Genomic DNA, 70,539 nt, shown 5'->3' with positions numbered 1-70,539 from the left:
AGTGGCGGATTTAGGCTCTGTTCTTTTGGATTGAAACGAATCTGATCTGAACTGAACTGAACTGAACTTCTAGGATCTGAACTAAACTGAACTGAACTTATAAGATCTGAACTGAACTTATAGGATCTGAATTGATATGAACTTATAGGATCTGAACTGAACTGAACTTATAGGATCTGAACTGAACTGAACTTATAAGATCTGAACTGAACTAAACTAAACTTATAGGAGCCGAATTATTTTATTTTATTTATTAACTTAATTATTATTATTGTTGTTGTTGTTGTTGTTGTTGTTGTTGTTCCGAGTGTAATTCCGGAGCAAGATTTGTTACCACGTATGCTTGTAGAATGATATCTTTGCTTGACTCTTCCTTTCGGCCTCTCCTGAAACAATGGACAAACTGAGGGCTCGGCTTGGTACCGAGCGTACTCACTCCGACGCTCAAGTCAGTAAACTTAAAGAGATTAAGTTGTGTGTTCCTTGGCAAAGTATATTGGAGAGAGATAAGGGAGTTAATACCAGATGAATAGTGAGTTTATTTGATTATTTTCGAATCCTTTTCTCAATGAGAGAAGTGGAGTATTTATAAACTTTCACCTTTTGTCACGTAGTGGCCAAGTGGCAGAGCAGGTGGAAAGACTGTTCTACCCTCGGCCGAGGGACCCATGGCTGGCCGGCTGGCCGAGTTGACTCCATGCCGAGGGGTCTTGGATGTGAGTACGCGGATATGTCTCCCGGCTGGCCGGTTGCCTAGCCGGGACCCAAGTGACAGGCCGGCTGGCTGCGTCGGTTAGGCCGTCTAATATGTTGATTTGCTGTGGATATCTTTGACCTTGCTCAATATGTTGACTCGGTCAGCGGGTGCAGAATATGCCCCATCAATTATTATTACTACTACTTGTCACGAGAGAACATTGATAAAAAAAAATATAATCTAAAACACAAGGTAAAATAATAACATTTGTCCGCTTTATATGCAGTAGTTTGTTCATACATTATACTACGATTACATTACGATAACAAATAAATAACATATTATATCTTTTCTCTAACCAGTTATTTCCATATTATCATAATCCTCATCACTTTCATCTTCACTATCACTCTCAACAACGGATCCATTGCCTCGCCAAATGTTTTTGACTATGTTATTTCGTACCTAATACATGGCTTTATTCCGCTTTTTATCAAACATGTCCAAATCTATTGTGACGCTGAAATTATTAATAAGTGGAGTGATTTTTTTTTAAAAATAATAATGTATGTATCGAATAATTAATGTCAAATGTTTTTGTATCGGTCTTTAAAAATAATACTCTGTAGCTTTTCTGAACTAAATTTAAAAGATCTGAATTTTTCTGAACTGAACTTATAGGATCTGAACTGAACTGAACTTATAGGATCTGAACTGAACTTATTGGATCTGAATTGAACTGAACTTATAGGATCTGAACTGAACTTATAGGATCCGAACTGAACTGAACTGAACTTATAGAATCTGAAGTGAACTAAAATTAAGTGACTTTAAGTCCAAAACAACAAGGCCTTAAGGAAGCTAAAAAGGACGCTCGCCAAAAAATTGCCTTGTCATATTTTTTGTTCCCTTGCTAAAATTTGTCTACCTCTAATCGTAAATCCCATCTTTATTATCTTCAGTGGCGAATTTATACCATTTTAATTTTCTTGTGGAATTATTTTATCTTAAAGTAAGCCAATAATTGAGACGAATGGAGTATTATAGACGGTACATATTCGTCTATAACTAAAGACGGGCCACATACATACCATATTCCTAATAGGACAAGCAACATGTGGGGTGGTGGGGAAAAAATATCACCATTTTTAAGTTATTTGACCCGTTTTTAGCTATAAATGGATATCGAATATATCCGTTTATAGCAAGACTAGCTGATAAACTATATATGTCTCTTCATGGTAAGCTAGAATGCTAGATGTCGTCTCATAAGGCTAAAGACTTGAAAATACTTCAAAAACTGATTTTAACTTGAGCATGCACATTGATCTTTTCATGTAGCCACATTACTCAAGTTTGTTTATTCCTCAGTGATGAACATAGCTCGATGCTAATTGTAATCAGTGGTAGAGCTAGGGAAAAGTAAAGACGGTTGCCAACCAAACAAAATTTGAGGATTTTTGTTCGTGTTTTTCATAAGTAATTTTGTTTGGTAAAATTTCCCTGGCTGCTAAAGGTCGTCGACAAATTACTAAATATCGTCGACAATTTTAATGAACTTCCTAATTTGCCCCTCCCTCACACTCCCCCTAATATTTTCCTTTTTATTCAAAAACTACCTATCACATTCCAATTTTTGAAAAAAAACAACCCGAGTCAGATTTTGAAGAAAAAAACCCGACACAAACGTATCGACCGCATCTTTTCCGTCACGAATTCAAACATTCAACAAGGTATGTGATTCGGGATTAAATTTTTTTTGTAGTATTTTGCTTAGTTTGTAAATGTGTGACGGAATTAGGATAGATGCCAAATTAGTGACGGAATTAGGATAGATGCTTTGATTTCAATCGGATTTAGGCGTGTTAAGCGAAAATCAAACGCAATTATCGTAACAATTAATCGAAAAAAAAAAAAAAAAAAAAAAAAAGGAAACACGGAATTCTGGGCTGGGACGAGGAACTTCTTCGTCCAAGACCAGGCCCAGACGAAAGAATATCTCGTCTCATATGGGCTCTGGACGAAGGAAGTTCTCGTCTGGGCTGGATGTTGGACGAAGAATTCCTTCGTCTGGCCCTTTTCTCGTTTTTTTTTTTTTTTTTTTTTTTTTTTTTTCTTTTTGTTTTAGAATATCTCGTCTTGTTTTGTTATATTTTTTCCGTCTCGTTTTGTCGATGTAAAATATAAATTAATTATTACTAATAAACTTCTTTTGGTGATATTTTGTTTTTATATTTATTTTTTAATTTACTTAAACTTATATTTGTAAATTATTTGTTTTATTAATTTAAGTAATCAAGTTGTTGTAAAATAATTTTTGTTGCGTCTCGTTTAGTTTACGTAAAATATTAATTAATTATTATTAATAAACCCCGTTCCGGGTTATTTTGTTTTTTTTTTTAATTTTTAATTTACTTAAACTTATATTTATAAATTCTTTGTTTTATTTTTTGGAATAGATGGCCGGTGGAGGAAATGACCGTCACGTTCGAGCTCGAAAGGGCTCCGGTTTGAGTCCGAGGTTGGAGATGTGAGTACCGATTCGTGGACTGATGAGCGGGTGGAGGAGGAGCTGGTTCGGTCAGGTGATGTGATAGGTGAGGAGGAGGCGGGTATTGAGCGAGTGCGTAGGGTGCCACGTAGACGGAATGAGGAGGGGCGTTTCAAGGAAGTCGGATGGTAGTTCTAGTAGTGTGGTGGCTCCGAAGAAGAAGTCGGGTAAGGATGTCTCTTGGTTGATCGATCATCGTGTTCCCGGTGGTCCCGACTTTCCCCACGTGATTCCTAGCTTTGGGGGCCACATTGCCCACACCTTATGGTCGACTCCTAATGAGGTCGGTCGACCGGTTTGACGGGTTACCACCGGTTTGGTAAGACGAGGTTGTTGAGTTGTTGGCAACTCCCTCCGCCGTGAAGACTATTTATGACGTCTTGGTCTTTCTCACCTATTAGATTCCATGGCCGAGAATTATAACATGCCCCTTATTTCTGCTTTTGTTGAGAGATGGCAACCCGACACCAACAGTTTTCACATGCCTTTTGGGGAGATGTCCATACTCCTTCACGATGTTGCGCAGATCTTAGGCGTTCGGGTTGATGGTAAATCGTTGTAAGGTGGAGAATAATGACGGGACGTTGGCGGATCCCCTTATGTATGTTTGTGGCTTTTTTGGGATTTCATCGAGCGATTGAGGTTGCCGTTAAACTCAACAAAGAAGGTCCCTATTTACAAGAGTGGGGGTATATTGGTAGATGCGGTTTGTGAAACGGCGAGAGCTAATTGTGATGCTTGTTTTTGCCGAGGGTTTTTGGTCGTGGTGTTGGGGTCGACACTTTTTGTCGACAAATCGTGGTGATAGGTTACGTCCTCGGTTGTTTTCTTTAGTGTATGATACGATGCTTTGTACACGACTACGCTTGGGGAGCCGGTGTACTTGCCTTCATGTACCGACGATTGGGGGTGGCTTCACGTGCTTGTGTGAAGACTATTGGTGGTTGCTTGACTTTGTTGCAATCGTGGATCTATGAGTATTTTCCTATGTTCAGACCCGGTCCACCTTCGGCAATTGACCCTACTCAGCCTCGGTCGTGTTCTTGGAGATCCGTTGGTCCCTTCGCTCAAAATGCGGAGAAATTGTTGGAGTATCGGAGGTTGTTAGATGGGCTTACTTGTGCTTCCATTAGGTGGGATCCGTACGGGCCGCGTCAGGAGCAGTATTATCCTCGTACTTTGTATACCGGTTGTATTCGTTTCATGGACATAGCGGAGCCGTACCAGCCTGATCGGTGTTTACGACAGTTTGGGTATGTGCAGATCATACCCAATCCCATTATGAGATTGACAGCGCATCGTCCTGCTTCGGGGATAGGGTACGAGGTTAGTGTTGGGGTTGGGGAGACTGATCATCTTTGGGATTGCTGGGAGGATCACGTGGTTCAGCTTTCTCGTAAATCGAGACCAGTTAGTTTCCCGGGTGAGACGGAGCCAGATTATGTGACTTGGTATAATGAGAATTCTCACCCGTTGATCATTGATCCTGACCACCGTGATGCCCCCGCGCCACATGAGGATTTTGATATCCCTGCTGAGGTAATAATATTACTTACAGTTCTTGTAATTATTGTTTAACTTTCTTACTGTTCCTTGATAATGTTTATAATGTTTTAGTTGTTCTTGTCAATTTGCAGACTGCACGTGCTGTAATGTTTCAGTTTTACGTGGCCAAAAAAATTAAGGATGACAAGAAACAGCTTGCCTTCCTCCGCAAGATGATGAAGAACGTCGACCCATTGATTGAGAGGGCTGGGGATATCATACGTCAGCGAGGACCTCGTCAAACACCCGGTGATGTTGTTCAGCGTAGATCAGATGGTGTGTACACTGATAGCGATGAAGAGGATGATAAGTAGTCGGACACTAGTTTGTGTTTGTTTTCATTTATGTTGTACGGTTTTGAAGACATTTTTTATGTTGGATGATTATGTTAGTTGGCTATTTGAACGTTGTTTATTTCAAAAAACATGACGGTTTTAAATTCTGAAATTTCTTGAATACATAGCAACTGATGCAAATTGATACATTTCTGGAAATAGTAACTACTTCATGACAATGGCCAACATAATGAAAACAAACAAATACAAGATACACTTGAAATAAAACTTCATCATCCTTGTCATTTCCGAAATCTCCTTTTTTATACCTAGCACTTGCTCTTTCATGACATTTCCACTTGATGCATCATCACCTTCATCTTGACATGCTATATTCAACTTTTTTGTTATTGATAAATGATCTTCAGTCAACCACGACACAAAACGATCGCAAGGTACGCACTTAAAAAAGCTTTCTTCGGATTAGTAGTCATCCGGAAATCATGATGATAGCGTTTCTTTTACAACGATTGCAAATTTGATTCTTAAAATCAAGGCCTTCAATTGGTCGGGTTCCCCACATTGAGGATGATGTTGACATAAGTAAAGATTTGAAGAAGAAAATGGAAGATGATGAAGATGATTGGAAAATAGAAAAGGTTAAAGATGAGTGCAAAATTACAACATTATGTAGATGTTTATATAGGGAAAAATGTGACCGTTATAATTCTAATTTTACCGTTATAATTCAAAAATAGCCGTTATAATTCAAATGTTACCGTTATAATTCTAATTTTACCGTTATAATTCAAATTAACCGTTATAATTCAAATTTTACCGTTATAATTCAAATTTTACCGTTATAATTCAAAATAACCGTTACAATTCAAAAACAGCCGTTATAATTCAAATTTTACCGTTATAATTCAAATTTTACCGTTATAATTCAAAATAACCGTTACAATTAATAGGTTATAAATAGGCCATTCTATGTCAATTTCAATCACAACATCCAAATCATCTTCACTCACTACAATACTAATTATTCACTCACAACATCCAATCCTAAAATGGTCCTCACAAATGCTCAAAAAATCAGAGTTTATCAAATAAGAATCGATTTAATTGTTCAAAATTTACCAATTCTAATTGAGCGTCTTGAATCAGTGGTTCCCAGTGACACTGTATGGCACATGCTTGAAGAACCTCCAATTGGGACCCTCTGTATAATTTTACAAGGAAATCCAGATCATGTTCTAACTCCAGCAGTTAGAGATGAGGTTGTTTCTGATGAAGTACTAAACGAGAAGATGTGGGAGTTTCGTAGGTTGAAAAGTGATATCTTTACATATTTTGAGCGCATTCTCACCGTGATCGATTACCCAAGACTATCAGACTTATGTGCTGGTAGAGTGCCGGGGCAAGGAATTCTTTATCTCTACTTGAATGATTTGTTGACTCAATATATGTCTACCCAACCTGAAGAAATTGAGATTCAAGATCATGAAGAAGATAAGGAATCGTCATCTTCATCATCGGAAGATAATTAAGTTCGGGGTTTGGGTTTTTATGGTTTGGGGTTTGGGGTTTAGGGTTTAGGGTTTGGGGTTTAGGGTTTAGGGTTTAGGGTTTAGGGTTTGGGATTTGGGGTTTAGGGTTTAGGGTTTGCTATTTAGGGTTTGGTATTTAGGGTATGGAATGTTTTAATTATGTTTTTATTGGTTTATGTTTTAATTATGTCAAAACGCGTTTTAAGGAATGTTTTAATTAAATTACGTTTTAAGTCATTTAATCGGATATAGAAGATAATAAACTACAATAATCGGATAAAAAAATAAAATATAAGGTACAATATTCGGATATATAATATAAAAGATACAATAAAAACTAAGATGAACTCGCAAATTCGCGCCATATACTAAACTGATGTCGATACAGGCTATTATAATGATCTACGCTTGCATCATGTACCCAACAATGGGCTAATGGAGGCATAGGTGACAAGGGGCGTACCCGGAGCCGCAAATAGTGGTTTCCCGCATGTAATACCCATAAGACACCATATGGGGTACGTACTCCGGGGGGGGGGGCTCGTAAAGGCAAATAAGTAAAACTACCATTCCAATGTCGCTGACCTTCTGGATCGTCAAATGCAGAAATACAACATATCATCCAATTGTACATCGTAGCTGTTCCGGGTGTAATTCCAGAGCAGATGTTTGTTGCCACTCGTAGCTACTAGGATGATGTCCTTGCTTGAATCCTCCTCGCGGTCTCCTGAAACGATGAACAAACTGAGGGATCGGCTTTGGCCGAGCGTACTCACTCCGACGCTCAAGTCAGTGAATTTAGAGAGAGGTTGTTGTGACTTGGCTAAGGGTATATTGTAGAGAGATAAGATATTACCAGATGAATAGTGGTTATTAGGTCAATTTGTGGATCCTTTCCTCAATGAAGGTTGAGGAGTATTTATAGGCATTCACCTTTTGTCACGTAGTGGCCAAGTGGCTATCAGGTGAAAAGACCGTTATACCCTCGGCCGATGGACCTGTGGCAGGCTCGCCGAGGGTCTTGGATATGAGTACGCGGATTTGTGTCCCGGCTGGCGAGTTTGTCTGGCCGAGACCCAGGTGACAGGCCGATGGGCTTCGCCGGCTAGACTGTCTAAGTCGTTGACTTTGCTATGGATACCCTTGACCTTGCTCAATATGTTGATTTGGTCAGCGGTGCAGAATATGCCCCATCAATTTGCCCCCAGCGTAGTCTATGTCGTGGTATGGGCTCCGATGTATGTTGAGCGTATATTCTGCGCAAGTATTTTTGCAAAATTTACGTATCGGCTTCTTCGGAAGCATCGGCGTGGTTCTTGTTAGGCCGTACCATATACCCCCCTCCACATGGATGCGTAAAGGGTATCCGATGTGGGAAATAATGTGACGCTTGGCCGAGACCAGGGAGAGTGCCGGTTATTTTTGATTGCCCCGGCCGTGCTTCATGGCTTGGTCGATCATGTAGCCGGCGGAGAGCAAGCGCGCCTAGGAATTTGTTGAGGGAGATGAACAGGCGAAGAGATGTGAATGGGCGTGTTGAATACGCTTGGTAATCGTAGCATTGATTGACATTCAATCGTTGCAACGATTGACATTCCGCGGTTGCATGTCCGACACGTGTCCGCTTGCTTTGATTGGTTGACGCTTCATGGGCATTGCCCTGATTGGTCCTTCTTCATGGGCTTTTCCCTATAAATAGGGTAGTTACTCCGTGATTTTGGCCATTACTTTCATTTCCTCAAATTTTCAAAAATTCTCCCAAAATCTTCCTCTCTTTAAACTTTCAAGGGCTTTCTATTCTTCCAATCTTCGGTCTTCGATCCGGCGAGTGTTTTTCTTTGAGGTAAACAAACATTTTCTTTTATTTCGTTAATAATTTGTTGTGAGCATGTCTTCTCGATGTGGACCTAGTAAACCCGTCGTCGGGGCCCTAGGTCTCCTTCTCTCGAAGTTGATCCTCAAATTCTTGAGGAATGGGAGGACTCTGATTCTTATGGCGATTTTGGTGATGATTTCGGTGATGAAGTGGAAAGGCCTCGTCGTGATGAAGGGAGGCAGTACGTCCTAGATCACGGCGATGCCTGTAAGGTCAGTCTTGACCGTGCTTGGGCTCATAAGCTCGCCAGTTGTTCAGGCGAGGAATTTTTCGAGGGCCATTTTTTCTTCGGTAGGGGATATAAAATTGTTATCCCTGAGGAGGGTCAGGCCGTCTGTTGCCCTCCACCGGGCCACACTGGTGTGTACATGCGGCATTTGGAGTACGGGCTCCGGTTTCCGCTGAATGGGTACGTTATGGCCATTATTAGAGCCATGAACGTTGTCGTTGCACAACTGCACCCGTTGGCTATGAGGACCATAATCGGCTTTGTCTGGCTCTGTCTCTTCAAGGGAGAGGCCCCAACGGTAAATTTATTCCGCCGGCTTCACCATCTCAAACCATTTTCGGCGCGTCGGATGGTACAGTGTGGAGATGGAGCCGGGTTATGTTTCTGTCAACAAACTTTCTTCTTGCAAGGACTGGCAAGGCCGGTGGGTGTACGTTAAGGTGCCGGATGACTATCCGCTGCCCTGCTTTTTCCAGCACCGAGTTAACTTGCGGTGTGAGACTCAGGCGGAGCATGATAGATGGGTTTCCCGGAAGAAGCTCAAAATGGATGCTAGCAGTGTCTATCTCCAGGACGATGAGAGGCTGGCAATGAGGCTCTTTGAGGTGGACAAGAGTGGGGTGCCGAAAAGATGGATTCCCCCGACGCAGATCATCCTTCAGGATGAGCCGCTCTGCCATGTCGGCCTCATACCGGCCCTAGCACAGGGTGAGTGGGGTCGGTGTGAGGCCCATCGCCGTTCTTAATGCTCTTGCTCCTCGAATTCCGGTTTATTTCCTCTACTTAACTCTTGCTTTGTTTCTTTCGCAGACCACTTTGGAAAGGGCTTGTCTGAGGATCTTCTCCAGAGAATGGGGCTGCACAAAGATGGGACCGTTGCCAACTTGCATCCCAAGGCTCAAACCCACGACCGTAGGAGGTCGCCGGGTGATCTTATGGAGCAGCGGCTGAGGGGCTTGAGCGTGGAGGAGGCTCAGGCGAAAGTTATCAGCGGCGTTGTTCGTCGGACGCGGAAAACAGTGTCTTCGGCGGCGAGGGCGTCGACGTTGGTTCCAACTCCCACCCCCCCTTCTAAAAAGGTGGAGGTTGTTGATATTCCTTCTGAGGGGGACTCCGATGCGGAGGAATCTCCCCTTATCCGAAAGAGGAAGGAGGCAGCCTCTACCGTTGGCAAGGAAGTGGCTCCTCCGGCCAAGAAGGCGAAGCACGGTACCTATTCATTCCGTGGCTTAAATTTAGCCGAGTCATTGGGTGCTCCCGATGACAAAGCTTCCCGATATGTCGATATACGTTGATACCGACATCTTTATTAAATTTTTGTAGGCCAGCCGCAATGCCGCTTCTCGCTCTCGTTGGGCGGGAGGTGGAGGGGACCTCTGCGCAGCCGGTGATCATCAGCGTCACCGTTAACCCTTCATCCCGGAAGGCTTCCTCCTCCCGGCCCGCAGTTGGGGTCAAATTGTTACCACCGTCCCTTCATCCCGAAGGCTTCGTCTCCCGCTTATAGAGGAAGGCACGAAGCTAATTAGGGAGCTTGCAAGGTGGAATGTGGTTACCGCTGCTCGTCTCATGGAGCAGGAGAAGGCCGTGGCTCGAGCCGTTCATGAGCGTAATGCCGCTAAGCGGTGGGTGTGTCGGCAAAGCTAGGTCTCCTCAATGAGCGGAAGCTTAGGGGAGATGCTTTGAGAAGGCGCTCTTGGGCGAGAGAAAACTCGGGGAGGACGCCGAAAAAGAGGTCCTTGCTTTGAGAAAGCCAAGGCCGAGGCTGCGCACGCCGAGGCCGCGAAGTCGCTGGAGAAGTGTAACCATGTTCAAGGGCGTGCCGACCTCTATCTCCAGCAGAGGAATGAATCCGAGGGCCTGTTTAAGGCCCGGGCGAGGTGGTTCGGGGCAAAGAGGCCATCATCAAGCGTAGGAGGCGGACATTGAGATGCTCCAAACCGTCATGCTCCCCAATCGTGCGCTGAATTCCGGGACTTGGCCGAAGGAGTCGCTAGGGAAGTGATCGAGGAGCTTTTCCCTCTTGATGGTTCCTTTCCGTGGGGTAGATATGACAAGCTGCTTGATGACAAGCTCGAGGCTAAGGAGAACGCCATGGTGGAGAAGGCCAAGGAGGCGGTGAAGGCAAAGATTGAGAAGGAGGCGGCCGCGGAGAAAGCAGCTCTTGCTGAGAGGGCTAAGGCGGCTAAGGAGGAAGCTGAGAGAATGAGGGCGGCTGATGACGCCGAGGCCAAAGCTGAGGCTGCTAGGAAAGCTGCTGGGTTGCCTATTGAAGAAGATGCGGCTACCGCTACTGATGGTATGCAGCACCAGGCGAGGGTTGCTTGATGAGAACAAGTTTACAAAGCAGATCTGCGTTGACTCCTCACACACCATCATGTCTTTGCTTGATGAGAACAAGTTTACAAAGAGATCTGCTTTCACTGTTCGGGGCCGATCATTAAGCCCTTCCTCCCCGCCATCTTTTGGTGCTTCAAATGACATAATTGTAGCTTTTGCTTTTCTCCTTGTATTTTGTATCCTTTGGTAGGTTGTGTTTTGGTCTTTTCCAACGGGGACGGCTGTTATCTCCATTCTTTTCGCCTGCAAACTGTTATTATTAATAAGAGTTCGTTTCTTTTGCCTTCGGCATGGCCGAGGTCTTTACCTTATTTCTTTTGAGCGTCTCAACGGTATTTAGTGTTTCCACTTTGCCTCTGGCTTGGCCGAGGTCTTTTCTCGTTTTTGTCTCAGTTGCCCTCTTCCGTTATTAATTGAGCGTCTCTTTTTGTTTGAACCTTGGCTTGGCCGAGGCAGTTTAGAGTGTGCATCTCAACTGTTTTTAACGCTTTTAAGGCATTTTGGTTTGTTTATCAATCGCTATGGCCGCGATCGTCGCGGTGTCGCTTTCGATGGAGATCGCCGCTCTTGTCGGTCATGACAAAGAAGAGTCGGCGTCTGGATAGCGTGTTACGCGGCGTCTACCACTTTAAGTGACTGCCGAAGCGTCTACTATTTGGGGTGACTGCCACATCGCTACATTTCTTCGTGGGGACCACCGCTCTTGTCTATGACGTGTGGTGGCGTCCGGATAGCGTGTTACGCGGCGTCTACCACTTTAAGTGATCGCCAAGCGTCTACTATTTGGGGTGATCGCCACGCGCTACATTTCTTCATAACGATCGCGCTCTTGTCGAATCGACAAGATGAGACGGCGTCGGCTTCATTAACGATCGCCGCTCTTGTCGAATCGACAGATGAGACGGCGTCGTCGGCTTCATTAACGATGCCGCTCTTGTCGAATCGACAGTATGAGACGCGTCGGCTTTTTTAACGATCCGCTCTTGTCGAATCGACAGATGAGACGGCGTCGGCTTCATTAACGATGCGCCACTCTTGTCGAATCGACAGATGAGACGGCGTCGGCTTCATTAACGATCGCGCTCTTTGTCGAATCGACAGATGAGACGGCGTCGGCTTCATTAACGATCGCCGCTCTTGTCGAATCGACAGATGAGACGGCGTCGGCTTTTTAACGATCGCCGCTCTTGTTGAATTGACAAAGATGAGACGGCGTCGGCTTCTTTTAACGATCGCTAGCGCTTGTCGAATTGACGGTATGAGACGTCGGCTTTTAACGATCGCCGCTCTTGTCGAATTGACAGATGAGACGGCGTCGGCTTAACGATCGCCGCTCTTGTCGAATTGACGATGAGACGGCGTCGGCTTCTTTATTCCTACCAGTGATTTGTGGGGAAAATGGACATCTTCATGGGAGACTTGGTCGATTTTACATTTGATATTAACATGCGTCGGGATGCCCACAAATGTTTTGGGCACCTCCGCGCTATACAAGGTCTATCGCTTTCCTAATGCCTCATTTAGAGGCGCTGTTCCCCCCGTCACGGTCGTCGGTCGCATCCATAAGGTCGCCCTTCGGTTGCGAGGATGAGCTTTTCCCCTTCTCCGATCGCTTCGCCACTTTGAGGGATTGCATGTTGCATCCTCCGCGAGATATCCGGATGTTGACCACCTCGTCCTTCTCGTCTTTGGAGACGAGCTTATGCGCTTCCCCGGTCCGAGACATACATTAGCGTCGGGGCCCGATGGACATCACTGCGTCGGCATCGCTCAGAGTAACTCGGCCTATCAGGGCGTTGTAGGCGGATGAGCCGTTGATGACGACGAACTCGGCTAGGACATTCTTGGCCGTATTCCCCTCGCCGAACATCACCGGTAGTCTGATTGAACCCAGGGGTACCAGGCCAGCCCCGGAGAAGCTGTATAGTGGATGGGTGCAGGGGCTCAAGTCCTTGATTCTCATGCCGAGGCTGTGGAAGCACTCCCTGAACATGATGTTCGTGTAGGCGCCTGTGTCTATCAGACATCTCTTTACTAGGTGGTTGGATATGTCCAAATTGACTACGAGTGGGTCACTGTGAGGGGCGATGATTCCCTCGTAGTCCTTCCCTCCAATAGTCATATCGGGAATGCTGGGGGCGGTGGTCACTGCGTTGGGCACAAAGTTGATGGCCTGATACAGCTCGTTCAGGTGCCGTTTGTGTCCATGAGCCGACCCACCGTTCTCGTTACCTCCGATGACTACATGGATAACTCCTATCCGTTGAAAAACGGATTTCTTATCCGAGCCGGCCGGCGTCGCCTCTTGCCTTTTGGCCACATACTTGTCGAGGCTCCCCTTCCGGATTAGCTCTTCGATGGCATTCTTCGAGATGCCGGCAGTTTTTTCAGAGGTGGCCGCGCATCCGTGGTACTCGCAGATCGGTTCGAGTCACCGTCTCCTTTTGGCTTGGGAGGCCGTTCCCACTTCGGCCCTCGCTTCGCTCGGGCGAAGACCTTGGCGGCCGATGCGACCAGAGGGGTTTTGTCATGGTAATGCCTTTGGTAAAACATTCCCGAGCTCTCCCCGCGCCGTCGGGCCCCGTTTCTTGGCGGATCTATCGACCGTGACTTTATTATTGTCACGGCGTTTTTCATCGGATCGTGACCTGTTATTGTCACGGCGCCTCTCATCCGGACTATCATCCCGGCGGCTTTTCCTCTCGAGGGCTCGGCCTCGGCCGGGCCTACCCAGTCTTGTGGTAATCTTCCACCTTGATGGCCTGGTCGGCCATCTTCCTCGCGGCGTCTAGGCCCAGGCCCCCGTGCTTGATGAGCTCGTCTTTTAAGTTCCCCTTTGGGAGGCCCTTCATCGGTCGAAAGCCGCCGCCCGGGATTGATTTCCCGAATCTGCTGGACCTTGCCGTCGAACCTCTTCATATAGCTTCGTAGAGACTCGTCCTCCTCCTGCTTGATAGTAAGGAGGTCCGACGTCTCCACGACCGTCCTTTTGTTGCAAGAGTACTTGGGCTAAGAAGGCGTCCTTCGGTCGGCGAAACAAGATATCGAACCGTCGGGAAGCCCCTTGTACCGCTTTGAGCCATCCCATGCGAGTCGTTGGGAAAACTCGGCACTGCACCTCATCGGGCTGCTCCCATACCGACATGTAAGACTCGAAAGCCTCGGCGTGGTCGGTCGGGTCGCTTGTCTCCTTTATATGTGAACGCCGAAACTTCGGCTTGGTTGGCACGGCGGTGTCTAGGACATAATCACTGAGGGGTTGTTTGACCACGTGTCGGATGACACGCGGCGACCGACTCCTCGCGTTCCTAGTCCGGCCGCTTCTCCTCGTAGCGGGAAGGACTTCTTCTCCGGCTCGGGCTTCTTCTCCGGCTCTCCCGAGTCGGGCCAAGCCTGTTCCCCGGGGTGTGCCTCGTCGGTGTTGCGGCGGCGATGTCCTCTCCCGAGTGCGAGAAGGACTTACGTTTACCACGACCACTTTGGGCTCCTCCGGCGTCTTGGTAGGGTCCGCTTCTCCCAAAGTGCTCCGTTCGGGTTTCTTGGAGTCACGTTCTGGGCCCTGGTCTCCTGGACGGCTTCCGCCACTCGTGTCGGCGTGCCTATGTGAGCTGGTGTACTCCCAATCAGGTCCAGGAGTGTCTTCAGTTTTGCTATGTCAACCACCTGTCCCATGATGGTGACCTGGTTGGTGGGCGGCGGCGTGTCCGGTATTATCGGCATTCCGAATTCCGGTTGGACTACTCCGCCGGTGGAGGGTTGTACTACTCCAGAATGGTGAAATGTATCATCTTGGTAGAATGTGGCTTCGTCGGTTGCGACTATCTCTTGTTGTTTCGACATCTTAGCTTTTTGGGTGGGTTTTTTGTGTTTTTGTTTTTGTTGTTTGGGAATGAATGTGACTAGCTTCTAGTGTCTTTTCCCACAGACGGCGCCAATTGTTCCGGGTGTAATTCCGGAGCAGATGTTTGTTGCCACTCGTAGCTAGTAGGATGATGTCCTTGCTTGAATCCTCCTCGCGGTCTCCTGAAACGATGAACAAACTGAGGGCTCGGCTTTGGCCGAGCGTACTCACTCCGACGCTCAAGTCAGTGAATTTAGAGAGAGGTTGTTGTGACTTGGCTAAGGGTATATTGTAGAGAGATAAGATATTACCAGATGAATAGTGGTTATTAGGTCAATTTGTGGATCCTTTCCTCAATGAAGGTTGAGGAGTATTTATAGGCATTCACCTTTTGTCACGTAGTGGCCAAGTGGCTATCAGGTGAAAAGACCGTTATACCCTCGGCCGATGGACCTGTGGCAGGCTCGCCGAGGGTCTTGGATATGAGTACGCGGATTTGTGTCCCGGCTGGCGAGTTTGTCTGGCCGAGACCCAGGTGACAGGGCGATGGGCTTCGCCGGCTAGACTGTCTAAGTCGTTGACTTTGCTATGGATACCCTTGACCTTGCTCAATATGTTGATTTGGTCAGCGGTGCAGAATATGCCCCATCAGTAGCATAACCATATAGATCGAAACTGTCCATCCAATTACGCGAGCCACAAGGTATCTGATCCATAAATGTAATTCTAGCTACCTCCGCATCAAATCTCGCTGGGCCATAGATATGATCACGGTAATCGGGACTATGAATTTCCCTAAGTAAATCTGTTCTAGCCATCGTGAAATGAGATTGGTCACCCCGAACAGCATGTGAGATAACTCGAAAACCACAATGACCGTCTCCGTAAGGATTAAACCATGCTTCTACATACTCGTGAAAAAATGAAGGCAGGAAGTCACGATAAGGAAAATACCTCAAATCACCAATGGTGTAGTCGACCTCAAGAGGTGCGCAAGACGTTGTGCCGAAACTCCCCGTAGTCGTGGTAGCAGTGGTAGACGGTGTACCGGGGCCCGTTTGAGTGGACCGGGGGGTTCTATACGGAGTAAAACGAACCGACGGAGTAGAACGGGGAGTAGACGACGGAGTAACAGGAACCGTCGGAGTAGAACGGGGGGTACTAGACGGAGTACGTTGGGAAGACGGAGTACCTACTCGAACACGAACCCGTGCATGCTCAACGGCGGACGGATCTCTACGAGTTCCCCTACTCGGACGTCCTCTAGGGTTCTCGTTCACCCGAGGCTCGTTTACATCCTCCTGTTCCGGATGTATCTGAAAGTAAAGGGCATCGAACATGGATGATCTCATACTCGGATCTGCATTCCGAATTTCATCGAACAACTCCTCCAATCGATCATCGTCACAAGTCGGCATTGCCTCCGAACCATCGAACTCCAACTTCCTCCAAAATGCATGTAACACATCAACAGGGACCCGAGATCCGTTTCTAGCAATGCGATGTAGTGAACAAGCACATAACAAACCAAGTGTAGTAGCCTTTACACAACCGCAATCGATCGTCAAGGCATCTTCCATCATCTTGGCACCTCTTTCGAATTCTTTACGCAATTCAATGATGACATTCTTTGATATTTTATAGGAAAGTCTGGAAAATAATCTCTGAATCCCCGTCAACCGCTTCGTTCTAGATAACTCCAACAAGTGTCGTATCTCAACATGTTGCGTTTCCATCAGAGAATGAAACCGAATCTAGATGCTATCAATCGCCGTTTCGCTATTCACCATCTCTTCAAATTCGCATGAGCCGACTCAACCCGGGATGTAGAAGTATTCCCAAAATGAGTTATCTTGTTCGTTCTATACTTGGCCCATTTTTCCAAGTGCGGGAACCATTGCCTCTCAATATAAGCCGCCACTCCCGCCCATTCCCTTGCCAATTTGCCCCACGCAACATTAAACTTTTCTTCGGTCTCCGCCTCGACAACCGCAAGAAACAAGGTAAAAGTTACGTGCTTAGCCCAATTATCCTGTTTCGTGATATCAAGTGCTTTCGTCTCCACGTTAGAATATATATGCCAAAGACATAGCAAGTGAGACGAACTGAAAAACAATGGGAATCGCGTTCAACAAACCACCCTCGCAATCGGTAAATAATAGCAATAGGTTGAACGGCATCATTGAGCAGGGCCTTCAGTTTCCGTAGTACCCACAGATATTTCTCCTCGGACTCATGCGTCACAAGAGCATACGCGATGACAAAGCTCTTCCCGACGGGTGTGACTCCAACCATCTCAACAAGCGGAAGACGGTATTCATTTGTCTTGTACGTGGAATCGATCTGTACCACATAATAGTATGATCGAAACATCTTAACGGCTTCGGGATGAGCCATGAACACGTGGGTTAGCTCATCGGTCTCATGATCGTTGACCCAATAATGAACGTACTTATCTTTGAACCGCAAGTGCTAACATCTCATTGTCCGGGTTTCTCCTTCTCTTTCCTCGGCCCTTACTTTCTGAGAACGGTTGTAGATTTGTCGCCGATTAGGTCTTGACTTTTCCGGATTCCGCTGATGCAAACCCGCACTAATAATTGCCGGTCTAACGTGAGCTCTAACTTGGGCATCGATATAAGCCAACTCCTCGTCATCAAACTTTGCAAAGTATCTGTCGCCGTCACAATACAACGTTAAACCATGATTATGAAACCCGGATCTCATCACAAGCTGCCACTTATTCTCTTCTAATTCAACAACTTTCATTGAAAATTTGCAATTGCACCACGCGGTAGCGGTGTTACCCCTCATTAAAGAATCGGCATCCTTATTTACGGGACCTTTTCCACCCATCCGACAAACAAAATAACGTTGTCTCAAATTCGTGTTACGACCAACTTTCTTGTTGCTTGCTTTTTTTATACCAAACCCGAGTCGGAGCCCGATCTCATATTAAACGCTTCAGTACTAGATGTAAAAAATCTGGTTGTCGTAAAATGATCTGAGTAATCAACACCGTCTCCATCGTTAATCACCTGCGCACGCATTTCAACAAGTTAGTTATTAATTCAATTATTTGCTACGGGACGAGTCGAAGTAAATATAAAATAATATAAAATTAATACAAACACGGTAATAAGTTATTTTTTACAAAACGAGTCGGAAATGTTAAAGATAAAAATTTCATATAAAGACGGTAATTAATTAATTCAATTGTTTTATAATACAAAAACGGCATTTAATTATTTTGTACACAACGAGTCGGAAATAACGGAAATTAATTATAATTATTTGAATTGTCGGAAACTATAAAAAATAAAAAATTTTAATACGAAGACGGAAATTAATTATTTTATACAAAACGAGTCGGAAACAAAAAAAAAAAAAAAAAAAAAAAAAAAAAATAACGAAACTCTAAAACAAAAAAAAAAAAAAAAAAAAAAAAAAAAAAAAAAAACAATGGGCCAGACGAAGAATTCCTTCGTCCAACACCAAGCCCAGACGAAGGAATCCTTCGTCCAAACCCAACAGGAGACGAGGACATGTTTCGTCTGGACTGGGCCTGGGACGAAGAACCCCCACGTCTCAGCCCAGTTCCGTGTACTTTCTTTTTTTTTTTTTTTTTTCAATTGCTTTTTCATATAAATCCGTCACAAATTCTATCATAATTCCGTCTACATTAATGGCATCTATCCTAATTCGGGATTCAAACGATAATAAAACATAAATTTTTAACAAAACTAAATCGTAAACTAACCTCGTTACTATCTTCATTGTTGAAATCGTTGTTAAAATCGTTCCCGTTCATGTTGTTAATTACAAAACCCGACTTTTTTTTTTTTTTGTTTGAAATATTTTAGTGAGACGGTGACTTGTGTTTTAGTGAGACGGTAATTTCATTTCTGTTTTGAGACGGAAATTGCATTTTGGTGAGACCAATATGGAGTCATGATATGGAGGGCAAACTTGGAATTTTGCGTTAATTGTCGACGATATTTAGTAATTTGTCGACGACGTATAGCAGGACCCAATATCCCGGTGATTTACACCTAGATCAGCCAGAGTGTGGACGAGTATGGAAATATGAAAGAAGAAAAAGGGATATAAGAGTGTGGATCTAAAAGGACTGGACTGACATTTCAACGGAGCCCAGACAAAATGGAAGGCCTGGCCCATTTAGTCCCAACGCTTAATTGCTGAATTCTATTTGAAGAAGTGGCTGAGAAATCCTCATATCCCAAAAGTCAAGAATTGAACCCTAATCACTAACTTATGAAACGATGACGGCTACGACTTGTCAAGATTTGTGTACAAGTATAATATGTCTTGCTTTCTCATTAAACATACACAAATTATTTTATAGGACCATTTTTAGCAAAAGACTAGCCTAATGACACAAAGCCCAACTAAGTAAGTTAATAAATGTGTAAAAAAATTATTTATTTTTGTAACATAATATTTTACGTAGTTGCTCATTCATGGACGAACTTTACTCTTTCATGGATTTTTTGTCATTAGTTTTCCATATCATACCCTCCCCCAAAAAACAAAATAGACAAACTCTCTCTAATTCCCCCTCACAAAATTTATCAAATCCATCAAATTACTCAATTATGAACGCTAATTCTCATGTCGATCACACAATAATTCTAATTTATTAAGTTTATTAACTATGTTATAATCCATATCAAATTAGAAAGATTCAATTAATTTAGACTAATGAAATTAGGGTTTGAAGAAATTATTTTCAATAAAAAGTATGTTCGTCGGTGTCTGACCTTGTGCGGCGGCCGGCCGTCGGATTCTAACGTCATTTCGTATTCGGCAACTATCAAAATCATTATGCACTTTGATATTCAGCACTTGATTTCTTTATTTACTTTTAATTGTGCCCAACATGGCAACATGGACAAGGTTAGTCTGATTTATCAGTTATTGATATTTGCATGTTGCGGTGTGTGGTATCGCTGCGGTTCATATAAAAATTTCAACTTGTGTTTTTGATTGAGTCCTCTTACATTTTTCTTTGCTTTACAAACATAATTACGGAGTATTAGACGATCTACTTGGCTATTAATTTGCATGAATGAGTGGGTGGAAGAGTGAGAAGGTGAAATTTGAGACGAAAATTGGATATAGAGAAAGAAAATTGAAAATGGGGGAGTTGAAATAAAAGGGGTAAAATGGTCATTTACGTCCATGAAAGAGTAAAACCCGTCCATGAATGAGCACCGCCCATATTTTATCTTGATAACTTGCATATTTAAATATGTCGATATTCATTATAAGATATCGGGTAATGAAAATAAAACTGAAATATGAATGTAATTATATGTTAGTTTTAGGCTTTTCTCTTTTTGGGTCAGTCATATGCTATAGGACGGTCCTATAGAAATGTATTTATACAACTACAAGATGACGCTAAGTTAAACTAACTTAGGCCCATACGTACTAACGGGCTTATACGAACATAACTCTGTTACCCCCCAAGTTGGTGCATACAGATTGTAAATACCCAACTTGACAATTAACGACGTAAATTGAGCAACTCCTAACGCCTTAGCGAGCACATCCGCAAGTTGAACAACGTTGGGCACAGACGAAGGTGCGATAAGACCATCCATGATGGCATCACGAACAAAGTGACAATTAATTTCAATATGCTTCGTACGCTCATGAAACACGGGATTTGTTTACCTTTCATTATATACTAAAGTATACCTTAGCAATAAGCATATAACTAAATTATACAGGGTATTTAAAAAGTATCTTAAAAATAAGAAGACTAAAGTGATATTGAGTGCTTTTAAAATAGGAAGACTGTCTTTTCTTTATGACACACCTTAGCAATAAGCTAATAACAAAATTATACAGAGTATTTAAAAATTTGTAGATACCTCATTTTTGCACCTCCCGCAAGTCACCCGGTGATGATTGGGCCGCATGTTTGATATGCGGAACGATTTATGATAGTTCGTAAGTTTATCGTCAAGTGATAGCTCAAATACTTGTGTCTGCTCCTTGGTCTTCATCTACGCGCCATTACGGTCGTTTTGACAGTAATTAGAGTTCATTTGGAGTCCGGGTCAAAAATCGCTTCATTTTCTAATAACCGTTTAAAATGCTGAGTCAGAATGCCCTAGGATATTCCAGATATTTATTCCATAAATTAATTTTATATCCTTTTGGTAAAATATATCCCGAAAATTTTATTTTAGGGAATAAGGAAGTCGAGATCTACCGCAATTTCATAAAAGAAACGCGGAAATCTTTCTTCCGCATGAGGAAACCTTTAGGGAAAGGACGCAGCACCTGCTGCGCCTCTTCCAAGAGTCGCAGTAGCTGCTGCGCCTCTTCCCCAGCTCTTTTCTGCATATTTTCAGTCGAGATTTGTTTCCAAAGTTTGAGTCATTCCATAATTCCTCCGTGTGATTAGTATAAATAGGGATCTTCGTTCCACATATTTCTCACGCGAGTGTCCGCCCTTCTCTTCTCCCTTTGCATTCTAAGACCGTGCTCTAAGCTTATTGACGTCTACGTGCTTGATCAATCGACCACGTAAGCTCGGATCCTTCTGAGTACCAGTCACGTTGCATGACCGACCAATTTGACCAACTGCACCTCAATTAATCAATCAATTTAATCTAAATCCTCTTACGAGGGCACTTTCATCATACATTCGAGTCGAGCAATCACTAAATTCGTTAACTTAGTTATTCTCGTTTCGTCAAACATGTAAGTCTGAGGGTGTAAATCCCATCTTTTATTATTGTATTTTTTTTACATACCAATTAATGTAAGATTTACGTCAAAAGTATGCTAAAAACCGATTTCTAAAACCCTTTTGTTAAACTATTTTTACGGATTAAAAGTTGGCAGACGTCGAGAAGAAACGCAGCATCTGCTGCGCCTCTTCGAAGAGTTGCAGCATCTGCTGCGCCTCTTTCAGAGGCTGCCGAAGTTCCTGCTTTTCTTCTTCTTCCTCGCTTATTTGTTAGTTCGTCCTTTTTATTTCTTTTTCTTGTTTTCTTCTCCTCCATTCGTATATAATAATTTTAACACGTATCCGTAATAATTATCGCTTTAAATCCGACTTAAATCCCTTATAATCAATATTCGCGGGTTTTCGTCATTAAATCAAACCAGGATTTTGGAGACTCGATTTGTTCATATTAAGTCTCCGGAATTCGACCTTTGTACATACTTTCGTTGTTTATTTTCAGTTTGACACGTCTTTCAATTAATATAGTTTAACCCTAATTAATTTGTAATTAATTTGTAGTTAGCTTGTAACCCGTCTTTAATTCATTCTAATTCGTTTTAAGTCGTTTTTATCGCTTTTATGACCAATTTCATATGTAAATAATATGCTAAATCACTTTCATCCGAGTCAAATATTAATAATCAAACATTAAATCCACCAACGAACATTAAAAATTCGCAGTTCTGACTTCACAACCAGAACTCACCTCAGGAACAGACAACATTGTTGCGCCTGTTCCGGGTTGATTTCTGTCTCTGAACTTCCGTTTTTGCTTTGACCTAATTCATTAGTTTACATATTAATTGACTATTACCCCTAATATCACCTTTAATCTGTCCGTATTTTCTAACCTAATTTGTTTTCTTATTTTTCTCAAATTATCCGTCTTAAATATATTTTTGACGTAAATCAATTAAATCGTTGTAATTTATTAATTTTAATTATCGCAATTTTATTTATTGTATTTATTTATTATATTGGATGATTTATTTACTTGTTTTCACATGTAATTAATTCTAATCTATACTTCGATATTAATGAGTGCTAAATTACATGTTCACCGACTTAGTTAATTTTCACATGTTAGGATTAATCCGCGGATGTTGCATTGCATGCATATAATCGATAACATATCGAGTACAAACGATTTCCCTAATCATTAGTAGAGGCCACTATGGAGGCGGACGGGATTAGGTGTTCATTAAAAGGACTTCCTAATACGTACCCTCACCCCTTACTCCAGATCTCTGTGAACATCCGTGTTCATTGGCATCCACGAGAGTCATTCTAGACATAGAATGCTAAGGGTAACGAGTTCTTAGTGTTTATGTCACTACTTTGTGTCTTAACAGGACGCGAAGCATTTGAACGTAGAACTTGTATAAAGATAAAGATACCATGTATAATATAAAATGGGTTTACAATAAAATATTGTAAAATTATCTCCCATAAATGATAATATAACGCCTTTATTGGAAAACATATTCCCTCTATTCAACAATTATCACCTCATTTCTCCATTATATGTGAGATGTATTATATTGAAATGGGGTGATAAATGTTGAATGGAGGGAGTAGTAGTCAATAGAAGTCATTTTAATAAGGTGGTATATGAAACACATTGGGTCTAAGACTCTAAGTGCAAATGTCAACAAGCTTATGAGTTGGTTAAGTCATGATAGATGAAGCTCATAACCTGATTCGAATCCTGTTAATATCAAAATCGCCCTTGTAACTTCTTTTATACCAGAAAAACACATCGGGTCTAAGTAGGATCGATAATGACAATACATGGATGTACATCCAATGATGATGATATAAATTACTGTTCATGGTCCATCAAGTTTATGGCCCAGCTCACTTAAGTTCAAATTCATTGTAGTATGGTAAAGCCCAAACTGTAGGTTTGTGTTTAACAGTAAAACTATGGGCAAAATGGTAAATACACAATCCAGACACGTAAGGCGTAGGGAGCTGAGTGATTTACACAACTGTAAATCCCATTATTTTCCTTTTTTATTTGTTCTCAATTGGTAGAAAAAAACAAAGAAAAAAAGGAAGTACACAAGAGAAACCACAAAGAGAGAGATAGAAGCAAAAATTATTTTCTCTTTGAAGTGTGTTGACATTTTAAGGTGTTACACGCCTGCATACTATCATTGTTAGCCTGTTAGGACAGAGTATGGATCGGGTATTTGATCCAAACTAGTTCGGATCTAATATCTATATTAGAAATTGTGAAGTTAGATATCCAATATTCAAACCAAATGTCTCGGATATCCAATGTTCGAGTATCCAAAATAATCGGATCGGATGCGGATATCCATACTTTTGAATTTACTTTAAAATTAAGTTTGAAATACGATTATATTCATAGTTTTAGGCCTCGTTTGGTTACCCCGTAGAAAATGTAGGAAAATAGAAATCCCATGAATTACAAAATTGAAGGTTGTTTGGTTACTCCTTTTTTCGCAAGATGTAGAAGTTTGAAAATCACATGATTTTCCAACTCCTCCATAATGGAGAAGTTGAATTACCTAGCCCCCCCTAGGTAGTTCTAAACTCCTAAATTCACGTGAATTTCATGCTGGAACTTAATTCCCATGAGTTCGATATTCCTATGGAGTTGTATTCCCGAAGGCAACCAAACGAGACCTTACATGATGATTTTTTTTCGTATTCTTATTCCAATATTCTCGCTATAAAATTTAAGTACCACCTAGATATTTCTCTAATATTTTAAACATTAATTAAATTGTTGGATCAACTAAAATTTTATTTTCTCGAAATTATACTAGAAAACTATAGTTTTGGATCAGATCGGATATCCAAATGTTTTAATTCTAATATCCATATCCAAACAAAAACCAAAGATTTCGGATCAGATATCCAAACCAAACTTAACTTTCGGATCGGATATCCAAAACATCGGATCGGATTCGGATCGGATATCAAATCAGTTTGGATAATCGGATTTTTTGCTCAGCTCTAAATTCATTGTTTGATATTCTACTAATTTTACAACATTTATTTAAAATTTGGAAATTCAGATAGTATTGAGATTCGTTACCAACTTATCATCTTCGATCACATATACGATAAGTAGGGATAATACGTTTCAACTAAAATGTTGGACTCTATATATGAGCATGTTAGGTGGTATCGAGTCTCACTATCATCCAACAACATCCTTCCATTAGTCTGGAAAATTTGAGTATATTTCTCATAATTATAAGTTTACTAGTATTGGTGTCCAGCTTCGCCCGGGCTACCTCTACTTACCATAATTTTTTTTTTTCAATAAATAAAATTACTTAAAGTTGCATAACCCTTAAATTTATCATTAATATATTTTTCTATGACATATCCTAAAATTACGATGAAATAAATTTTAAGACAAATTCACTACTCCCGCTATTAATATTTTACTCTTATTAATGAAACAATAGTAATAACATTTCACTACTTGCCCGTAATCATTGCTACTTTCACTACTCCCGCCGTAATTATTGTTTCTGTCACTACTGTCGCATTAATATTGATAATTTAACTACTCCCGCTGTAATTTATTGTTACTTTCACTATTGCCGCATTAATATTGATTATTTCACTACTCCCGTTATTTCTACTACTTTGACTAATCTCGCTGATAGTATTGTTACTTTTACTATTCAAATGAGTGATTACTATCATATAACTATATCCAATGTTACTATAATTATTTTATTTGCTGGCGAAATTACTTTTACTACTTAGGCATGCAATTTTAAGAGGACTAGTATTGGTGCCCGGCTTCGGGCTACCTCTACTTACCATTATATTTTTTTTCATTAAATAAAATTACTTAAATTGCATAACCCATAAATTTATCATTAATATTTTTTTCTATGACATGTCCTAAAATTACGATGAAATAAATTTTGAGACAAATTCACTACTTCCGTTATTAATATTTTACTCTTACTAATGAAACAATAGTAATGACATTTCACTACTTGTCCGTAATCATTGTTATTTTCACTACTCCCGCCGTAATTATTGTTACTGTCACTACTGCCGCATTAATATTGATAATTTCACTACTCCCGCCGTAATTATTGTTACTTTCACTATTGTCGCATTAATATTGATTATTTCACTACTCCCGTTGTTTCTACCACTTTCATTAATCTCGCTAATAATATGTTACTTTAACTATTCAAATGAGTGATTATTATCATATAACTATATCCAATGTTACTATACATCTAATAAACTATAAGTTTAATAAAATTGCATAGATTTTAAATTTAATATATAATTTTATGATGATAATAATTAATGTCATAAGTGTGCATGTTTATACTAATTAATTATTTTATTTTAAGGAAACTGACCATCTTCTAGTCCTCTATAAATATTTAGGAAAATTACCAAGCAACTTCTTTCTTTTAGTCTTCTTGAAATTGACCATCTTAATTAATTATTTTATTTTAAGGAAATTGGCCATCTTAATTAATTATTTTATTTTAAGAAAATTGACCATGTCTCAGTCTCTTACAAATGTTTAGGAAAATTATCAAGTTTCTATATAATTTAATTTTAACCCAAACTATATAATATTTGCATTGAGATCCCTTAATCGGGTTCATCACACGGTGCTAGTTATTTAAAACTATATAGTATAATTATTTTGTATAACTTTCTTTAATTAATTGAAGTCCCTTGATTTCTGGATTTAATATATAGTATTGATCATATATTTATATAAATATATTACATATATGCATTAAATCAAATCGAAAGAATTATGCAATATTATATATTATGGAATCTAACTTGAATTATTTATAACCTACTTATATTATATTTTTGTATGTTAAATAATTAACATCTCTATACATCTAATAAACTATAAAGTTTAATAAAATTGCATAGATTTTAAATTTAATATATAATTTTATGATGATAATAATTAATACCATAAGTGTGCATGTTTATACTAATTAATTATTTTATTTTAAGAAAATTGACCATTTTCTATTCTTCTATAAATATTTAGGAAAATTATCAAGCATCTTCTTTCTTTTAGTCTCCTTGAAATTGACAATTTTAATTAATTATTTTATTTTAAGGAAATTGACCATCTTAATTAATTATTTTATTTTAAGGAAATTCACCATGTTTTAGTCTCTTACAAATGTTTAGGAAAATTACCAAGCTTCTATATAATTTAATTTTAACCCAAATTATATAATATTTGCATTGAGATCCCTTAATAGGGCCCATCACCCGGTACTAGTGATTTAAAACTATATAGTATAATTAATTTGTATAACTTTCTTTAATTACATTGAGGTCCTTTGGTTTCTGGATTTAATATATAGTATTGATTGATAACATAACATGTAATATAACATAACTTGTTATCATTATAAAAGTTTCCTAGTTTTTTTTTTTTTTTTTTTTTTTTTATTATTTTTTTAGTGAAGTTTAAAGTTAACCTTTATAAGATATTTTAATATTTGTTTTGCATTTTAAGTAATTTGGACAATTTCATATCTTAAGGTATCAAATACAATATCTTTAAACCCTTCATCAAAGTGGTAATAGCTCAGAATTGATATTATTGGAGTGAAAATAATCATACTTGAAAATATTAAGAGTAATATCTAATTTAATTTAAAACTCAGGACACCTAAATAACGGAGGATCGAGAGAGGCTACCACTACTAAGTCAACCCTCTAACAATAAAGTTTGAAATATATAGTTTAAACTCACATTTTTTTTAATAATTTACTCAAGTGTGATATTTGTTACTCTTTATTTAAATCTTATTTTAACTCAAGCTAAACTACAACAACTCCTAATGGTATATCCTTGACAAAATTTACTGAATTCGAGTGACTTGACCTAAATAATTCCACCTGTACCCAACCTACACCTAAACAAAGGACCCTTCTTTGACGCGTAACTCAAATTGACCAGACTTTATCTAACCTGACCCAACTAAATTATTTGATAATAATAAACCCGAAAACGACACAATCTGCCTTGAATTAACCTAACTCGGTCTAAACCTAACACTATTACCCCATTTACCATGTCTATCCCAGCACCACCACCAAAATCAACACTTCCCTAAAAACCCAAAGAGATAACAAAGTATGGGTAGGACGCTATTTGAGTGGTGGCAAAAGAGTGAACTTGTGTGAGTTGTGAATTGTGTGATTCCAACAACACAAACAACTAAGCACCCTGTTATACATTTATACATCTCCCCCTTTTTCTCCAAATTTCTCCATTTTATTAATGTCAATTGCACATGTTCATAAATAATTCTTCTAAAATTTGATAAAACTCATAAAATGTCATTTAAGTGAGTGTGAGAGTAAAGTATGAAGATTCTAGGTCGACTATAATTTCTTCAGTAATTATCATAATAATCGGTCTCACGTTGTTACCAATACAGAAATAGTCTTTTTTCAAAAACAACCGTCACACAATATAAAACCGTCTTATTCTATAATTTCTCCATTTCAATAATGTCAATTGCATACTCCTATAGTATTTTATAAACTTTATAAACTTTATAAAATTCATAAAAATGTCATTAAGTGAGTGTGAGTGTAAGTGTGAAGATTGTAGGTCCACTCTCCACTACACTTCTTAACTTAGCTGGCTTTCTTATATCAAAACAAGAACAAAGTGCTCCTCCACTTCCTGAATCATTCACACTCTCACCAACATCTTTACATTTTACACTTATTATTTTTCCTTCTTTTATTTTTTTCACTTTTAATTCTTATCAAATTCTTATCATTATTCAATTTTTCTATATTTTTAATTTAAACCCCTGATTTGTTAATTTATTTCCCCAATTTTTATCCTTTTATTATCAATCAATTTACTCTTCAGTTTCCCATTTGTGTCCAAACTCAAAAACTAGGGTTTTTTCTTTTCTTGTAATTTCAATTCATATAACTATGAAGGGTTTAGAATTACCTGCATTTTCCCATTGAATTTTGCTCTATTAATCCGAAATGCATTCGGGTTTCGGTTCGGGTTCGGGTTTTTCTCACAGGTATCCCTTTTGATTTAGTCATTTCATCTACATTGTGTATTTCTTTGAATATTTCTTTGTTTAATGTTTGTTTATATAATTAATTTGTTGTAATTTGTGTTTTGGGTTGAGTCTTGGGAATGCAGCCGTGTTAAAACTCATGACCGAAAGCTTTACCACCCTTATGGTCCTACCCGGCTCGAATCTAAATTAATTAATAGATTGAGGGATAATTAAAGTTGCTTTCTTTGTTGAAGGATTCTAAAGATAACTAAAAAAAGAAGCAAAATTGATGTTAGGGAATGTTATATTTTCAACTTTATGCTTTATAAGTAAATGCCCGTTTGTTGTATGTTTTTTTTGCTGGGATATAAAGATTCACATCACATAGAGATACCCACATTGTATAATTTCTGAAGAATTCAATAAAGCAAATGTTTTTATTTTATTTTATTAAATCTATTGTTTGGATTATGCGAAAAATCTCGGGTTTTGACTGAGTTTGGTTGATGTGGGTTGAATTATTTGCAGATCTTGAGAGGAAATTGTATATTGAGGGAGTTAGTGGGTAGGGTGACGGATTCGTGTCGAGTTTTGTGATTTGTTGGGGGAGGAGGGTCAATGGGGCTTCTTTTTCGAAGTCTCATGGCGGTTTTGTTGCTAGTAGTGTCACCATGGTTGCCTTGTTTTGGACAAGAGGAGTCGCATTCTGGCGATGCTCCTGCGTTGGATGTTCTTCTACAAGATTATGCTTATAGGGCGTTTGTTCATCCGAAAACTGGTGTTGTGTTTGATGGTACGGTTCCTTCTAATTTGACGGGGGTTAAGGTATCGGGAATGAGGTTGAGGAATGGTAGTTTGTTCAAGAGAGGTGCTTTGTATAAGGAGTTTAAGATTCCTAAGGGTGTTGTGGTTCAGCCGTACAAGGAGAGGCTTGTGCTGGTTTATCAAAATTTGGGGAGTTTGTCGAGTGTATATTATCCGTTGCCTGGATATACCTACTTAGCTCCTATTCTCGGGTTGCTAGCATATGATGCTATCAATTTATCAGCTACAAACCTGCCTGAATTGGACATCACCGCATCTGAAAGTCCAATAACGATTCATTTTACTAATGTGAAGCCTGCCCCAATTGGGTCTGCACCAAAGTGTGTTCTGATCAATCTTCAGGGAGTTGTCAATTTCAGCAATGTGGTATCGGAAAACACATGTTCAACATTTCAAGAAGGGCATTTTGCCTTGGTGGCCGAGGTAGTTGCGTCTCCTCCTATGCCCGAGGCTCATGGTCCGTCCGCTGTATCTCATAAGAAAAAGAAGAAGAATATGAAGAGTATGTGGATAATTCTTGGGTCAGTAGTGGGCGGAGTCTTGCTGTTGATACTTATGGGAATGTTGTTGGCGTGGATGAGAAAATATCAAAAACGGAAGAAAATGGCGCATATGGAGAAGGCTTCTGAGGTTGGAGAGGCTCTAAGAATGACAACGGTAGGTAGTGGAAAAGCTCCAGCTGCCATGGTGACGCGAACTCAACCAACTCTAGAGACGGAATATGCGCCCTAATTTGTCCTCAAACAATTGTACAACCTCTACCCTCTAGCCATTCACATTGATACTCGATGTTCATCCTTTTTCACATTCTTCTGATTCCACATCTTTTTTTTGTTTCGGGTTGGTGCCTCTTGCTTTTGTCTTCGAAAAATATATTATTAATTGCTGAACAGTTCTGGTTGTTAGCAATACAGAAGTTAATGGTGTAGATAGTAGTATGTTCACGGTTCACCACTGCTAGGCTTCCCCCCCCCCCCCCCCCCCCCCCCCCCCCATAGTCTCTTCATTCTTTCTTGTGTGCATTTTAGGCAAAGTGATTTCTGTATGTGATTACTTTCGGTGTTCGACTGACAAGGAATAAAGTTGTTTCTTATTGTTCTGCTCTCTAAATTTCCGTGTGAAACCTGCTTTTACGCTTAAACTATGATATTGACCTTCTGATGAATTGACAGCGAATGTGATTCATCCTGCATATTCTTCCTTGGCCGAAAAATCTTGTTTTCAATGTGTATGATGTAATTGCGATGATATGACGTCATTTAACGACCTAAGTCTCCAAAAGCTCTTTGTCGGAGCTTTTTTGTTTGGCAATGCTTATGGTTGATATTTCTCATGTGGTTCTGCATGTTTATTATCTGAACACTATTCTTTGGTCATTTGATCGCTATCTTGCGACCCCCCCGATTACATATAAGTGAATGCTGATGTAACACGAAAACCAATAGATGCTAGATATTTTAGTCTGCAGCTTGTTCACACACTTGTCGATGATAGAAGGTCGGGAACAGAATTGACAGCGATATTAGAAAAGGATGTTTTTGGTTTTGGTTTTTTTGCTGGTATTAAACTGGACCACCATGGCACCATCTTTATGAGTCAACTGTGTAACCTTGACTTTGGTTGCCAGCATTAAGTATTGAACCAAAACCGATATCTACTTCGCCATTGCTGGTCTCACTGTCTCGAAAATGGATGATGCATGTTACAGACATCAGAATTTTGTTACTGTAAGCATCACTGGTAAGTTACTGTTGGACCGTCCAAGCCGTGTTCAGGAATTCTTCAGGTTTGCGGAGATGATTTCCTTGAAGTGTTAGAAAGAAGACTTGCTTGTATGGTCGGAGACGGATAAAGTTGGTTGCTTAATACGGAGTATTGCATGGTTGTATAAATGATGGCATTAAGCATTGCTGAAGCTTTAAAGTTACGCATGTGGGGAAAAACATTACTAGTATTAGATTATCATTCATATACTCATTTATGTTCTGTCCATTTGGTTTAACTTTTCTGTGCTACTAATTAATTAGAGATCATTATGATTCTCTTAAATAGAAACCTAAGTGACCTGCATTTGTGCTTAATGTCTCCAGCTCACTACTGGATGCATTCATGCATTGCAGTCTTTCGACACGGAGCCCAGGGTTTGAGCGTATTGCTCACGACTTTTGTTGCACGTTAACTACTTGTTTGTTCGGGTGGCTCATGTGTGTTGTTGTCGATTGAGGAATGCTTCTATATTTCTGCATTTTAAGGTGTACGATCACCCAGGGATGATTTTAAAAGATATTCATGTCAGCCGACCCCAAATCATTTTTTTTTGGAATTAAGGCTGCCTCTGATGTTGTTGAACGTGTTGCTCACGTAATGTATCGTATGAAATACAGGAACCGTGATTGTAATATTTATAACTTGTAAGACGATTTTTGTAGGCGGTAGCAGAATCAAAACTTACAGTTAGGAAGAACGAAAACATAGATAAAATTTTTTTTTTCAAGTGAGCTAGTAAACGATTTTATATAATTCAGGAATACGACCGCCTCTTCTAACCCTCATGCGTCACTTTACGCTTTCTAGGATGCCATGTACTGACCCATTCGTTTTTTAACGTTTGCTGAATTAGTTTTGCTTGGAGTGAGCGTGACTCTCACCCATACATGCATACACACCAGTACTATATAAGCCTATGTGACAGACTGTACTAAAAGTAGTATTCTAATTTATTGTACATTTGTCTAGTTTTACATACATAGAACGAATAAGTCGACAGCTGTAGCCTGTAGTAGTCACTGTAAAGTCTAAAGTATCGAGTATCGACCCATTTCATGAATAAATAGTTTAGTGAGACGGTTTTATAGTAAAATATGGCGACACTTTTAATGGTAAAAATCGTCTTGTAAAAGTTGTTTTTATCAAAGTTGATACGATGACTTTAGCTTGTAAATTTAAAACTTTCGAGATTCTATGCTCGTAATAAAAATGGTTAATGACATGAAATGGGATTGTTGGTTAACACACAAGAACAAAACAACTCAATACACCTTCAACGCTTCACAAATTCTTGTTTAAGACAGAAGTATCCGTCTTAAACTTAAAACGAGTCAAATAGTATAAATAAGGCAAGCAGAATGCCTAGATATTCGCAAAAAACTTGTCTTATCTATGCAAGAGAGACTAAAATTGCGCACGCTTAGCTTTACGGTCTCCTCATTTGATCAAAATCCAAGCAAAGCCGAGGGGTGGATGAATAACCGAATAACCTGGTGGCATTACAGTCCGAGTAGCAGATCAAAGTTTTGTGCCGGTGTTTTGATTGCTGTGTGGGACGAACATTTCGATCAACTTTGAAGCAGCGGCCAAGCCGCTCTCTATAGCACCTTCAACACTTGGACTCACACAAAAGTCGCCACAAACTCCTATCCTTTTGCTTGCGTCCCAAAGGCATTTTTCTTCTTTCGCTATGCTCACTGCTGGAAATGCACTCCCCCTGTTAAAAGGAAACTTTCGACATTAAAGCACTGATTGGTCGACAAATGTTCATTTATTTTTGGATAAATATTATTGAACGGAAAAGTTTAGAAACTAACCAGCGGTGAGCTTTCATGAAATACGGCTGAGACGTACACAGTCCAGTGCTTTGAAATGCCTGCAAAAGCTCCTCGGCTACTTTTGTCAATGTAGCAGTTGAGGGTTTTTTCAACCCCGCGTCACACTCATCTATCACTTTCTTTGCATATTCCGCAGTTGAATAAAGCACCCAACACTCGCTGGTTAAAACGACCATATTTCAGGGTAAATGGTAGATTTTAAGTTTTCAAATTAATCGACAACACAAACCTCGATGAAGAGCGACCAGGTTTACTGCTATCGCATGAGGCTGATCTCAGGACTTCAGAGTTTATGAATGAGAAGCCTTTCATAGGAATCTGGTATGCAACAGTGCAGTTTTTAGAAACGGAATATTTGAACCAAGAAACGAACCTCAATGAGTAACTAAGAGAAATTTACGACAAGTTGATGACTTTGTGGTATTCGGATTTCTCACAGATTGCAGAGGCTCGGTGAAAGCCAGCATAAGAGCAAAACAAGGTCTGGCCGGAAGGTCTTGCATCCGTGATGCTATTTGCGGAGCCACATTCATATCTGCACACAATGACAAAATCGACTCTAGTTATGAACCTGCAACCTGGTTAGAAATGAAGGTCCAACCAATGACATTTTCACAAAAACTTTGAGAGTTACGGCTCGCTATATTGCAGAAGAATTTTGAAAGTTACTGTATGCCTGAATGAAGTGCATTCGACACACACGAAATCAGGAAACAAATGCAAAACACTAGTCAGAATTTAATTTATCTGAACAAAAATTGGAAATTATAAGCTTTTTATCCAGTTATCGTCAATTCTTCAGTGCAATTGACAAGAAAAGCTGCTAACCAATTGGCGGAGGGACTCCTTTTAAATGGAGAAAACCAGAAGCAGCTAGAAGCTTGTCCGTTGCAATCAAACCGCCAAAATTACCAAGAAACTGCCCATCCAAACTGATGACTGACCATAAATTCTGGTCGGCCATCCATTCTAACTTTCCAACACCAACGCCAAACTTACTTTCAATGCCTGAAGGAGAAAGGTTAGTAAGAACAAAGCAAAAGCCAGGTCAAAAATATATGACCTAACAATTAAACACGAATACCAGGGTCGTTGCATAATCCTTTGCATATGGAGTTCATGCCCGGTATGCCTACAAACCTCCTCCTTGACGATTCCTGAATTTTTTGTTCAAAAGACATTCAGATCACAAAGATAGGAACTTTTTTTAAAAAACAAAATTGGGACCTAATGCAGTCTATAGGAATGAAGTTCAGAGGAGGATAGCATGAACTTATGAACTGCTTTGATGAAAGAAACATTGCATCGTAAATTTCAGAAAGACTAGATGGACGGAGAGATACCAACCTCGTCATGATCAATGAATTTGTTGGAGAAGCAATCATAGGATCCAAATCTTTCTTTCCACTCTGCGGCCAGACCTCTGGATTCCCACTCATGAACAACATCCAACACAGTGGGATTTGTCACAGAGAAATATGGAGCACCATGGTCAAAGAACAGATTTTTACCTTCTTCAGTAGTTTCTCTATTTAAAAAACACACACAAATTACCAGATTAAAAAAACCGTAACATCCAGAGAGTTTCGGCATAACTCATAAGCAAATAATTTGACAGAAACAACAAAAACGGAATCACCAACACGAAACAACAGCCTAAAAACATCATCATGGATCGATAAAACTACGTGTTATTCATCACGAACTGTCCTTTAAAGTCCTGAACTTTTTTATTCTAACTTCCTTACAAAGTGTTTTGGAGTTCACCAACATTACTTAACAGTGACAGGAGCTAAAGTCAGAGCACACAAGAAACAAAAAAACTTCTAAAATCAGAACATAATTCTTAAATCGCCTATTTAGCATCTCATACACATCCGAGCCACAAGAATATGCAACACACAGTTTCTTCCAAAAGACACAACAAAGACGTCCACCCTAAAGCGACCAATCTATCTCGTCTTACAAAATCCTACCTCGGGTTTCAAGCACAGCCTGACCGTAAATTACATGATGATCTTAGACATTAGTAACTTCTTTTACATTAACTTTACTAATCATAGTTTTTACTTCTGATGGCTTTGAAACCTTTTATTCAAACATAAAACATTCACATACTATTCATAAAAAAAAGCAGACAATAGATAAAACAATTCAAAAAGGTTCAAACTTTACCAATCACTGATGTCAAACTAACAATCTTTACAAAATTTAATATACTACAGTACAATGCAACAAATTATGCAATTTGCATTATATAAAGCAATCTTTTGACCATCCATAATGTGAACATAAGATATTGAAAGTTTGACTTCTTTGATTGTCAACAACAACTTTCATGTATGATGTATTGTAGGATTTGTAGCTAGCTAACCATAGACTAATACAGAAACACAAATTCTTGTTTAAGACGAAGATATCCGTTTCATAGTTGAAGACAAAAAAATACGAAGTAATATCTAGGGAATAAAAAAACTTTGTCCCATATTTCTATATCAGCTAGTCTTGCTATAGGCGGATATATCCGTCTATACTCTATAGCTAAAGACGGGTCAAATAGCTTGAAAGTGGTGACATTTTTGTCCCCCACCACCTCACTTGTTGCTTATCCTATTAAGAATGGGGTATGTATTTGACCCGTCTTTAGTTATAGACGGATATGTGCCGTCTATAATGAGATTTTGTGTTTCTATATAGGCTAGTACTTAACCCGTTTTAGCTATAACACGAAAGAAAAATACATTCGTCTTAAAGGAGACTAAATGGGATGGAAAATAATAAATAAAAAAACAGTCCAAAATTGCAGCAGTCAACCTGGGATAGTTCTAAAAACATCCATCTTATCAGAATAATAATGCAACACAACTCCACAAGATAATAAACCAATACAATAAGGATTCTCTCCATTTCCTGATAATTGATTTCTTACCAATTAAATATAAAAATGGAATCTTTATAAGATTAAATTAGAGAGAAACCTTCTTTGAGACATTCTGCCACCTGGGCCACGACCCAAATCGAAAATAGTGACAGGAACTCCATTTTTGGCTAATGTTGATGCACATACTGCTCCTGATACTAATCATCAAAGCATAATAATTCAATTAATAATTTAAAAGAATTATATGTTAATTAAATTAATAAATTAACAAATAAAATTAATTTAAGTTTTAAGGAATAAAAGGACTTAACTTCCACAACCAATGATGGCAACTTTGGGAGCAATTGCACTAGTCATGTTGGTTTTGGTAAGACAAAGATGAGGAGTGATCTCGACTCTGGAGGAGGAGTTGTTGAAGTGTGGAATTAGTTTCTAGTTGGTTATTGATTCATCATTTTTTTTAGTTAAAGAAAACTAGGTTGATGGTAGTACCAACTTATCTCATCCTTTCGAATGAGTAATGTAAGTTGAAGTCACCGGCTTTCAAACCACCTAGAAAGAGTTAGACATGAATGTCCAATGGAAGCCATGAAGTCAGCAATCTTGTTGCCTTTACGAAAGCAATGTTTAATTATCAATTTATCGAAAAAATAAATATCTAATTTCACATCCTTGATAATACTAAACGGGAAATTTGCCAAGTACTACGAGGTGAGTTAATAACACATAAATTATCACCCTCTACAATTAACTTTGAGATTTCTAAGTGTTTAGCGGCTAAAATACTTCTTTTAAAGCGAGAGTTTCCGCAACAAGAATACTATTAGATCCACACTTTTTTGCTCCTAACAAAACGACTTTACCACTATGATCTTTTTGATTCATAAGTTGTTGGATATGAATAAATGAACTTGTTGGAAGAGTAATTATCGAGATCGTCTTACAGTCTCCTCCGGGGTACTGAAAACAATTTAATGGGTTGACCCCTCCCAAGTTTGGCTTTTTCATTCGCAAAAGTCAGGAATCGAACCCTGACCACTTATTTAAGAGATGAAAGTCTTTATCACTCACGCCAACCAACTTTGGTTCCAAGAGTCTTATTGTAACAATGGTTTTTCTAACATTTTACAAAAAAAAAACCTTATTAATGTGTTAAAGGGGTTACTCTACAAAATATAGAAGTATCTTACAAACGATATTATTATGTAGTTTGTGTTTACTCACCTTCGGGTTGAGGCTGCCCCGGCCAGGGATTGGCGGGATGATTTGTGGAACTTGGCTTAAGTGTGCTAAGTAAAAGGATGGAGCACGTTGTCAGGGGTTGTGCAATGTAAAAAGGAAATTGGATTGTTATCGTATGTTTTTGTTGTTAGTATTTATTCCTACTCAACCTAGCGGTTGATCACAGATTCGTGAACACTGCGGTGAACCGTTTTATGGGAGCAGATTTGATGAGTCTAAAGATTAGTTGACTTGGGAGCATTGGGAGGAGAGCTCGACTTGGACCATAGTTGAAGTCTAGATCACATAGAATAATTACATCACTTTATTTATTTCCGCTGCGAGTTGTATTGTATTAAGTTTTAGTTGGTTAAGTTGTAATAAACATGTAGTCATTAAGTTTTAATTTAAAGTACTTTGGTGGGTTGGACTTTGTTATTCACTACCTCGGGAAACCGAGATGATAACAGTCTTATTTATTTGGGAATGTCTAGCTAAAGACTCCTAAATAAATGGGGGTGTTAGAATTGTTATAATCTTGTGTTAGGTATTGATGGAGTGTTTGGTTCATTCACTAAAGGTATAAGGTATGAGTTTGGAATGAGCTAAACTCATACCAAGTGTTTATTTCGCAAATTTGGAGGTTTCATACCCATACCTCAAACCCATGAGGTATGTGTTTCTCATACCCAAGGAGGTGGGTGGGTATGAGATTGATTCCCATGGGTATCAAACTATAATAAACAAAAATGTAAAAATAAATATTATGACATATTGTAAATGAAATATGTTACAGTATATAATTAGTTGATTAAATTTTTATTTTCATGACTTTATATGTTTAAATTGTTATTCAAAGTATTGGATTTTACATATTTCAACTTTAACTCGATTTTAAACCCATACCGCTTACAATTAAAACAAACACAAGGTATGAGGAATGAAGTTCCAACCCCATACCACCAGGTATGATTCCTAATTCTAAACACATACCCATACGCGTAACAAACGCCCCCTGAATTGTTTCATCTATAGCATTGAAGAAAAAAATGGCTACAAAGTACAAAGTTATTTAGCTTCAATTATTACAAAGCCACACTTTTTTTTCAACATAGAGGTAAAATAATTGGAAAGGGAAAAGAAAAAAAGAAAAGAAAAGAGTGACTACTTTACTAGTAGTGTCAACCGACAAAAAGGCGAAGCTACCCCTCCACTGATATAATCAAGCACAAATTCTCATTTGTGACGGGTACCGTTTTCTCTTACAAAATACCCATTGAAAGGTGAGTGAGAAGTACATGGGGTGCCCCACCTTGTCCCCTCTTCCTTTTTGTGAGAGGTCACAAGTTTGTGACGGGATTAGCCCATCACAAACAAGACTAGCTAATAATCAAGATTTATAGTGACGAGTAGATGCAAATATTTAGAAGGGCTAACTATTTAATTAAATAAAGTAAATTTTCACTGTTTGTAGAGAAGCCCGAGTAGTATACTACTCCCTAATTTCACTACTAATCCACCATTCAATGGCGGAATTAGGATTTGACTTTAGGGGGATGAGAAATTTTAGCAGGAGAAACTATTAATGTTTTAAAGTAAAACGGAAAAAAAAAAATCAAATATTTAAAACCTAAGATTTTTTTACGGAAAATTTACGTTGTACCCTTAAACTTTGCCACTTTGTATATGGTACCCAATATTTTAAGTTTGTGTATATGTTATCCTCTATGTTTGATTTTTCAATCCGTCTCATTGTAGACGGACACTATCTATCTAAAACTGTAGACGGATAGTGACCCTCCCACAAAATGCAAGTGGAAGGGCAAGTGGGGGTATCCATTTCCACCAACTTGCACTATCCATTCTTGTTCTGTGAGAGAGACACTATACGTTTACAGCTTTAGACGGATAGTGGGCTGATATTGTCCGTCTAAAGTGAGAATTTGCGTTGAATTTTATGCATGACATAAACTTTTTGCTGCTTTAAAAACTTCAACTGAGCTTAACCCCTACACCCGAATTTGAAATCGGTCTATTTTTTGTTCTAAAAACATTTTCTTGTCATAATTTACGATTTGGGAAAAAAAATTATCAATTGACATTTTCTAGGACTTTTTTCTCACGAAAATTCTAAAATCGACATAACTTTAATTTTAAATTTTCGAATGATGTTTTTTTTTTTTTTTTTATCAAATTATAAATCTTGAAAAGCTAAATAAAATAAAATTAGTCAATTCTGATTTTTAGTCTACAATTTATGCTCAATTGAAGATTTTAACAACCATAAAAAGAGTATGTCGTACTTGAAAATCAAATATCAAAATTACCATGTGCACGAGAATTGAATCAAAGTCATGAATACTATCCCTCACGACTTTACGAGACATCTACAAAACGATCACCCTTGTTAGCCACCGTCTCCGCCATCGGGCGTCCCAATCTTCTAAGTTGTAAAACGTGTGACATAATGGCAGACGCGAAATGACGAGGAAGGACACATTCACAAACTTTGGAAGCAAGTAAATAATGTCATACACGTACTGTCTTAGTCCATTGACTTGACTTTATGTTTTGGTAAACAACTACCACACCTGTATTCACCAAATCGATTCGATATCCGTACTACGTGCACATTGCAAATCAAATTAGCAGTACTAATCCATCATTAACGCAAACTATAATAATAGTCCAAATAGTCGTTTTCATCGGAAAAAAATACACAAATTCTGGTTTCAAACCTATGTACCCGTTTTAAATATAAAACTAGTTAAATAAATAGAAAAAAAACAAAATATTTAAAGACCATTAAAATAAACTTGTTTTATCTATCTAAAATTCTAAATGGGATACAAACACGAAGGGATGAAGCTAAATTCATATTTTACTTAGGGCCGAAACTCCAATAGTTCTAATCATCATGGTTATATTCTCGAAAAAAAGTCAACTGTATATATTATTTTTCCCAAAAAGTTTGCCCGAACCTCAGTTTATGCTTTAGCTTCATTCCTGTAAATAGGTATTAGCGTTTTAACTCTTAAGATAAACTATTTGTAAATATGTACTGTAATAAATGAAATGTTTATGTATAAATAGATTTATCGGACAAAGTCATAAGAGACATACACATGGTTCAAATTTCATTCCGAATAAATTTGCAAAACTTTTGGCATTTTTTAGTCTTGACAACTTGTCACGTTACTTGGTATTCATTTAACCCGTCTTAAGATTTAACACGAATAATTCTATCTTTAATAACAATTTGTATTCATATAAGACGGTATCAATTAGTTTTACTATAGACGGATATATCCGTCTAAAGTGAAAGACGGGTCAACTAGGCTTAAAATGGTGATATTTTTGGGCCCCACCATATAACTTGTTGCCCGTCTTATGCTTAAAGTAGATGGATATCGGTCCGTCTATAACTATAGACCGATAGAGAACTTGTGTTGCACAATTATTACTCAACATTATTTACAATTAGTCTTGCTGAAGACGGGTCGGAGCAAGTGACGGAGAGTAAGTCTTGCTTAAAACGGGTTGGATTTTAAGACGGGTCGTTGTGTGAGAGGAAATGGGTAGAGGGGACAAAGGTGGGACCTCCCATGTGCTCTCCACTCACCCTAAATGGGTATTTTGTGAGAGAATATGGTATCCGTCTTATTAATAAGACGGATACCTTGGTCTGAAATAAGAATTGGTGGGGGCACCCCCATGTGCTTCCCTCTCTCCTCTATTTGGGTCATTTGTGAGGGAAAATGGTATCTGTCACTCCAAAGTGACGGATACGTGCCGTCACAAATTAGATTTTGGGCATTATTTAATACTCCGTACTTCACCAATGCCTGCTAACGTTGACTTGTCTTAGATTTCAGTGGGTACACAGTACACACATGTTTAACTTCTGTTCATACTTAAGCTCCTTAATTATTTTTTAAAATTATTATTTTATACTCCCTGTAGTAATATTATATTACTGCTTTTTTTTCAAAGAAATATTTAAACTATTTGTATCTAGGGTACCCTTGTATCTATAATAATCTCTCTATCTAGTTTTCCAACCTCCTATATTTCTCTTTATCTCTCTAATTATTCGTTGACCACTGCGGATTTCTCAAAGAGGTAATTTTTTTTAATCTGGGATTTCATAATTGTTTCTATTTTGGTTTAATTTAAGCTTTTTCATTATTAAAGTTTTGATCTTTGTTGTGTTTTTTATCACCCATTTGTTATAAACATAGTAATTGTATGATTTTAGTATGTTTTATAATTATGGTGATTGATAAATGTCCACACAATTCTATAAAATGGTGATTGAGTTTGGGGATCTTAGCTATATAGGGTCAGTGGCGGAGCCAGGATTTGACGTTAGGGGGCGAGAAATTCCAGCCAGGGGTGAATTACTAATGTAGAGTAAACTAGAAAAAAAATTGAAAATTTTAACTTAAAAGTTTCAATATTTTCATTGTTCAGCAGAGGCGACCGCTACGGTCTAGTGTTCCTTCTTGCAGCAGTTGGTGGGTCACAAACTGTGACGAAGAAATGTGATCATTTTATGATAACAAGTAACCATACACGAATTCTTATTTATCAGATATTATATTTTATCATAAAATAGTCACATCTTTCTCTGTCGCAAACCTGTGACGCGTCACAGATGAGAATTTGTGTTTTAAAAATACAGGTTTTAGCATTAATTTGTTGGGTTTTAGCAGAAAGCTTTGTTCTTTGCTGTACTATGTCTATGGAGGATATTTAAGAAGATTGCTTTAGTGATACTTGTACTGAATATGCTCCAAAAAGATAAGAATCTTAGAATATGATTGAAGATAATTGAGGCTTTATAAGCTATTTGGAGCTAAGGGTTTTAGTTGGTTTGCTTTTTGAAGTTTCAATCATTTTCAATCGATTTTCGAGTAGATTGTGATTTTATGGAGTTGCCTACACTGTAAAAGGAAATGGAGTTATAGGGGAACGGGTCTTTGTAGCCGAGCTTTTGGAAAGTTACCGTCTTTATACTTGCTTGATTGAAGAAGCTTTGCTACTCAAAACGGGTTTTGGATAGCTTCTCTCGGTTTAATGTTGATCCATGTTGGATCCGATATCTGATGTTTGGTGTTCTTCATTCTTCTGTATATGCTTGAGTATGTTTGTTGAGAAATAATTGAATTCTGAGATGATATTAATACATTCATGGATTTCTGTTGTACGTCTTCATGAAAATAGTTTGTATGATATCTATTTTGCAGGAGTTTGGGGTGATTTTATCCGAGGGATTTTTGGCAATAAGAAACTATCTTGGTGCGAGTTATATCGTTATGCCTTGTTTCCCGATTTTTTGTTGTAAAGGAGAAGAGCCTTCTGCCGTTGATGAAGGTAAGCAATACACGAAATTAGAAGACACGGTTTCAGCTTTAGAATTTCATGCTTTGCAGGATTGTTCTGTTGCCTACATTGTTTTTACTTCTCGTTCTTGAATTCTTATGGTAACATTTGAGTTCGGTTTTCTTTGTTGACAGAGTTTGCAGCAGTTCAAAATGTTCAATTGTATAGCTACAAAGAACTAAGAGCAGCCACTGATGATTTTTCCGTTCTAAATAAAATTGGAGAAGGCGGTTTTGGGCCTGTTTACAAGGCAAAGCTTAAACATGGAAGGCTTGCTGCTATAAAAGTTCTGTCGACTGAATCAAAGCAAGGCGTTCGTGAGTTCTTAACAGAAATAAAGCTGATTTCGGAAACTCAACATGAAAATCTGGTCAAGTTATATGGATGTTGTGTGGAAGGAAAGCATCGGATACTCGTGTACAACTATCTAGAAAACAACTGCCTTGCACAGACTCTACTAGGTAGCTAAGTTCATTTGTCTTAATACTCTCATCGTCTCTTTTTATGCCATTTGGTTTCTAGTCGTAACTTCTAAAGCCTTTAAAACCTGTAGGCAATCAGAAATGCAGCATTGAGTTTAGTTGGCAAACACGTAGAAAGATTTGCATTGGTATAGCTCGTGGCCTTGCGTTCCTCCATGAAGAAGTCCGTCCCCATATAGTGCATAGAGACATAAAAGCAAGCAATATCCTGCTTGATAAAGATCTCACGCCGAAAATTTCTGATTTTGGTCTTGCGAAGCTTATGCCACCCAATGCAACTCATGTCAGTACAAGGGTCGCAGGAACTCTGTAAGTATATTTGTACTCCTAACTCCTAAGCTTAAACTATTGCAGTAAATTATCGTTTCCTTAATCCCTGAAGTGGAGGTGGCCTTTTTTCCACTCGAATAGAAATTTAGTTTCCTTTGGCGATTTCATAGTTCTAAAACTTTCAAAGCTGATTCGTACAAAATCAACCTTTTACTTGACTCGGGTCATGCCCTATTTAGATAGTTCGTGCTATAGTACAGTTGAGTTTGTATCTAACGGAATTCTGGTATCTTTACAGAGGCTATCTGGCTCCAGAGTATGCAGTTAGAGGCCAGCTGACGCGAAAAGCAGATGTTTATAGCTTTGGTGTTCTCCTTCTGGAAATAGTATGCGGGAGATCTAACACAAACATGAGACTGCCTCATGGAGAACGATTCCTTCTTGAGCGGGTATTTGCATCTTAAACCTTACCAGTAATTGAACTAATGAAAGAAAATTCTTAGTTTGCTTGATGGTCAGATTAGATATTTTCCGTGTGACATGGCCAACTTCATAAGTGTTGAGAGTCGAGACTTGGAAAAGGTTTACTCGTGTCAGGTCAGTTTGGAATAAATCACGTCATTCTGGTATATGGTGTACTTCGGGATGAGTAGGTCAGGTGTGTTCCGGGCGTTTTGCTATTATTGGGTCAGACTGCAGTTTAGAAGTCCACATCGCCGCGTTGTTTCTGCTCACGCGTGACCCTGTAAATATTACTAGTATTATTGAGTATTTTTTGAATCTTTTGGCCCTGAAAATCTGATAGAAGTGTAATTATGTGGCAGATATGGGAACGCTACCAGCAGAGAGAGCTCGTCGTAATGGTGGATGATATGTTAAATGGAGACTACGACGCAGAAGAGGCATGCAACTTCCTGAAGATAGGTCTTCTGTGCACCCAAGACGCCCCTAAACTACGGCCATCCATGTCAACTGTCGTAAAGATGCTGACAGGTCGAATCAATATAGATGACGTGGTAATAACAGCGCCAGGCTTAATATCCGATCTTTCTGACCTTAAAGTTCGGGATCCACATAATGACGCTTCTGGATCTTCTAGCAAAGATACGACCTCCAGCCATTCAGCGGCCTCAACTGGTGTCGTTCAGACGACTTTTACAGCAATTTACGATAGGAGTGTTTAAAATTCGTACGAAATATTTTGCATCAAGTGTGTTGTTTCCAAACAGTAAGTGGTACATATATGTAGCATTAGTTGTTGATGTTATTAGATGAAGAAAATGATCATAACTGGAGTGTTTTTTTTTGTACAGCCGGTTTAGGGTATGATATCAAGTCGATGATTTACTGCAAAACAGTAGAATTTTGTGCATTTCAACAAGTCTTTTGTAAAATCGTCAACTAATATAGTATAAAACCACTCATTTATTTCCGAACTTTACATTACAGGTTAACATCAGAAAATATATCATTTCACATTAACATTAATGTAATGTTTTTTTATGGAATTTTTTTGATTTTTTTTACTTTTCTAAGAAGTTTGACTGATGTATCAACCATTCAACCTTAAGGTAAATTTTTCTATTTCCATAACATAATAAATGCAATATCACAGGAAGAACATGGCTTCAGAATGTACCAGTTAATTTACTCTATTACTTAAAGTGTGTAATCTGTTGGGGTAAAAAAAAAAATTACTGTATGAATTAACTCTTCTTGTATATATATAGCAAGCCAATGTTATTTGCTACTCATAAATTCATCAGCAAGTATTTCTTCGTCGGTAATATTTGACAACAATGGCTAAGATGTGGAAAGCTTTTTGTCTATGGATGGTACTCATCGTCTTTGTATCAGGTATACTTTTTATTTTACTTAACACCATAATAATGTCGGTCCAATTCTTCGACAATTTTTACAGGGTCGTGAATTTCTTTTTTGATTTCGAAGTAGAAGAGGCAAGCGTGAAGATGAAGGCAGAGGCTAAGGTTTGCGACGAGTCATTCCCATGGATCACACCACTGTGCGATGGTGCCAAGGTGCTTGATGAACGTTGCAGGGCGGAATGCTTGAAACGGCATGGTCCCAATACAAATGCTTACTGCAGATATCTTGATTTCCCAGCCTTACTGTGGTGTGGCTGCGAATACTTCTGCTAATATCGTATCTAGGTGAAAACCAGCTTACCTTAATTTTCGAGAAATATCGTGAAATTTTCACAGTGCATTTTACTATTTGTCTGTCTATATATGGACAGATGAATGCAAAATGTTATATGCAAGATTATAAAAAAGACTTTCTCATCTTCTCATTCTCTTACTTTCCGACTCGTTTTAATATTGCGTTTTTATCTCACTGTTAAAATGGATCAACTGTTCTCTTCTTTCAGGATGTACAATTAGTGCTTATGAATCTAAGAATGAATCACAAATTTCAACAGTAGCCATTGTACATCGAGTATGCGAAATCAAACTATTATAACCTATGATCCTACGACTCTGAGTGACTCAAATAGCGTCTTACCTTGAGTGGCTTCCAAAACAATCCAAGCTATCTAGTTTCTCTGCGGTGACCAGTAACGAACCGTGGGACACCAGCAAAATCTGATACAATTTTTACATTACCGATGCTACCTCCGCTCTCATTCTCCAGGTAGTTTGCCAGAATCTTGCATTGCTCTTCACCATTGGTCTGTTCACCCAAAAGTACAGAATAACATCAGCACCCTTTATATTCATTAAAAAAAAAAAAAGTCGATTCTTTGTATTTGTTATAAGCCTAAAAGCCTACCTCGAAAGCAAAGAAACCACCGGGTTTGAGCATTGTTGACGTCTTTGTGCAAAGATAAGATAAATAATCCAAGCCCTCCACGCCACCATCCAGTGCAAGCCAAGGTTCATGTTTGCCTACTTCAGCTTGCAGTCCATCCATATCTTTACTTGGTATGTAAGGCGGATTGCTCACAAGACCCGTAAGTTGCCCTTCAAACTCAATAATGGGATCAAACCAAGACCCTTGCCTTATGTCTATAATATCCTGATACAATTAACAATGTATGTCGGATCAATTGACCAATAAGTTTCAAAATCATCATAAAATCCAAACGCATACTCTGATTGATTATTTTTATACTTCCAAATTCTGAAATTCCAACAACAAATCAATGGAGTCAAGATATAACCTTTGAAATTCCAACCACCTAAAGCCTGTCCTTTACATCAACAATCAGCATAAAGTAGCGATCTTTGCTTACACTTCAATTGCTACAGATCATAATGTAAATCTTTATCAGCTATTCAACTTTCTAAGGCCACAAGCCTCAAAGTTTTAATCTTCACCGCACTAGCTTGCCTAAAAGTTGAATCTTTACATCACATCTTTCGCCAAATACTCAAATCGTACAATGGCAGAAAATCAAAGTCAGAATTATTCTAAAGACAACGTTCTCTATTGTTACTTATCTGCTTACATATGGTCTGAGCTAAAGACTAGTTTCCAAAATTAGTCGTGTGAGAATATAGAACGTCCCTAGTGGTTGGCAACAACACCTCTCAATATTAGCATACTTCACTAATTCTAGTAACATACGATCAAGCTGCAACAGCAAAATTACCCCAACACCTTAAGGGGTCCCACAAATGGAAGAGTAAGGGGGTCGGGTGCACACAGTCATACCCTTGTGTTAATAACATATGATCGAACTGTAACCAAGATAGATATGTTAGATACACATACACATTACTAACCTCCAAAGTCCAAACCATGCCACTCCACAATATAATCAAAAATCATAACGATAAAATGACAATCAATAAATCTATCAATAACCCAAATCATCAATGTTATCAATACTAAAAACTCTAGGACAAAAACTGAACAACACAACAATATTCAAATCATACTACTCACTGCACATTAAAAACAAGTTGTAAAAATACGTCGGATATTCATATGTTCGTGCATGGACTAACTGTAGATACCTAAGTAACCAACCAACCTCCAAACCTTGCGACTCAAGATTATACTCATTTCATACCCAATTATTTTTTTGGATTAATTAATGGGAATAATCCATACTATGACCGTCTTTCCTATAATAATCCAAACTATGCTTTAATCACTATAATCCTAACTATTTCACTCTCTTCTGACATTACCCCCAACTGACCGGCTTATTCAGGTAACCTATGCTTAAATGATCATAATGATATCATCTCTCTCTTAAATTTTCTATTTTCTCACCTACTCATACTTAATCACTCCCTTTAATCTTTGTTAATCTTCTTCTTGACTCTTACCCAATTCTAAACCATATCCCAACTTACCCAAAAACACCCACAAATTACAATTTCTACTCACATGGCCCAATTAGTTAACCCCGTCATTAGCAATCTCCACCCAAATGCAAAAATTTTCCATGTACGCAAAAACCATCCTATACTTCATCAATGGCCATTCCACCATCATATTCATAAGATCATGGCAACTCACCATCTTTACCATCATTTCCATCACCAATAACCCTACCTTACATTAACCCACAACCCATCGGCAACCAGCAACACGTTCGCCCACCATTCGAGGCGCCATTGGCTCGACCCACCTGAATCCGAGCACCGCCTGTGGTGCCACCACTACCATTGTTCAATTTAGCCCACTCGATTTGCGTGTTCAGGCACCAAATGAAACGAAGTGAAGGAGATTGTGAAGCACAAAATCAACCATGATTTTTCAAAACCTTAGATCCCCATTTTAATTGGGTAGTAAATGTTAATTTGGGATTAGGACGGTTGTGGAGTTGCGTTGTTATGATGGCCGTAGGAGGTCCATGAGTTGTGGTAGCGGTTGTGTGGTGGTGATTGTGGGTGGAGAACATCGGTTGTGGAGGTGGTGGTGATATGGTGATGGAGGAGAGTTGAGTGGGTAGGATGGTAAATAATTAAGAAGGGGGTAGATTCAGGTAACTAAAAAACCACACTAAAAATAAGGGGTAAGTTAACGTGTTAAAAGAAGATGATATTTAGGAAACAGTGAAAACCAAAAAAAAAGGTTCAAGGAAGAAGAAGAGAGAGGCAGAGAAAAAAAGTTGCAGAAGAGAGAGAAAGAATGGCGAAGGAGGAACAAAAATTAGAATTGACCTGCTTCCTCAGGTAATTAAAATGACCAAGTTCAGTCCGGGAAGGGAGTAAGATAGTTAGGATTATAGTGAGTTAAAGCGTAGTTTGGATTATTATAGGAAGGACGGCCATAGTATGGATTATTCCCATTAATTAATCCTATTTTTTTTTTGTATCATCTACCAATCTATTCATTACTTCACATATCTAATTGACCAGTAGCTCAAATTTGAGAAGCATTCAACCAAGGTGTACTTGTATCAACTAAGGCCTGCCTTTGGTGAGGTACAGGGATCGAACTTATGCAGTTTTAGTTGTCTAGTAGCATTCAATCAAGGCGGAATCATGACGAATACATGTCCACATTGCTTCCTTAAGTCAAGATAAAACAAACTAAAATCTAGGCCACATGCAAAAGTTAGACTAATATTTCTTTCGAGATCTATTTTCTTAACATAAGCCTGTCCTTTACATCCACACTCAGCATAAAGTAGCAAACTTTGCTTACACTTCACTCGATACTGTTTGTAGTTGCTACTATCAGATCATAATGTAAATCTTTATCTGCGGTTCTAGTCTCTAAGGCCATTAAGCCTCAAAGTTATAATCTTCACCACACTAACTTGCCTAAAGGTTGATTTTTTACATATTTAGCCAAATAGCACAATCGCTGAAACTCAACAGCAGAATTATACTAAAGACAACAGCATTCTCTCTGGTTACTCGTCTGCTTACATATGGTCTGAGCTAAAGACTAGGTTTCCTACATTGGTCGTGTCAGGATATATAAGGTCCCTAGTGATTGGCAAGGAAACCTCTCAATTTCAGCATACTTCACCAATTCCAGTAACATAAGATCAACAGCCTTACCCTTCACCAATTCTAGTTTCTTAGTCATGTGGAGTAAAGGGGTCAGATGCACACAGCCTTACCCTTCTGTTAACAACAGATGAAGGCCATTGCTCAACATAAGATCAAGCTGCAATCAAGATACACAACCATATTACTTACCTCAACAGGGCAAGGGGTTTGGATGTACGCAAGTTTACCTTTATGTAAGGTACGACCAAGCAGGAATCAAGATAAATCCATATCCACATTACTAACCTCCAAACCAAGTCACTCCACAACATAATCAAATCATAACAGTAAAATGACAACCTACTAATCAGTTCATTACCAAATCATCAATTTCAATCACTACCTAAATACTCTTATCACAAAAACTATCGGATGTACGCAACCTTACCTTTGTGTTCACATTCAATCAAGCTAGAATCAAGACAAATCCACATCCACATTACTAACCTGCAAACTAAGTCACTCCACAGTATAATCACATCACAAATATAAAATGACAGCCCACTAATCTACTCAGTACCAAATCATCAATTTCAAATCAACAACATCAAAGCCTAAGTTCCAAAATGATTTGGGGTCAGCTGACATGAATCATCATCGGACATCCAATAAGGCTCCATAATATACAAATCATCAATTCCAAATCAACAACAACAACAACATGAGCCTCAGTCCTAAAATGATTTGAGGTCGGCTGACATGAATCATCATCTGAAACCGTCTAGGGCATCCAATAGGGCTCCATAATATACAAAACATCAATTTCAATCATTACCTAAAATCTCAATCACAAAAACTAATCAAAAACATCACAAACAACAAATCACTAACCTGCAAACCATACCTCTCCACATTATACTTAGCAACAGAAACAGCAACATCACTAACATCAACACCAACAACCTTACCTTCACCACCCAAAACCCTAGCAATCCCAATAGCAAGAGCACCAGACCCAGTTCCCAAATCAGCCCAAATCCCATCCTTCCCCAACCCATTTCCCCCATCAACCCCATTAACCAAACTCTCCACAACATCTACAATTTCCCCGGTTTCGGGCCGAGGAATCAAAACCCCATCTTCAACACTCAACACTAAATCCCTCCAATGCTCACACCCAACAATATACTGAAAAGGTCTTCTCCTTACCATCCTATCCTCCCAAAGTTGATACATTGTATCCAAATTCTCCCTCAAGTTAACAACTTTACACTGAACTGTCCCTGATGGTTGGGTTATCATTGATGGGTCCTCGACCGCGTCGTCTAGGAACCATTTGAGCTCTCTGTGGAGTATAGACGAGTCGAAATCGGTACAAGTTGGTTCTAGGGATGTAATTAGGTGTTTTGCCCATGTTATGAAGGTTTGAAGGTGTGATGATTGTGTTGAGTAAATTGGTGGTTTTAGAAAGAGGGGTGTTTTGGGTTTATGTAGGGTTTTAGATGAAATTGGAGGATTGAAAGATTGTGGTTTGAAAGAGTGGAATTTGTGAAAAAGGGTTGAAATTAATGGAGGTTTTGTTGATGATGATGATAATGATAATGGTGAAGGTAATGGGTGTAATAGAGAGCTTGCTTTCATTGATTTTGGAGTGTGTTTTCCTTGAGTCTTGGGGGTGTTCTTGGTTTGGCAAAATTTATGCTAGTGATAGAAAATAGAAATTACAAAGGTGAGATTTAGAGCTGATCAAATGGCCCAAGTCCATTGGCCCTACCCGGCTCAGCCCGGTTTTTTGAAGGGCTTGGGTCTTTAGTTTTGGCTCAAAAAAGCCCATGGGCTGGCCTAAAAAGGCCCAAAATATTTTGGGGGGCCGGGTTTGGGACATGCGTTTGGCCCAAATTTTGGCCCGGCCCGGCCCATATTTATTAATAATGAATATTTTTTCTAATAAAACCTACTCCCTCCCAGTAGTCCCCGTCACTATAATGTTCCCACTTTCCCGAAACGGATTATTCAACTAATGTTCCCATTTCTTTTTTTGGTAACTTTTACTCTTATTTTATTCATTCCTCTCTCCTATCACCAAACCCCACACAACTCTTTTACTCCTATTTTATTACTTTCCTTTATGTTTTGGCCCCACAATTCTTTATTTAACTACTAATAACTAGTATAGATCCCGCGCAAATGCGCGGTTTTGTAGACAGGTATATTAAAGAAAATAATAATTATACTAATATTATTTAACTCCATTTGACATTTTATTATGCAATTTACTATTAGTGATGTTTTGTATTAAGAGGTATAAAGAAATGGTTCAACAGTTCTAATCCATATAAGATTTCTGGTTTCTTGAAACAACTTTGTTAACTTTGTTTAAAAAAAAATGTTATTATTATAGCATTATATGAATTTATATCCACCAAAAACGTAATATAACTGTTAATTAATGTCTTTAATAATACAATCAGATAAGATATGTGTTATAATATGGAGTATATACTTACGTATATATGTTAAATAAAAAAATTAACCGAAATTTAAACGTTTCACATAGTATTAAGCAAAGATAGATTATAAGTTAAAGTTTAAGGAAAAAAATAGGCTCGAATAGGTTAGAATTATAAATTTACTAAACTAAACAGTTAGGCCCAATTGTAGATATGACATAATTTAAGCCCAATTATAGAGTAGTTTTCATTTAGGCGGGAAAATATTGGAGGTTTCTTATTCTTTTAGTTTAAGGGGGATTCATCCCTCTCTCCTATCACCAACCCCACACAACTCTTTTACTCGTATTTTAATACTTTTCCTTAAGTATTGTGCCCATATCAAATGGGAACAATATAGTGACTGAGAGGGAGTATTAAAGTAGCGTTAAAGTTATACCCAACTCTTTACAAACTCAAGTATATATTTTTTTAGATTTATAAAACAAAGTATACATAACATAAATCATAAGTATCTAAGAATGCATGATTAAGCATTCTAAAGTGGCGATTTTTGTCATTATTTTATTTTAGAGAGCAATTCATATGCATATCATATTTTGTACAATTTTATACACTATGTATGTTTTAAAAGTTGTAACTGAAGGTATTACGCTAATTATTTTGTAGGGTAAGTCGTAAATTTTAGGACCTGAAAAAGCCCATTTAGGTCCAAAAGTCCGCATTAGCTCATAAGGGCCGGGTTTAGGCTTGCTAAATAAGCCCACGTATCTGGCCCGACCCGGCCCAGCCCACACAAATGGGTCGCTTTTGTTAGAAAGGCCTGGCCCAAGCCCACATTGGCCGGCCCATGATCACCTCTAGTGAGATTAGAGTGTTCTGTTTTGGTTTGCACCAAAAAAAAAAAAAAAAAAAAAAGAGTGTTTTGTTTTGGTCCATGGTTTACGTTTGCTTTCGAATTAGAGGTTATGTATGATTTATGAATCGGTCCGTTTTTTTTAAGACCATTGCTTTTGGTCTGAAATAAGACGGGTAACATGTCATCATTTTACAATAAAATGTTGTTATTTTTTGATAACATGTTACCATTATTGTTCACATCATTTTCAGGGTAAAAAATGACACCTCTAGTCATAACATTTTATGAATTAATTGGTTATATTTTCTTAAAAAATGGCAACATTTTATCCGTCTGACAAATAAGACCAAAAGTGTCCGTCTGAAACAAGAATTTGTGTTTATGAATATGTAAGGCTAAGTTTTTTCTAACTTAATTTCAGCTTATTTCAGTTCCGCCCAGCTCTATCTAATTTAGTTTAACTCATCTATTCACGTATTAACTCTTCTTTTAGTTTCATCCAATTTAGTTCAATTCAGCTCAGTTCAGCACTTTCAGTCGAAAAAAACATGGCCTAAATGGATTAGGATATGGTACGTTTTTCATATGTTGATAACTGATCGGGTTCATATTGGGTCGGGTTCGGGTTCAAGCCATTGATCATGAGTTGCGTCCGGTTACAAGTCGTCACCGGGCTGGTTCGGTTTGCAACATTCTCGGGTTCTGTTGGGTCGAGTTGGGTCAAAATTGTCTGCTATATTTATTTCAATGTTGACGCCTTGATAAGGATCAATTTTCACGATATTAGCATAAAATCGCATTACAAGAGACGATTAGTTGGGATGTCATTAGGGCGGGGCGGGGCGGTGGTGGATATAGGGTCCCCCGTACCCATACCCACCAAGCAATTCCAATACCCGTACCTGCCCCACCACCCATGGCGGGTACAAGTTTCCATACCCGTACCCGTCCCCACCAAATAAAAATCTAGGCCCGTATCCGCCTCGTTTACCCACCAACCACCTATGTCATAATTTTCGTCGATACTTTTTAAAATAAACTGTACTTTAATCACTATGAATTTCCGTAATTTTTCATATTTATAATCTTAGTTTAAGATTTTCAATAAAATTAGTAAATTACATTATCGAAAGTCATAATAATATATGTATTTTTTTAATAATTGGTGGGTAGGCGGGTATTTGGTGGGTATGACGTAAAACCCATTCCCGCCCCACTATAGCGGGTGGAATTTTTGTACCCGTATCCGCCCCATCATCCGCGAAAGTTGTACCCATAGTCACCCCAACTGAGGCGGGTACGGGGCAGTACCCGCTTATACCCAACCCGCTGACATCCCTAACGATTTGGTTTAGTTAATCCAAACCAAGTTATCAAAAACATAATCCAACTCCCCGCCATTCTCTTCCTCTTCTACATTGCATCTTCTCCATTATCTATCACTCTAATCTCTAACACTCACATATTTCACTAATTTCTCCAAATTCACCATTAATCTTCTCAACAATTTGCATAAAGTTCACTCCTTTCTTCCAATTTACATTTAAGGTACTTGCTTTTTATCTCTATCTTTTCACTTTCATTTCAAAATGCCCAAATTATGTATTGCTTCAATTATGTATTTCTAGTTTAAAAATTTCATTATTAGATTATAAATTAAGTTGGGTTTGTTTAAATTGTGTTTTAATAACTTAATTATAAGAAAAAATTGCATTTAATTATGTAAATTAATTTCCTTTTTGAATGTTTTACACTTGCTTCATGTGATTTTTTTATTTTTTTTTTTACTTACTTCAGATAAGTTTTGTTTTAGTTTGTTATTTGCAGTGGCATAATCAGGATTTATAGTTAGGGGGCGGAAAATTGCAGCGGGGGCGAACTAGTACTTTTAAGGGAAATTAGGAAAATATTTTACAAATTTTCACTGTCCAACGAGGGTAAGCGCCCCTGTTAGAGTGTTAGCCCTCCTTAGTTTCGCCACCGGGTATTGGACTTACTTTTGCTGTTGATTTAATCTCATTTTATGAATTGGGTTTAGGTTTGGGTTTTAGCATTGATAATTAATCATGTATTGTGGTAATTGAGTTGTGCTCTTTCTTGTTCTTTGGTGAATTTACTTTATTTTCTGCTGAATGTTATTGGGAATGATTGATTATTATGCTTTATGCACTCATTGTATAAATGTAGTGCAGTAGTTGGATTTTGAGATTGGGATGTATGGTATCTGGCTATTTTCCTATTTGCCTATGTTCTGACTTTTCACTTTGGTTGCGTGTTGCAAGTGTTCGACACTTTGACACTTCATTTTAGACCACAAAGTTGAGAACTTTGGGGAAAATAACTGTATTCTACACTTGACACCTTGTCGTGTCCGACACTTTCAGTTGAGTCAGACTAACATCGGTATTTAGTGTGCAGTTTGTTTAAAATAAGGCTAAGGGTACTGGGATTCCATTTTCAATTGAGCCAAAGAGGCTGTATTCTTTTAATTGTGATGTAGCATTATGTGCCGAAATTTTCATTATAGGTCACTCAGGAAAACTTTCTCCTGATGTTAGCACATGGGTAAGGTTGCATACATCTGACCCCTCATACTCTCCATTTGCGGAAGCTCTTGAAATATTGGGGTAATGTTGTTGCTGTTTTAGAGCTGTAGGGCTTGGTCTTAGGATTTCTGTTATTTGCTTGGACTAGGTTTCCTATTTCATGAAAAGTTTTCAAATTGTTGCTGTAAAGAAGTGGCGTGTCATAAGTTGTAGGCGGAGGGTGGGAGACATTGTGACACGGTTACATGTGGCTAGTAAAAAGAGTAATATCTTTGGCTCTTTGCTTTCTGCATCAGTCTTACCTCGATGACTTCTGAATCAGGCTTGAGTATCAGGCATGTGCTGTATTTCAACGAACCACACAAGATGGGGCAAATAGTTCTGGCAAACGCTGTAACTTTGCCTATAAGGAATGCGTATGTCCCAATTACTTATTTCTACTTAAAAGTTCCTTGCTTACAGATGTTGTGAATTCGGATATTTTTGCTGAAATTCATTTGATTTCACCTGCAGAGACAACGTGGCTAGTCATATTGAAGCTACAACATCTTTAAATCTTTGTTGTTCCGTTAAGATGTGTGTTTCTGCTGTAGGAGAAATACATGCTCAAAGTGGTAGGATTTTAATTGTTAGGCCCGTCATAAAATGGAGAAAACATAGAAGGAAACAAGTATATTGTGGGGCATTGATTAGAAGTTCAGATGAGGTTTTTGTGGTTAATGACATGCCAAAAAACAACGCTTCTTCTGAAAGGATAATGGAGGTTTTACGGTCAATTTCTGACCCCAACATGGCTTTTGATTACTTCAAGACTATTGCGGATTTACCCCACATTGTCCATACCACTGAGACTTGTAACTACATGCTTGAGTTTCTAAGGGTTAAAGGGAGGGTAGACGATATGGTCTTTGTGTTTGATATGATGCAGAAGCAGATAATTAACAGGGATACAACGACATATTTGACAATCTTTAAGGTGTTAGATGTAAGGGGAGGAATAAGGCAGGCTCCTCTTGCACTCGGTAAAATGAAGTCTTTTGGGTTCGTTCTGAATGCTTATTCATATATTGGGTTGATACATCTACTTCTTCAGTCTGGACATAGTAGGGAGGCTTTGGATGTGTACAGAAGAATGATCAAAGAAGGACATAAGCCGAGTCTCAAGACGTATTCTGCCCTTATGGTTGCAGTTGGGAAACGACGGGATACTGAAACGGTTATGGGGTTACTAAAAGAGATGGAAACATTGGGATTGAGACCTAATGTTTATACTTTCACCATATGTATACGAGTTCTTGGGAGGGCTGGCAAAATTGATAAGGCACACGAAATTTTGAAAAGAATGGAGGAAGAGGGGTGTGGTCCTGACGTTGTGACTTATACGGTTCTCATCGATTCTCTTTGTGCTGCTGGGAAACTCAACGATGCTAAATCGTTGTTTCTGAAAATGAAAGATAGTAGTCAAAAACCCGATAGAGTAACTTATATAACTCTGATGGATAAATTTAGTGATTCCGGAGACTTGGAGTCTGTGCAGGAACTTTGGAGTCAAATGAAAACTGATGGGTATGATGCGGATGTTGTAACTCATACCATTTTCATAAATACGCTTTCAAAACTGGGGAGATTTGAAGAAGCGTTTGCCCAATTAGACGAAATGAGAGAACAAGGAATCTTGCCGAACCTTCATACATACAACACGGTGATTGGCGGTCTACTGAGAGCAGATAGGCTGGATGAAGCATTAAATCTCTTTGAGAACTTGGGCTCTCTTGGCACTGAGCCGACTGCGTATACCTACATTCTATTTATAGACTACTTTGGGAAATCGGGAGAATCAAATAAAGCCTTGCAAATGTTTGAAAACATGAAGGCTAAGGGAATTGTACCGAATATTGTTGCTTGCAATGCTTCCTTATATAGTCTTGCTGAGGCTGGGAGGCTTAAGGAGGCTAAAAAAGTTTTTAATGGACTCCGAAAGAGCGGAATGGTTCCCGATTCTATAACATATAACATGATGATGAAGTGCTATAGTAAGGCAGGTAAGGTGGATGATGCTGTAAAGTTAATTACAGAGATGATTGAAGATGGGTGCGACCTTGATGTGCCTGTCGTTAACTCTCTGATTGATATGCTCTACAAAGTTGATCGAGTCGATGAAGCATGGGAAATGTATTGGAGAATTATTGATCTTAAGCTTGCTCCCTCAGTTGTAACCTACAACACGCTATTATCGGGATTGAGAAAAGAAGGAAAAGTCCAAGAGGCGATTAATTTCTTCACTGCTATGATTAAAAATGGTTGTCATCCAAACACAATTACATTCAACACACTTCTTGATTGTCTCTCCAAAAACGGTGAGGTTAAATACGCGATGGAGTTTTTTCACAAAATGAGACAAATGAATTGCTTCCCGGATGTTGTGACGTATAATACTCTCATTCAAGGTCTAATTGCAGAGAAGAGAGCTACTGATGCATTTTTAGTGTTCCACTATATGAGGAAAATGCTCTATCCTGATTCCGTCACTATATGTACTCTTGTTCCTGGTATAGTTGAAAATTCTAGGTTTGAGGATGCTCTGAGTATTATCAGGGTTTTTGTATCTCAATGCAGAGATCATGTTGATCGGCGATTTTGGGAGGATTTGATGAGTGGGGTTATTGTTCAGGCCAACATTGATAAATCTATGACACTAGCCGAGAAACTGATATCTACTGAACTATGCCAAGATGACTCACTTTTGCTTCCCCTTTTCAAGGTTTTATCCAAACGAAGACGGTCACTTGAAGCACATAACTTTTTCATAAAGATCAGAAACTATAAAATCCATGCAACAGTGGAACTCTACAATGTTTTGATAGCCGGTCTTCTCGACATCAGTCTGCAGGAAATGGGTTGGAATCTTTTTCAGGAAATGAAAAGTTCTGGTTGTACACCAGATGTGGGCACATACAACTTATTACTTGATGCTTTCGGAAAATCAAGAAAACTCAGACTCGTGCTTGACCTATACGAAGAAATGCAGATCCGAGGTTGCACTCCTAGCACGAAAACTCATAATATTGTTATATCTAGCCTTGTAAAGTCTAATCGCGTAGACAAGGCTATTGATATATTCTATAGTCTTGTTAGTGGAGACTTTTCACCTACGTCTCGTACATATGGACCGTTGATAGATGGTCTATCAAAGTCCGGAAGACTAGACGAAGCAAAGCGGTTTTTTGATGAGATGATCGAGTATGGGTGTGACCATGACTGTGCTATTTATAATATTCTGATTAATGGGTATGGCAAATCGGGGGATCTAGAAACGGCTTGCAGTTTGTTTCAGAGAATGGTTAAGGAAGGAATCCGACCTGACCTGAAATCATACTCTATTCTCATTGACTGCCTGTTAATACTAGGAAAGCTTGATGAAGCTTTGGACTATTTTGAGGAAATAAAACGACAAGGTCTCGATCCTGATTTAATTTGTTACAACTTTATGATCAACGGCCTGGGGAGAGCCGGAAGGGTGAAAGATGCACTGTCTCTATTTGATGAGATGAAGGAACGAAGGGTTTATCCGGATTTGTATACGTACAATAGCTTGATATTACATCTAGGGATTGCGGGGAGGATGGTGGAGGCTGGAGAGCTATATGAGGAGCTTTTAGCCAAGGGCTTGCAGCCTAATGTGTTCACTTATAACGCTCTCATTCGAGGGTATGGAGTTGCTGGAGATCCTGAACGTGCGTATCATGTGTATCAGATGATGATGGTTGGTGGTTGTAGCCCTAATATGGGCACTGTCGCCCAGCTTCCTAATCTTTCCGACTCTCAAGACAGTGTATCCCAAGAGTTCGATTCTGGAGTGTCGCCACTGATAATCTAATGTGCTTCACTGACAGAAATAAACCACTGTGATTGATACATAGGTCTTTGTTTATAGGCAAATTTTCATTTAAGACGGGTATATATCCGTGAAAGTGTAAAACAAGGATTTTGCAGCGAATCCTTTGAATGTTTGATAGAAAAAAAAAAAATCCTCCATGATTAGTGAATTGAGTACGAACATGGATTTGATGTCGACTTTCAAAAAAAGAACAGTGTTCGAGAAATCTTCCAACACAGAAAACAAATATTCTGCATTTTGCATTCATCTACAGCATCTCCGACAAATAATTCTCCGTATCAGACAAAAACGTACCACATAATACACCGGATGAGAAACTTCCTCAGAGTTAACAATCATCAAAATTCATAGGTGCTAACAATATACAACAGCATAGACCATTGGCAGTGTCATCTATCAATTAAGATGCACTCGATTACAATCGAGAAGTGTTTTAGACGGTGAAAGCTCTAAAAGGAAACATCTAATTGAACTACAAAAGGTGAAATAGCACAAGAGTTGCCTCGGGTTACAACTGTTCTGTTGATGTCAAGACATCTGACATCCCGTTCAGAGTGCTAAGCAACGCACTCTTGAAATTGAATCAGCTTCTGTAAATTGTAATAATCATACAGACCCATCTGGGAAAGAATCCAATGCATCCTGCTTTCCATCAACATAATACTCGATAACAGCCTTCATTCTCGGAAGTTTGTCAGGATGGTAATTAACATGGATTATAACTGGTTTAAGCTTCTTTAGATTAGAATCTTTTCTCACAGTTTTGAAAAGGACTTTACTGTTCATGAACGAATAGAAGTCCATCGTTCTCTTGGAAGCATGAAGCCCTTCATAACCGGGATGTGAAGGAAAATAGAGTTCCTCGTTAAAAACTGCCTGGTCCCATAACGTTTGCTTGGCAAGCCTGTCGGCAACACGATCCAACAGCTCAATAGACGGAATTGTGGGTCGTAAGAAAAAGAATCCGGAATTGTAGACCCAAATTCTCATAGTGTGAGCGTATCGAGCCCAACCCATGGCTGGTTCATCGAAAACATCATTATAACCATAAGCCGTCTGGTTATTGTGACCATCTGTCATAGATTCCACATCTGAATCACGATACAGATGATCAAACGGGTTTTGCAAGTAGATTATATCGACATCTGACAGCAGAACACTGTAACCAAGCTGCAGGAACTCCCTCAGAATACGGAATTTCAATCCCGAAACAGCGTGGTTACCTCCAGTCCTTCCAATACTATCCACCCCCTTATCCGGGTCCCGCATATAGACGGATACATTATTCGATTTGCAATACTCCTCAATCTCTTCATCTAAAGCCACAACCAAGTAATTCGTTATGCCTGCCTTCTTGATAGTGGATACTTGCACCTCTAACATCTCCCGCACGTTTGCATTTGCCAGCACAACGATAATTTCCTTCCTAACTGCTGCTGCTTGTAATATTTTCGCCAATCTAGGGTTCACGGAGTCATCTGGCACCACCGTTGGGTTAGTCCTTAAACTTTTGACCGTACCAAAAGCACCTGCCTTGGGCTGCTGACCCAATGCAAGAAATTGCTTCTGCGCCGTGTCTTTCGCCTGTTCAGCAAGCCTGAGCTTCTCATTCAACTCCCTAACCTGCTTTCTCAACTCTGCATTCTTCTCCTTCAACCCCATAATATCAGCCTTGAGTATACTGGCCCGCTCATCAGGCTCACAATCTGTAGTACTCGTCTGATTCACAAAAAGAATTACAGTCAACTTAAACCCCGGAATATATTATATGCCGTTGCAGTCAAGAATTGAGCATTAATCAAATACTACCAAAATTACCAAATACCAACCTCGTGGAATCATCCAACTCACAAAAGAATTACATTCCACTTAAACCACACATTCACCCTTACCGTAAAGCAACAACAACAACAACATCAGAGCCTTAATCCCAAAATGATTTGGGGTCGGCTGACATGAATCATCCTTTAGAAGCTACTAACATTACAGAGCTCACAGAGTCATGGTATCATCCAACTCACGAAATAGAACATCTCCCCCAACTAATTATTCCCACTAGTCCACCACCAGCTTATGTTTTTAAGGGACCGTTTCAAGAATTAATGCTTCAATGATTCAATCTACATACATCCACAGACACGAACAAATCATGCTAAAAAAGCCACAATCTTTACATATTACTTATTAGACTTAAAGCTATAGATTCGACCAACGTTTCCAATGCAGGATGCATATAATTTTGGCAAGCATCAACTTACCAGTCACCACCAACCTATGCTATTCAGGGTAGGAAACAAGAATCCAAGATATAAGCTTCAAACCACCATACTAGCCTTCAAACCACCATACTAGCCTTCAACCCACCATAATAGCCTTAAACTCAACCAAGTATCGAATTATCAAATATCAGCTAGTCCCCCAAGTCCATGTTCCACAGGTATGCTATGTCATCAACTACTACCAGCATTACTCTCATTCCCCCTCGCTTCCCTTCCCTTCCCTCATCTTGTGTAATTAAAGCGAAGAATCAGACTCCACCAAATCATACTGCATATAACTCAGGTACCAATGTACCATATGAATTTCCGAGTTATACTCGCTATAGCGACTACCCTCTACTCCTCTAGTATCCAAAATAGCAAATTCCCACAAAGGTACAGCCTGTGAGTATTACATTCAATAAAGATGCAATCTTTAAATTCTAGTCTCAATAAAATACAATCATTTACGTGTCGAACTCGGCCATTTTCATCCCAATGCCAGCATCTACAATGCCAAACACAGATACTAACTATGTCTCTAAACAAACAACCATTCCATGTGCTGCTAACATTGCATCCCACAAACCAAGTCAACCAACCAACCAAACAAACAAACACAAAATCTTTGAACACCCATCAAATCAAGCACTTCCTCCGTCTTACTCATTTGTTTACGTATGATTAAAATACTCGTCACAAGGAATAAAAGGTAAACAAATGATTAAAACTGAGGGTGCAAATTAAGTCAAACAAATCAACATAACGCAAAAGTAAAACATTAATTTACCTTGGGATTAGAATTGGAAAGATGGGATGCAGTAGAAAGAGGAGGACGAGGGTGAAAAAACCCATAAGGGTAACAAAAAGCAAAGATACAACCCAGTAAAATACCAATACCAATAGCAGTAAAAATTCTAGATCTATTATTCATACTCATACTATTACTACTCCCATGTTTTACCAACCGATCTCTTCTATTTCCCATCATTTGACCAAATTAATCAAATTATGTTCTATAATTTGGGTATGATTTAAGATGTAAAAATGCAATCTTGAGGTAATTAGGTGTAAATTTAGGGAAATTTAAGATATGGGTATTTCACTAAATTGAAATTAATGAAATGGGTTTATAGAATTTTCATGGAAATTTAAGAAAATGTTGATGAAATTTTGAGGACTTGGGGGTTTTGTTGGTCAAGATTTTCAAGAACAAGTGAACATGACTTGGAGTGTAGTTGGTGGCCTAGTGGGTTTAGACAAGTTAGATAAGTTGAGTAAAACATAAGGATTTAATGGGAAGATTTGTCTTATTTCTTGTTTAAGTTAGTTCCGTACGGCTTATTTCAGCTCTATTCATCTCAACAAATTTTAATTTAGTTCAGCAGAGTATTACTTTGGTCGTGTGTCGCATATCAATACTTAAGTGTCTAATACAACATGGCAAATCATTTTTTGAGTAAGATTAGCAATAATTTCAAATTATCAAATTGGAGTAGAAGATTAGCGCTTATATTCGTGAACCGAGTATAAAATCGATTATAGTATGATACTAGTACGAGTATTTTGTAATGTGTACATTATAGTGCCTGGTGCAGCGTGGATTTGTTTTCGTGTCTAAAATTTACATTTAATCTATTATAAAAATGTCAAGATTCCTTCTAGACTTGACGGTAACTCGATAAGCGACAATCATTAACGTATTTCAAGGTAAAACCTCAACATATAACAATTGTGCCACTGATAATAATTCAAAGTAAAGCAATGACATAGTTTTATTGAAATCAGCAAATAAATTCAGTATACTAAATTACTAGATGTCTAAGCAATTATTAGAATGAAAAGACTAAGATAATGGCTAGAAGACCAATTCCTTGATCACGACTAAAACCGATAATATAATTGGCTCGCATATAACAGACTTATTAACGGCCTCCAAAGACAGATCAGTCAGACGTCAATCATTCTGATCTGTGCTGCAAATCCTTCAACCATGTCACATAAGCTTCAGTTTACTATGGATCCTGGAGATCGGAAGAACGCGGAAGTGTATACACATCACTTGGTCCAAATGCCTAACATAGATACCACAGAAACTAAATGTTAGAACTTGGAATGCATAATAATCTAGCAGCTCGGACATCAGCTAGATTTGTTGCAGTAAACAACCAAACCAGATTTTCATACCTTAATTTGTGCAGTATCAGTGATTCTAGCAGCTCGGACATCAGTAGCACCAGAATGCTGCCCCTCATCCGTAAGATGATATTTCAAAGGCGGTTCAATATCAGTGATTCTAGCCGCTCGGACATCAGTAGAGCCAGAATGCTGCTCCTTATCCACATAATGAAATTTCGGTGCAATATCAGTGATTCCAGGAGCTCGGACATCAGTAATGCCAGAATGCTGCTTTTCATTCATCCGCACTAGTGATGTGGAAGAAGAGACTTTCAACTTCATTTCCGCCTGAAGTTAAAGCAGATGTTACAATAGTCACAAGAAAAATGTACAATTGTCATTAATAACTTTTTCGTTTTCTAAGATTTACCCCTCTTTTCTTGCAAAAAAAATAAATTTGACCGTCAATAACTCTTGGTTACAAGTTCAGAATACGATAAACTTTTTTTTTTCAAATTGACCGTCTTGAAGAGGTTTTCAGTTTGAAAAAGAATTCACTGACGTCTCAACTCGTAGTCGGGAATTATGGTCAGTCAAAGTTTATTCGTTAAAAAAGCTTTGACCAACCATAACTACTAGCTACGAGTTCAAAAATCGGTGAATTTTTTTTTCAAATTCAAGGCCTTACCGAGATAATTGGTTTGAATAAAAAAAAAATTACCGCTTTTTGAACTCGTAACAGAGAATTATTGTCGGTCAAAGTTTTTTTGTGAAAAACAAGGGGTACACCCATAGAAAACGAGTACACGAGAGAATATCCTAATAAGTTAACTGAAGTTTCAGGGTTTGCCTAGTACCTTTGAAGCCTTATGGCAATTCATGGGAGACGGGGCAGCGACAGGAGCCCCCTTGACAGCCCGGACATCAGTACAGGCGGCCTGCCCCTTTGCATTCTTTGTCACAGAGGAAGAGTGTATGGATTGCTAATCAGAATCTTGATACATTACTTGCTCATCATCATTATCATTCTCATACACTTCGTCCTCATCCTCTTCATCAAAAGACCTCATATCTAGCTGGTACCTAAGAAGACCGCCAATACCACCAAACCCGCGACAAAACTGTGACCCTTCTTGTGATTTATTGGTTACAAATTCAAGGGAACAACCAAACTTCTTATACTCATTCACAAACCATTCCACCAAAGGCATCTGTTCTAGAATTTCCAAGTCTGCCCCTGTGACCGAGTCACTGAAATTACTCTTATCAATTTCCTCCTCCTGGTTCAAGTGCTTAATCGTAATTTCCTTAGTCGCGCTGTTTTCCAATACAAAACGAGTAATATCCAAAATCTCCCAAACCAAAAGGGTCTCCACAGCACCCATTTCCATGGCCTTGAATGTATCATTCAACCCGAAAACATACTTTCCTGTATCATTACTAATTTCCTCGAAAAACCTCCCAATCAACTTCTTCTCCTCAAGAAACCTCACATTGGCAAGATCCTCAGACGATAACTCAATCGCCTGATTAAACCCAGTTTCACCACCATAAGACACATCTACAACTTTCATTATCTTTGCTTTCAGACGCGCATCTAACAAACCAGATTCAATTAACTCAGACTTAAAATCCGCGGAACCAGCAAGTACAATTCCTGAAACAGTAACCTGATTACTCTTCTGACTGATAAAACATTCTGCAGCATGTTCAGCTGTCCTCTTAACATAATCATGACGCGCAATCATTCTGTTACGAGAAAACCTAGCAGCAGATTGTCCTCCGCGTCTAGTTTTACCAGGCAAATGCACACTAAACTTATGAATCACCTGTCTAGAATTTCCACTAAGTGTCCCGAAAAGGGTTCCATTCCCATCCATCACAATGAATCCATACTTCTCTTTCGCGTCTAGCAGTTGACTAAGCGGTTCAGTATGGAATTTATTGTCACACATATACAGTGACACATTAACCGGTTTAAAAGGCTCAAAGTCGAAAGTATCCTTCTTTTCCTTGCCATCAGGAGTCGTAAATGTGCCAGTGTACAGAACAAGGCCATTAGGAGGAACCCTGTTGTAAAGTTTCAGTCTTTGTTGTGCAGATGTAATTGCACCCTGCACAGATTGTCGATTAACTCGACTTTTGATATTGGAAGCGGTTCCATATTCTTCGACTAGCATCTTTGATACACGAGATATTTGATCTCGAGGTGGGATTATAAGCGAGATCATGCTTGTGCCATTTCCTTTCGCTGTTTCGAGTTTCTTGATTAGTCCTTTTAGCTTCCACATCTCAATATTTTCATCTGTTTCTTGATTATTATTACTGTCTCCCTTTGAAGTCGACATTGTGCAGTCTGCAGCAAATATAGATCTAATTATACGAGAATAATGAGAATTATGAAAAGCTTGATTTTATTAACAAGACGATACAACCTATTTATAATACAAGAGTTCTAAGTTCACGAGAATTAGGAAAATACAAGATATGGAAACATTCGAAATTTGGAATACAAGGAATTACTAAAATAATATAATATGAAAGTAATGTTCATTAAAATGGTGAAGAGGGTTGCAAGTAATCTTATTTTCCATCCCGTAACTTTTCAATAAACAGAATTTCTGTTACTTATATCATTACATTTTCGCGGGAATTCATCATTTAATTACTTATACTATATATATCACTATGTATGCTAATCCAAGGTGTAGGCTAGAAACATTAGAATTTGCATTTGAGAACAGCAAAAGGGGTCTTAGATACAAATAATTAAGAAAGATATGAGAGAAGGAAAAGAAAACAGTTTCGGGTATGATGAGGAACATGAATGGGATCTTTATCTCTTAGGAAGTTTTTACATTGTATTTTAATGTTTGTTTTGGGTTGTGTAGAAAAATGTTCTCCTGCGTTTATCATCAGTTCATAGACTATACATCTGAGGTAGTACCTCTTATTGTTTATTTTCTGCGTTTATCATCAGTTCTACTTTAGTATTAAGTTTTTGAGCACATTTACTAAAACATTACACTAAAAAAATATAATATTGCTCAAAAACTATATTTATAAATAGTAATATGCTCAGAAAAAATGTATATATGCTCAAAAACTACAAGGTCTGAGGTACTACCTCAGATGCGTAATCCTTTTTCTCGTTTATCATTCCTCTATTTATAAGTTTCTAAAAATTTCTTTAACTGCAGGAGGAATTTGGATCCCTTAAATATGTCGCTACAATGTTTTAGAAATGCCAGATTTAACGAGTTAGTTATATTTCTTATATATTGGTATGACTATTAGTTACTTTCAGATCGATCACGGAAAAAACTCGGAAAAGTTACTCCATAAAATTGGCTCTCGAGACTAAAGATTTTAATGGCTATTACAAGCGGCCTAAACTATCTTTATTTTCATCAAGGCTTCGTCATGCTAATCACAATTTGAATATCTTAGTCGCTGACAAATGTTCTTTGCCCCCTAAATACTCCAAGTTAGCACACTTGATAATGTTTTTGATGCTGATTTTGTCAAGAGGCACCAAATTGGTGCATAAGAAGGGGATGTTGTTTATCATATTGGTGTTTTCCAATTTAAAGTAGCGTGAAAGCCTATATGAGTCACCCGAAATTGTTGATTAGAAATGGATATATAATTTCTATTATCCTTAATACTTATGTAATGTGAAACTAGTATAGAGCCCGTGCAAATGCACGGTATTTTAGATTGTCATGTGTAGAGAACATAACAATTAGAACTAATAATCATATATAAATGAACTTGTGAATTTTATTTTTAACTATCTATAATTGTTAATGTGTAAAAATACTAAGAATCTAAATAGAGTGAATTTTACATTTTTACTCGGAATAAGTTCATGATTAAAAAAAATAAGATTTTTAGTTTAATTACAAAAACTTATGCATATTTTTACGCATTTGAAGCATATAACTATTTTTGTAATTTTTGTTACAACATACGAAGTAACAATTTAAACGTGGTAAAAAATTTAAAAAATAAAAAAAGTGAAAAACACACACTGATTTTAATAATATGAGTACAATCTGCATATGTTTAAATATAATATTTACGATATTTAAAATACATATATTGAACTAATGAGAAAATAATGAATAAAATACATTTGACCCAACTATAAAAGCTGCGGTGTTTAATGAGATACTGTGACACATAAAGTCCATATATTAGGTCCAATACATATCTAGATAAAGTTAGGCCCAATTTCTAGCTAAAAACATTTAGGCGGGAAAATTTTCAGTTTTCTTATTCTTTTAGTATAAGGGGGATGATTCCATGTTGAATTTTCGCAATTTGGTTCGGGATGAACATATTGACAGTTATCGTATTTTACTCATAATGTAATGAAAATCAAAATATGCAACTAAGGCCACAATTCCCATGAATAAGCAAACCGGAAATAGTCTTAGAAAATTGTGAAAACTCCAAGCTTCTCAATTTTTAGGGAGTAAGAATGTAAGAAACATTATTTATATATTTTTTCATGTATGCCCGTGCAACTTTGAACGGGTCTTAAACTAGTAATATTAGGTAAGTTCAGCCATCAGCTTAAGTTTTTGGTTACGAGAAAATTATGTATCCCATCGAAAGAGAAAAGGTTAAAACTTTAAATCATGCATTAAAAAGTTACTTAAGATATGTGAGAGACCGTTTCTTATTAGGTTAAGACGAGTACGTAGTTACATACACAAGGAACAAATTTCCACCAAGTAATTAAACTAAACCATGTTATCAAAAAATAATCTTGATCTTAACCATTCAAAAAACAAAACAAATTCTTCGGATGCAAATTAATAAGAAGTGTTCAAAAGATTGAAGTCTTAACGAAATCCATATTTTAGTAGGACAATTTAGGTAAAATATCACCTGATTTTACAATTGTGTAAAACAATTTTATACAAAAATTAATGTTAAACTAATATAGTCATGTTACAGTCATGTTCGTCTTTTCATGTTTAGACCGAAATTAAGACCAAACAACTACATTCAAGTTACAAAAATTCGTACCAAAAAAAAAAAACATTCAAGTTACAAACATTCAAGCTACAAAAATTACATTACATAACAACATGAATACATGATTATTCCTGTATAACAAAGGCTTCTGCAAATAATGAGGTAAGAAAGGATCGGATTAAGCAGACTTACTTTCAAGTTATAATATGAATGTTAAAGAAGAATATACTTACAATATTATTAGCAATGAGCAACTCCTTTTGAATTGGACGTTTAAGTGATTTGCCCTAATGGAAAATTGGAGATTAAGCGTTGTAGTTAGTTAAGCATAAATAGATAAGGACGTGTGTGAGTAGTATTGTATTTATATGGACACGAAATTTGGTAATAGGATTTCCTTGGCAATCACGTAAAGAGTAAAGTAATTCCCTCGTGTTGATTCCCTAGTCCTTTCCTAATTAGTCAAATATCGATTCTATGGAAAGACTTTTTCAACATAGTATGGGAAAAAAAAAATTGAAGGTTATATATACTTATATTTCTCCTAAAATTTCTTTTGATAATTTTTATTTTAATTTAATATAAATAAATAATTAGGATGTTTTGAAGTTTTCGTAGACATTTAATTTAAGCTGCTTGAAATTTGTATTTCTTTTGTATAATAATTACATAGATTTTATTAGGGGCGTTTGTTTGTGCGTGGACATGGGTTGAGAACTAGGTTACACGGACACGCCTGTTTTTTAGCCTTCGCGTGTCGGACACGGTGTCCGACACGGACACGCGAGAGACACGCCTCAAAACGTGTCCCACACACCTTGAACCGTGTCCTTGGTTTTATTTAATTCCAATACGTCTTGGACACGGCTAAGACACCTCGGACATGGCCCGTGTCATATGTGGACACGGCTAATATCAATATTCATACCATTTTAAATTCTCAATTGACGTCTCCCTCTCAGCTCTCAGCCTCTCACCAAGTTTGTTTTGCAATTTTCCCCAAATTGAATCTAGGGTTTGTGCAAATTACATCAATTCGATCCTTTACTATCCATTAATTCGATCGTTTAACATGATTACAAAGAAAATAATGGTGCGTTGTTGGCTTGTTGCTTAGTAAAACTGGTTGTTTCTTGAATTTATATTTTGTAGAAAATAATGGGTTTATTTCTTCGTTTCTTGATAATGACTGATTATTTACTGGATTAATGGTTGTACACAATGGCCTAATGGGTTTATTTCTTGGTTTGATATTTTCTATAAAAAATAGGAAAAATTGATGGGAATAATCCCACCTTTAGATCATCTTCCAGAAATAATTTCACTTTTCAATAATCTGAAAACAGTCCCACTTTTTAACTCAGTCTTCTTTAAACAATCTCTTTTACTTATTACCGGCTAAAACGGTTTCTATCCTCTTTAAGTCATTATCTTTTCAAGATTTTCAGGTTTGTTTTTCTATTTTATTTCATATATCTTCATCTTCCAATTTATTCATCCCTAAAATAGATACTTACCAATACATGACAGTGAAGGTCAATTACCAAGTCAAACTTCATCATCCATCAACAAGTAGATAGATTGGATGAATTATGCACTTCTTTTACTCCACTATGAAGATGTAAAAATCTACTCGTACTATATTTGTGTTCATTAAAAAAAAAAAACAAGTAGCAAAGTTAGAGAAAGGGGTATTTTGAGGCAGAGAGTTTTGAATGCGGGAGAAAAGCTAGTAATCAACTAATAATTTTAATATTTAAGTGAAAAAGTGAATTAAAAGAGAAATTTTAAATGTAAGTAACATTACCTATTACAATGAATCATTTTTTTGAGGGTTTGTTTATAGAAGATAGGGTTAAAAGGTGGGATTATTTTGGGATTACATAAAGATGAGATTATTCTTGGAAGACCGACTAAAGGTCGGATTATTCCCGTCAATTTTTCCTAAAAAATAATGGAGGTAATTCGTGTAAGTGATCGTAGACATATTGGCATTTTTACGGGTAAGATATTAATATTTGTTTTGTCGTTTTTAAATGACCAAAAGTTTAGATGTTGGTTACAATGTTATTCAAATTTCCTTTATTTTAATATGTATATTGATTTTTTTTTTAGCCG

At 38.2% G+C, this 70,539-nt stretch overlaps 8 protein-coding genes across 10 annotated transcripts; 3 read left to right on the top strand and 5 right to left on the bottom strand.

Annotated features, from left to right (window-relative positions):
* The first annotated feature begins 28,273 nt into the window (after nt 1-28,273).
* On the top strand, nt 28,274-30,651 carry LOC141647092 (uncharacterized). Its single transcript, XM_074455134.1, has 2 exons — nt 28,274-28,734; nt 29,245-30,651. Exon 2 carries the CDS (start codon nt 29,335-29,337, stop codon nt 30,271-30,273), a length of 939 nt encoding a protein of 312 aa, XP_074311235.1. The 5' UTR covers nt 28,274-28,734; nt 29,245-29,334; the 3' UTR covers nt 30,274-30,651.
* Nucleotides 30,652-32,503: 1,852 nt separating this feature from the next.
* On the bottom strand, nt 32,504-36,493 carry LOC141647096 (uncharacterized). The gene is made up of 9 exons (XM_074455139.1): nt 36,339-36,493; nt 36,125-36,224; nt 34,494-34,674; nt 34,231-34,303; nt 33,975-34,154; nt 33,584-33,681; nt 33,376-33,464; nt 33,126-33,305; nt 32,504-33,025 (listed from the first exon to the last, which is right to left on the bottom strand). Exons 1-9 carry the CDS (start codon nt 36,382-36,384, stop codon nt 32,827-32,829), a joined length of 1,146 nt encoding a protein of 381 aa, XP_074311240.1. The 5' UTR covers nt 36,385-36,493; the 3' UTR covers nt 32,504-32,826.
* A 4,646-nt stretch (nt 36,494-41,139) lies between these two features.
* On the top strand, nt 41,140-44,742 carry LOC141647091 (cold-responsive protein kinase 1-like). The gene is made up of 6 exons (XM_074455133.1): nt 41,140-41,370; nt 42,498-42,624; nt 42,768-43,094; nt 43,187-43,424; nt 43,684-43,834; nt 44,210-44,742. The coding sequence occupies exons 2-6, from the start codon at nt 42,567-42,569 to the stop codon at nt 44,567-44,569; spliced, it is 1,134 nt and encodes a 377-aa protein (XP_074311234.1). The 5' UTR covers nt 41,140-41,370; nt 42,498-42,566; the 3' UTR covers nt 44,570-44,742.
* A 954-nt stretch (nt 44,743-45,696) lies between these two features.
* LOC141647090 (uncharacterized) lies at nt 45,697-51,034 on the bottom strand. The gene is made up of 3 exons (XM_074455132.1): nt 50,195-51,034; nt 46,176-46,421; nt 45,697-46,076 (listed from the first exon to the last, which is right to left on the bottom strand). The coding sequence occupies exons 1-3, from the start codon at nt 50,942-50,944 to the stop codon at nt 45,936-45,938; spliced, it is 1,137 nt and encodes a 378-aa protein (XP_074311233.1). The 5' UTR covers nt 50,945-51,034; the 3' UTR covers nt 45,697-45,935.
* A 2,943-nt stretch (nt 51,035-53,977) lies between these two features.
* On the top strand, nt 53,978-59,245 carry LOC141647086 (uncharacterized). 2 transcript variants are annotated; one of them, XM_074455127.1, is made up of 4 exons: nt 53,978-54,160; nt 54,426-54,549; nt 55,481-55,574; nt 55,672-59,245. In XM_074455127.1, the coding sequence occupies exons 3-4, from the start codon at nt 55,525-55,527 to the stop codon at nt 59,033-59,035; spliced, it is 3,414 nt and encodes a 1,137-aa protein (XP_074311228.1). In that variant the 5' UTR covers nt 53,978-54,160; nt 54,426-54,549; nt 55,481-55,524; the 3' UTR covers nt 59,036-59,245. The 2 variants fall into 2 exon arrangements, with proteins under 2 accessions (XP_074311228.1, XP_074311227.1); XM_074455126.1 differs by lacking the exon at nt 54,426-54,549 and having other exon boundaries at nt 55,672-59,215.
* An 89-nt stretch (nt 59,246-59,334) lies between these two features.
* On the bottom strand, nt 59,335-63,424 carry LOC141647088 (arabinosyltransferase RRA3-like). 2 transcript variants are annotated; one of them, XM_074455130.1, is made up of 2 exons: nt 61,518-63,424; nt 59,335-61,404 (listed from the first exon to the last, which is right to left on the bottom strand). In XM_074455130.1, exon 2 carries the CDS (start codon nt 60,716-60,718, stop codon nt 59,663-59,665), a length of 1,056 nt encoding a protein of 351 aa, XP_074311231.1. In that variant the 5' UTR covers nt 60,719-61,404; nt 61,518-63,424; the 3' UTR covers nt 59,335-59,662. The 2 variants fall into 2 exon arrangements, with proteins under 2 accessions (XP_074311231.1, XP_074311230.1); XM_074455129.1 differs by having other exon boundaries at nt 59,335-60,775; nt 62,105-62,680.
* LOC141647089 (uncharacterized) lies at nt 63,072-63,774 on the bottom strand. Its single transcript, XM_074455131.1, has 2 exons — nt 63,502-63,774; nt 63,072-63,389 (listed from the first exon to the last, which is right to left on the bottom strand). Exons 1-2 carry the CDS (start codon nt 63,772-63,774, stop codon nt 63,330-63,332), a joined length of 333 nt encoding a protein of 110 aa, XP_074311232.1. The 3' UTR covers nt 63,072-63,329.
* On the bottom strand, nt 63,072-68,769 carry LOC141647087 (eukaryotic peptide chain release factor subunit 1-3-like). Its single transcript, XM_074455128.1, has 3 exons — nt 68,655-68,769; nt 64,290-65,788; nt 63,072-63,780 (listed from the first exon to the last, which is right to left on the bottom strand). Exon 2 carries the CDS (start codon nt 65,778-65,780, stop codon nt 64,416-64,418), a length of 1,365 nt encoding a protein of 454 aa, XP_074311229.1. The 5' UTR covers nt 65,781-65,788; nt 68,655-68,769; the 3' UTR covers nt 63,072-63,780; nt 64,290-64,415.
* Between the last annotated feature and the right edge of the window lie 1,770 nt (nt 68,770-70,539).

This window comes from Silene latifolia, chromosome 3, assembly GCF_048544455.1.
Source record: "Silene latifolia isolate original U9 population chromosome 3, ASM4854445v1, whole genome shotgun sequence".
Lineage (NCBI taxonomy): Eukaryota > Viridiplantae > Streptophyta > Magnoliopsida > Caryophyllales > Caryophyllaceae > Silene > Silene latifolia.
The sequence above is the reverse complement of the archived record's forward strand: the minus strand, read 5'-3'. Positions and strand labels throughout refer to the sequence as shown.

What these genes read in the sequence shown, in the direction of transcription:
- LOC141647092 (XM_074455134.1), top strand. Translation starts at nt 29,335, where the DNA reads ATGGGGCTTCTTTTTCGAAGTCTCATGGCGGTTTTGTTGCTAGTAGTG.
- LOC141647096 (XM_074455139.1), bottom strand. Translation starts at nt 36,384, where the DNA reads ATGACTAGTGCAATTGCTCCCAAAGTTGCCATCATTGGTTGTGGAA. An exon ending in GGCAGAATGTCTCAAAGAAG is followed by an intron (nt 34,675 to 36,124) that starts GTTTCTCTCTAA and finishes TTTTTTAAATAG; the next exon opens with AGAAACTACTGAAGAAGGTA. An exon ending in CCTGGTCGCTCTTCATCGAG is followed by an intron (nt 33,306 to 33,375) that starts GTTTGTGTTGTC and finishes CGTTTTAACCAG; the next exon opens with CGAGTGTTGGGTGCTTTATT.
- LOC141647091 (XM_074455133.1), top strand. Translation starts at nt 42,567, where the DNA reads ATGCCTTGTTTCCCGATTTTTTGTTGTAAAGGAGAAGAGCCTTCTGCC. An exon ending in CCTTGCACAGACTCTACTAG is followed by an intron (nt 43,095 to 43,186) that starts GTAGCTAAGTTC and finishes TAAAACCTGTAG; the next exon opens with GCAATCAGAAATGCAGCATT. An exon ending in AACGATTCCTTCTTGAGCGG is followed by an intron (nt 43,835 to 44,209) that starts GTATTTGCATCT and finishes ATTATGTGGCAG; the next exon opens with ATATGGGAACGCTACCAGCA.
- LOC141647090 (XM_074455132.1), bottom strand. Translation starts at nt 50,944, where the DNA reads ATGAAAGCAAGCTCTCTATTACACCCATTACCTTCACCATTATCATTA. An exon ending in TGGAGAGGTATGGTTTGCAG is followed by an intron (nt 46,422 to 50,194) that starts GTTAGTGATTTG and finishes TAATTGTATCAG; the next exon opens with GATATTATAGACATAAGGCA. An exon ending in GTGGTTTCTTTGCTTTCGAG is followed by an intron (nt 46,077 to 46,175) that starts GTAGGCTTTTAG and finishes TTGGGTGAACAG; the next exon opens with ACCAATGGTGAAGAGCAATG.
- LOC141647086 (XM_074455127.1), top strand. Translation starts at nt 55,525, where the DNA reads ATGGGGCAAATAGTTCTGGCAAACGCTGTAACTTTGCCTATAAGGAAT. An exon ending in ACTTTGCCTATAAGGAATGC is followed by an intron (nt 55,575 to 55,671) that starts GTATGTCCCAAT and finishes TTTCACCTGCAG; the next exon opens with AGACAACGTGGCTAGTCATA.
- LOC141647088 (XM_074455129.1), bottom strand. Translation starts at nt 62,305, where the DNA reads ATGATGGGAAATAGAAGAGATCGGTTGGTAAAACATGGGAGTAGTAAT. An exon ending in TTTCCAATTCTAATCCCAAG is followed by an intron (nt 60,776 to 62,104) that starts GTAAATTAATGT and finishes TTTGTGAATCAG; the next exon opens with ACGAGTACTACAGATTGTGA.
- LOC141647089 (XM_074455131.1), bottom strand. Translation starts at nt 63,774, where the DNA reads ATGAAGTTGAAAGTCTCTTCTTCCACATCACTAGTGCGGATGAATGAA. An exon ending in CTGATACTGCACAAATTAAG is followed by an intron (nt 63,390 to 63,501) that starts GTATGAAAATCT and finishes TATCTATGTTAG; the next exon opens with GCATTTGGACCAAGTGATGT.
- LOC141647087 (XM_074455128.1), bottom strand. Translation starts at nt 65,780, where the DNA reads ATGTCGACTTCAAAGGGAGACAGTAATAATAATCAAGAAACAGATGAA.